The sequence below is a fragment of the Lontra canadensis genome, unplaced genomic scaffold (assembly GCF_010015895.1).
Source record: "Lontra canadensis isolate GAN:19392208 unplaced genomic scaffold, GSC_riverotter_1.0 scaffold38, whole genome shotgun sequence".
In the NCBI taxonomy this organism is placed as follows: domain Eukaryota; kingdom Metazoa; phylum Chordata; class Mammalia; order Carnivora; family Mustelidae; genus Lontra; species Lontra canadensis.
The window spans coordinates 6697430-6758958 of NW_022631032.1; the positions used below are offsets into that span (position 1 = coordinate 6697430).

The window sequence follows — 61529 nt, forward strand, 5'->3', positions numbered from 1 at the left end:
TATTCCTACCATTTTATTTTACAAGTTTTTAATTACTTGTGTTTTATTCCTTGCTTTTCATTCTTTCTTATTTCATATTAGATTGATAGTTTTTCTTTATTCCTTTCCACTCTCCATTTGGTTTGAATTCACAAATTCTATACCTATTCTTTTGCAGGTTTCAGTCTTAACAGTCTAAAGTTAATCAATACATCTTCTCAAACCTTGGAAAAACTTATCCCTATCTTGCTAACTTTTTGTTATTGTTAACTGTTTTTTTTTAAGTTTATTTATTTTTTTAAAGATTTTATTTAGGGGTACCTGGGTGGCTCGGTAAAATACATACATACATACAAACATACATAAATAAAATAAAATAAAATCTTTTAACAAATTAAAAAATTAAAAAAATAAAAATTTTATTTATTTATTTGTCAGAGAGAGAGAAAGAGAGCACAAGCAGGGGGAGCAGCAGAGACAGAGGGAGAAGCAGACTCCCCACAGAGCAAGGATCCCAATGCGGGACTGGATCCCTGGACCCTGGGATCATGACCTGAGTCCAAGGCAGATGCTTAACAGAATGAGCTGGCCAGGCATCCCTAAAAGATTAAATTAATCTTTTTAAAACTAGTCAATATTAGTTTAGAGTGAACAACATGTTTAATGATTTCTTTGTCTTTGAAGCCCTCTCCTTTCTTTTTCATTCAATTTTCTTCTTCCTAAAGTAGACACTTAACTTTTACAATACTCTTTTCAAAAGTGAATGGTGAACTTTCTCATTCTGTTTGCCTGAAAATGTTACATCTTAAAGGTGTTTTTTATTTTGAAATAATTTTTACCTTACCAAAAAGTTGTAAGAGTAGTACAAAGAACATTTTTTTTTTCTGAACAATTTGAAAGTAAGTACATATGATTATTTCCCATAATGTATAATGGGGTTAACTTGTACGGTTGTTACTTAAGTTTATTAAGAGAAGCTAACCTGGGGCACCTGTGTGGCTCAGTCAGTTAAACATCTGACTCTTTATTTTGGCTTAGGTCATGATGTCAGGATCATGAGATCCAGCCCCAGGTAAGGCTCCTTGTTCAGCACAGAGTCAGCTTGGGATGCTCTCTCTCTCTCTCTCCTTCTGCCCCTTCTCCTATGTGGGCTCTAAATAAATAAATAAATAAATAAATAAATAAATAAATAAAATCTGAAAAGAGGAGCTAACCACAATATGAGATTTAATTTGGTTCCCTGGAAGCAAACTCAGACTGAGGGTTGAATGCAAAGGTTTATTAAGGAGCACCCTAGGGAAATACATCTGCAAAGAACTGGGGAAGGCAGATCTGGGCACAGGGAGAAACTGACTTACAATGTAGTTGCAGCTAAAGCCTCAAACAATCCTATGAAGAATTCTGGAACTAAGAGAGGTTTTGTAATTGTTTCAAATGGAGGAAAGAAGTCATTCCTTTGAATCTCTGCATTATCCAGTCCTGGGAGAGGAAAGTCTCCAGAGGCTCAGATCAGTTTCCAATGAGGGATGCAGCTGTGACCTGTCAGCAGCAGATATTCCTAGCAGCTGGGAAAAAAAGTTAGTCATTACTAAAATGGGGATCAGGATGGACACCCCAAATTGTCTTCAGGGTATTAGGAGTTAGGGTGATATGATAGTTAAGATCTAGGTCAGACAACTTGGGTTCAAGACTAATTCTGGATTTTACCAGCTTATGTGACCTTGGGCAAATTGACCAAAATCTATAAATCTTATATTCTCATCTTTAAAAATAGGTATAACATTACTTATCAGGATACCTTGTTTTCTGGATTATGTAAGATAAAAAGATAAGTATATAAACAGCATTATGTAGTTCCTGACTCATAAGTTTGAGTTATACTGTAATTTTTTTAAAGATTATATTTATTTATTTATTTATTTATTTGAGAAAGAGAGCATAAGCAGCAGGGAGAAGGCAGAGGGAGAAGGAGAAGTAGGCTCCCTGCTGAGCAAGGAGCCCAACGTGAGGCTTGATCCCAGAACCCCAAGATCAGGACCTAAGTCAAAGGCAAGATGCTTAACCAACTGAGCCACCCAGGCACCTTATGCTGTTATATTTAGTTTTTTTGCTAAGAGGGCTGTTAGAGATCTATCAATTTATTAATATTTTTTAAAAACTAGCTTTCAGATTTGTTGATTTTTTTCTCTACTCTTTTCCTGGTTTTGTTGCACTGATTTATGCTCTCCTCTTTATTATTTCCTTTCTTTGACTTGTTTTGAGTTTATTTGCTCTTCTTTTGCTAGTTTTTTTAAAGACAAAGTTTATACCACTGACTTAAAGTCTCTTTAGAAAAAAAATATAAGCATCTAATGTCACAATGTTACATTGCTTGAGCTGTATCCCACCCTTTGTTTGGGGTGGAGGGCAGGGGAGGGTGATGAGGAGTGGTGAGGTGAAGCTGTCTTCCTGGATCTCCTTAGAAAACATCCTGGAAGCGTGCCTGGGTGGCTCAGTGGGTTAAAGCCTCTGCCTTCGGCTCAGGTCAGGATCCCAGGGTCCTGGGATCAAGCCCTGCAGCGGGCTCTCTGCTCAGCAGGGAGCCTGCTCCCCCCCACCCCCCCGCCTGCCTCTCTGCCTACTTGTAATATCTGCCTGTCAAATAAAATAAATAAAATCTTTAAAAAAAAAAAAAAGGAAAAAGAAAACATACTGGAATTCTTGGTTAGAGATTCTTGGTTCCAGTTTGTATCAGCTCTATGGAAATGGCTAATAGTAGATATAGTTACTTCCATAGTTAGCCCTTCAAATCTATCCTTTGTCTTCTGTATTAACCACACAACCTTCATTCACCTAATTTTGTGAGTAAATATGTATATTTCTGGCTTTCATGAAGGAAAAAGTATAATTGAGAACTACGATTTACATGTGTGAACTTTCAGACAGAAATAAGACGTAAGTGCATGTAGGGTAACATTGTGTTGGAGGTCCCCAAGACCAACCCATTTGTGCAGTAATTCTCTAGGAGGACTCAGCAGACTCAGCATGTGGTCATACTCACAGCTGGGATTTACTACAGAGAAAGGGTATAACCAAAACTGGCAGAGGGGAAAGATACATGGCGAAAAGTTCAAGGAAACCAGCCTAGAGCTTCCAAGGGTCTTCTCCCAAACGGGTCACACAGGATACGCTTAATTCCTCAAGCATTGAATTGTGAAAATGCATATGAAATGTTGTCTACTAAGGAAGCTCATTGGAAACTCAGTGCCCCAGGTTTTTGGGGAAGCTGTTCATGTAGTCACCTTCTGCCAAGCCTGCACCAAAATTCCAAATACCCTGAAGGAGAGCAGATGTTCAGCACAAGCCATGATGTTTGTACAGTTCAGACACTCCATGAGCCAATTCTCTTATCAGTGAGGAATTGGGGAAGCCCTCCCTGAATCTAACTTCTGAGGCCAGCCAGGACCACCCTTGCAAGCAGACCTTTCTGAGAATAGCAGGATATCTCTTTTCTACACAAGCATGTTCCTGTCAAATCAATTAGACTAAACCATATTCTTCAAAGTATACTTGAAATATAGCATGATCACCTGGGATTACAAGCTTCTTATAGTTAAATCACAAGACACAGGAAAAATGGCTTTTGACAACACAACATCCAAATCTTTTTTTTTTTAATTAAATCCTGTGTCCTTAGTAATTTTACTTAAAATTTTTTTCAAGTCCAGTGAGCAGTGTGAGATATCAAATCCAAACTCAGCCAAATAAAAAGTCATGGATATGTAGTTCACAGCCAGACCTCCAAATACACTCATAGCCTTGAGTTGACACAAACTTTGCCCAGAATTTGGCCACATACCCAGATACTTTAGAATAATTCAGATGTTCATAAAATCCTCCTGAAACTCCATGGAAGACTTCATCATCTTCTTGAATCTCCTTTTCTCAAAGATGAGTCAGTTCTACTTGAACTCATCGCCCTGGTTGGGCTTACTGTGAGCTAGTCATTACTCTCAGTTCCTAAGTCCTTTATTCTGTTTGAATTATTCTTCACTTAATAACCAAGTAAAATATCCTAATTCCCCATCCAATGTACTGCAGGAAGATCCAGAACCCTGCCCAATGTATCGTTTTCCAAAGGGCTGCATTTTTCCAGAGAAAGTCCACATTGAAATCTGCTTCTTGGTTCCTGTTTCCACACTGTAGAAACCATTTTTAGCTTGCAGGGGGTGGGCTGGATCTGGTTTGCAGGACAAAGTTTACCAACTCCTATGACGGGTGTGGGGACTCCATATAAGGTGCTTTCCTAAAAACAATGAACCATGGATTTTACTGCTGCCAGGAGTCAACAGCAGCCAGTTTTTTGTTTTAGTTAGTGTTTCCACCAGACTATACGTATTTAGTCCCTGTCTCGATTTCCCAGGGCTTCTGTAAGAAAGCTCCACAAACTAAACTTAGAACAACAGAAATTTATTCTCTGATAGTCCTAGAGCCAGAAGTCTGAAGTCAAAGTGTCAGCAGGGTTGGCTCCTACTGGCGGCTCTGAGGGAGAACCTTCCTGTGCCTCTCTCCAGGCTTCTGGTGTTTGCCCCCAGGCCTTGGCATTCCTTGGCTCGCAGCTGCATCATTCCCATCTCTGCCTCCATGGTCCTATCACGTTTGCCCAGTATCTGCCTGTGCCCACAGTCCCGTCTTCTTCTTCTTTTTTTTAAGGTTTATTTATATGAGACAGAGAGCAAGAGAGAGAAAGAGAGAAAGAGAGCATGCACAAGATGGGGGAGGGGTAGAGGGAGAGAATCTCAAGCAGAAGCCCTGCTGTGCACAGAGTCCAATACAGGGCTGGATGTGGGGCTCCATCCCATGACCCATGAGATTATGACCTGAGCCAAAACCAAGAGTCAGATGCTTAACTCCCTGAGCCACCTAGGCACCCCCCCACCCCACCCCCATCATCTGATTAGGACACCAGTCATCAGGTTAGGGCTTACTGTAATCCAATATGAATTCATTTTAGCTTGATTACATCTGCAAAGACCCTGTATCCAAATGTCACATTCACAGATATGCTGGTTAGAACTTCAACATATTTTTTTCAGGGGACACAATTCTATCCACTGCAGTTCCACTTCTCAAATTACTTTCTGGCAGTGGCTAGGACCTAACAGTTCCTCACCAACTAGAAAGCAATCCTTTTTGCTAGCATTCTCAGCTGTAAGTGAAGGGTAGCTGAACATGCCATCCCAAAATAGGACTGTAGGAATTCAGGACACACCACGCCCAAAACATCCTGCTTTGGTATATTGATTGTTTTGAACATTTGTAAAACAGTAAATGCAGGGAGGCACTTTCTCGGCATTCCCCTTATCTACCTAAAGACAGATCCTCCTAGAGGAACTCAGTTGTCATAAACCTCTTCCCAACAGTGTCATCAACCAGGGAAGATTGACTTCACAGGAGAAGAACTAGAAGTCACCACCACACCCAGACAAACTTTGCCACAATCTATCATACCTCCCATCTGTTCTTCTAAGGGCCCATTCATTGTTTCTAAATAAGTCATTTACTCTCTTCTAGGAGATCTACATTCCCCCCAACCCCTTTCCCTATTCAAGATTATTTAAATTTGAATTCTGAGCCACGTGGGGCACTTATTCATTCTCCCTCCTTATCTCCCACATATACATGACATATACATGTTAATAAAGTTCTGTTTGCTTTTCTCCTGCTAATCTTATATTGCAGGGGTCTCAGCTAAGAACTCAGAAGGGTAGAGGGAAAATTATTTTTCCTCCATTATAGAACATTTTCCTGAAGTGGGGTTACCCATTCTGACCATCATTTACCTCTGACCCTTTATCTATGGAAACATAACTTTAGTAAGTTTCACATAACTAAGTGGAAAAACCATCTTCCTTCCATCTGCGTAGTTAAGCAGGCAGCAAATTCCTGTATTTCTACAAGCTCATGAAATGTACTGCAAAGAAAATCTTTCTGTCGTTATAAAAATTGAAATTCTTTAAAAATCTAGTTTTAACAAACTTACAGAATAATTCACTAGAAGTCTGTTGATCTGAACCCAACTAGAAACGTTCCTTATTCTGTTCTTTTGCCTCATTTACCTATGTATATTCATGGTCATATAACAGTTATGACAGGTATGTGTACACAATTTAGTATTCATCCTTTTATGTAACATGATTTAGCCAAATTTTCTCTACTTCCTGTATCATCTTCATATTTAACATTTTTAGTGTGTTGCTAGAGTACAGCATCTTGATATACCACAACTAACCTCTACATTTCTGTATTGTTGGGATCTTCCCTTTCTTCCAGTATTTTATTATCATAAAATAAACATTGTATATGTATACTTTTGGTTTTTATTAAACATTATTTCCTCAGGATAAACTCTATCACTTGGTGAGGGGTTAGACATACTTATGATTCTTTCAATAAAGTAGCATTTTGCCCCTCAGAAAAATGGAATCCATTTGCATTGCTATCATTTATGTGTGAGCATATCTGCTTTCTCAAGGCCTTGCAGGCTTGGGGGTCTGTCACTTCTCAAAAGTGTTTCTTACTCTTTTTCAGGTACAATATGCAACTTCATAGTAAGTTTAATTTGCAGATATTTTACCAACAAGGTTGACTGAATATTTCAAAAATCATGGATAAATTCATGATTCTTCTTGTATGAACTGTCTTTTAATCATTTGTGTAATGGACAGCGGGTATTTTTACTCATTTATATGAGCTCTTCATACTTTTTAGTTATTAAACTTCTGTGTTTATGTACAGATATTGTCTCCATTCTTCTGAATTTTTAAATCTCAGCTTTATTGGTATTCCTGCCATCAAAGCTAAAACTATCTAGGTAATGAAACTGTCCATCTTTTTTTCTATTATATCAATAGTCAGAAAGTGATTCTCCTAGTGCTAGTCTGTTCACATACATGAGAGTGTATTTATTTTGACTTTTAAGTATTCAACTTTCAATCTGCTTGGAATTTTTTGGAGAATTAAATTTTTTGGAGAGAAAGTATGGGTCTTTTTTGTTTTTTAAAGATTGATTGATTGATTGATTGATTGAGGAAGAGAGAAAGCATGGGGCAGAGGGGCAGAGGGAGAGAGAGAATCCCAAGCAGACTCCCCACTGAGCACAGAGCCCAACATGGGCAGATCTCACGACCCCAGCATCATGACCTGGCTAGTCACCTGAATCCAGTAACATACCATGTTGAGTTGAGGCATGAGTCTGTGCCTCATGAATGTCACACGTGGGTGTCCCCAGAGATGAGTAACTCAAAGGTTTGGTTAGAATCTGAGTTTATACAGCATCTTAGCAAAGGAATGATAAATTTTTAGAGAAGTAATAAGACAAAGGAAAAAGACTCTGAGTATCTATAAATAGCAAATCATGGGAAGGCAAATATATGGGACACTAATGGTAGCTAAAGACTAGTTAGTAAAATTTGTTGTGTAGATGTCTCTAGGGGTGGCTCCAGGCTGAGAAGGGTCTAACATTGTCTCCAGTGATTAAGTTTTCTTATTCCTGGTAGAAAGGGGAGGGTTAACCTTTGTTAATTTATATCCTGTTTTTAGGCAAATAAGGAAGACAGTGGAGAGTTTCTTGTACTTGTTGCTGCTCAATTGCCTTCAGCTCAAGATAATTCTTATGTCAAAGGGCATATTTTTGGGTGACATTCTGGTTTCCTTCATTCCTCAGGATAGCCTCCCCTGACTTCTCAGACTCAGTTAAATCTTCAGTTAAGTACATATTATAGCACCCTTTATTTCCCCTCTAATACTTATTGCAATTTTGACTAATTAATTCTGTAAGTATTTCTTTAATGTCTCAACTGTTAGACTATGTGCTCCCTGGAGGTAGGAACTTTATCTGTCTTATTTATTGTTAGATTCCCCAGTGTCTAAAATAATGTCAGAGATATGGTAAATAATAGTTGAGTGAATCAATGAATATCATTTGTTGAATGAATGAATGTTGTTCAAATCATTTAAAAATAGTTTTATTTCTTTCAATTTCTTCATGCATTTTTGGTTTGTTTCTTCTATTTTATTACCTTATGTTTTTGTTATAAATTTAAACTTTTTATTATTTCCTTTGCTATATATATTTAGTAATCATTAGAGATCTAGTTTACTGTTTTTTTTTACTTAAAATATATTTTTACTTGATTGCTATACTTTGATTAACTTTTAAATTCCCCAGTACAGACCACCAAAGCACATGCAGTGAAACCCAAAGTTGATAAGCCCCATTCACTAGTTCATAGCTTCCAATAGCTTTTTAGACTTCTGAGAATAGACAACCAAGGTTTCTCAGACATTTAAGGAAAACTTCTAACTCAATATAAAACTTAAAGAAAAAGAACTACTACTGGAAAGAAAATTCTGTTACAAGGAATATTTTGAAATATATATTTATTTATTATTTGAGAGAGAGAGAACGTGTGCATGAGGACGACAGCGGGAGGGGGGCAGTGGAAAAGAATCTCGAGCAGACGCCTCACTGAACACACAGCCTGATGCAGGGCTTGGTGTCATGACAATGAGAGTCAGTCCTGAGCTCATGACCTGAGCCAAAATCAAGAGTTGGATGCTGAACCAACTCTCGAGCCACCCAGAAGCCCCACATAGAACTTTTTTTTTTTTTTTTGAGATTTTTATTTATTTATTTGACAGAGAGAGAGAGAGCACAAGCACAAGCAGAGGGAGTAGCAGGCAGAGGGAGAGACAGGCTCCCTGCTGAGCAAGGAGCCTGATATGAGACTCAATCCCAGGACCCTGGGATCATGATCCGAGCTGAAGTCAGATGCTTAACTGACTGAGCCACCAAGCCTCCCCTAGGAACATTTAAGAAACAAATAAGAGGTCTTCAAATTAAAAGAGGTCTTCAAATTAAAAAGTCTAACAGCAGAAATGAAAAATATAGAATTTCTGCTGTCAGTATCTGTAGGGTAAAATTTCCTCTTGACAATAACAGGTGCAAAGTAGAAATGTCCAATCCTTGTCTGAAGAGTAAAAGTCTGGCTGCTGCTGTCTGGGGAGTCCAATATGGAAAGGTGGCATTGGGAGGGATGTCCTCTCAGGATTTAGTATTTGACCACTAACTCCTCTGTTTTTGCTACAACACCTAAGACCTCATCTGTGCCTGGTGTCCTGCTTAGAGATTCTCTCTTTTACCATGTGCAGAAAATAGCCTCCAGATTGGGGTAGGTAAGAGGTAGTCACCATGGGCAAGGAGGGTGGGGAGAGTATCTGGGGATTTAAGTGTTTCCTGAATGGCTTTCCTCCTGTCCTTATTTTAGCATCTGCTCTTCTCAGCTTCACTCGGCTCCAGAGGCTCAGATGTTGTCAGTTCCTGAGCCTTTCAAGGGTAAAGCAGATGGGTCTCAGCTTTCCTCCCACTTCTAGCTTAAGATTGAGCTGTCTATAGTCATTAGCACAGATCTATCTGCTTTTTAGCTTCTAAAATGCTTTTTGCTATCATCTCCTATTCTCCCTGTTCTTAAGGACTTCTGTGTCCTTTATCCCTTCACTGAAGCTTTCTTAGGGTTTGAGAAAGAAGCAAAATTAGGTGCATATATTCAATCTTAACCTTGAGCCCCAATTTTATTTATTTATTACAGGTTTTATTATTTTTTAAAAATAATCTGTATATCCAGTGTGGGGCTTGAACTCACAACCCTGAGAGCAAGAGTCACACGTTCCACAGACTGAGCCAGCCAGAAGACCCAAACGCGAACCTCAATTTTTTTTTTAAAGATTTTATTTATTCATTTAACAGACAGAGATCACAGGTAGGCAGAGAGGCAGGCAGAGAGAGAGATACGGGAGGAAGCAGGCTGCCCGCAGAGCAGAGAGCCTGACGCGGGGCCGATCCCAGGACCCTGGGATCATGACCTGAGCCGAAGGCAGAGGCTTTAACCCACTGAGCCACCGAGGCGCCCTGAACCTCAATTTTTAAAGTGTTAATGAAATCAATCATATTTACTTTGCTTCTATAGTTTGTACTATTTGTGTCTTGCCTTCCAGTTTTTAGTTTAAAACTGTAATATCTATTTTTTCACCATAATTTTGGCATTATCTTATTTAACCCTGGAAAGTGTCAAGGCAGGTGTTATTATCTTAACATGTCTTAGATTCTAAAATTCCTTTTGGAGGGGGCTCTTTTTTCATTTATACAGAAAATTTTGATTTTTTGTTGTTGTTGTTGACCCGCAGATTTGTTCAATTTATGTGGTTGATTTTGTGTTGGTGAGTACTTTCCTTATTTCAGGTACTTTGATTGGTGTTTTAGTGGAGTTAGTATGAAAGAAACCCCATCCTGCACTATAAATTACAAAGGCCTTCAGAGAAGAATTTTCATTCTTTTTTTAATCTTTTGCAGAAAGTTTGTTCTGGTACTATAAAAATCCTTTCTAGTGTATTCTATCTGACTATGTGGAATGTGAACAAGGTGTTGTGAGGTGAAGGGGTTACTGGGTTTGGGTGTGGAGAAACAGGAGCACATTAGGCACATAAAAGGGCACATAAAGGGTTTGGATTGAAGAGGTGGGGGTGGATGTTGTGGAAGTCAAAATTACTTATTCAACAGGTTTTTATTATATAATTGTAATTGTAGGCAACAAGAGGCTTTGGAGACATAAATTATTATGTTGAAAATGTCCTTTTTAATGAGATAAGAAAAAGAAATTTAGAAGTTATTTATATCCTGGTGACCACAAAGGTAATACAAACAGAGAGGGAGACAAAGCAGAGGTCTTTTAAAATTAAGTCACTAGAAGTTCCAGCATGGGGAATATAGTCCATGGTATTGTGATAGTGTTGTTGTATGGTGACAGGCAGTAATTACACTCATGGTGAGCTCAGCATAACGTATAGAGTTGTCTAGTCACTACATGTACACCCGAAACTAATGTAACATTCTCTGTCAACTGTACTTCAATTAAAAACTGTACTTCAATTAAAATTAAAATCGTTATTCACTCTGAGAGTTCAATTACAAGATTTCCTTCGTATGTTTACTAAGAGTGGCAGAAAAGCCCAAAGCTTGTGTGAGATAATGAAAAATATTATGTTTTATATCTTTATTATTTTTATATCTTGGTTTCTGTCCCCAGTTCCTGGCTCAGAACTCCTAAAAGGTGATGAGAGCCACTGGAAGCATCTTTTGTTCTCAAATTTGGTCTTTGACCCTACTTCCTGACACAGACTTCCTAAATGCCTTGGAATTTCTTGGGTGTGTATCTTTGGTTCTAATGAAATGACTTTTGCTGGTTTCCTGGATGGGAGCCAGTCACGAAAAATACCAAGCCATGATTAGAAGGCTTAGAGCTCCATCCCCTATCCTCCAGCAAGGGCAGAGAGTCTGGAAATTGAGTTAATGATCATTCATTGCCTGAGTTTTGAAATCTCCACAAAAATCCCAAAGGTATGAGCTACAGGGAGCTTCCAAGTTGAAGAATAGGTGAAGGCGCTGGGAGAGTGACATGCCCTGAGAAAACATGACCCTTCTTATGTGCCTTCTTATGTGACCCTTCTTATGTGCCTTGCCCAATGTAACTCTCCATCTGCACCCTTCATCATAGCCTTTCAGAATAAACAAGTGAATGTAAGTGTTTCCCTGAGTTCTGTGAGCCCTTGTAGCAAATGAATCAAACCCAAGAAGGGGGTTGTGGGAACAAGGGTTCATAGCCTTGACTCACAGCCAGTCAGAAGTACAGAGAACAACCTGGGATTTGCTGTTGGCATTTGCAGTACAGGAGGAGGTAAGACAGTCTGGTGGGGCTGAGCCCTTAACCCATGGGATCTGACATTATTTTCAAGTAGATAGTGTCAGAATTGAGTGAAATTGTGGGACCCCGAGCTGGTACTGCAGAGGATTGCTTAGAGCTGGGGAAAACTGCGGACATTTGGTGTCAGAAGTGTTGTGAGTATGGAAAGGAGAGTAAAGGAGAAACAGCAAGAATTTTTCCTACACAGCTTGTAAATGGAATATTTTAATCAATTAAGCTCATAAAGCCTATTTACTATGAGAAACTGCATTTGTTCAAATAAACTATTGAGCAGAAATTGAATTGATCATAGCTGTAAACGATCTTACCAGCACTGTGATAATTAACCCACTACCTGTAAATGAATTCACAGACCCTGTGTTCAATTAACACATCCGCATACAAACTACATGGATTTTATTTCTCTACCATAGATGAAGAAAAAAATTTAAAAATGTTTCCTCTGATTCATCCAAGCAGAGCGTGTGTCCTCATTCCTCCACAAGTGAAGGGAAGGACTGGAGGTAAAAGAAAGGAATGAGAAGGAGAAAAATGCTAAGAGAAGCAAAGAGAGAAGAGGAGAGAAGATACATGGGACAGTAAGCCATCTGACTGCCGGTCAGAGCTGTATCTCAGGATCTCTGGTCTCAGATCAGTCAGGTACCATCAGCCAGAACTCTGGAAATCCATACAAAAGAAACCCATTTTGAAAGTAATTAGCAAAGTTAAAGATTTCTAATTTGCATTAGAAATTAGTGGGTTATTAGGAAAGAAATGGTGGGTTATTAGGAAAGAAATCAAGAACATTCTAATAATATGGATGGAGAATGCCAAGCAAACAGGGAAGGAGATGGACATAAAGGATGGAAAGGCATTTAGCTTCAGACTAATGGAAGGTGGAATTTATAATAACTGTATAATTATCAGTTGGCTGGGGGCACCTGGTTCCTTAGTCGGTTAAGCGTCTGCCTTCGGCTCAGATCACGATCCCAGGGATCAAGTCCCGCATCAGGCTCCCTACTCAGCAAGGAGTCTGCTTCTTCCTCTCTCACTCCCCCTGCTTGTGCTCTCTCTCTCTGTCAAATAAATAAGTTAAATAAATCAACAAATCAATAAGTAAAATTAATATCGACTGACTTAATTTTGTTCCTCAAGAAACCATCACAACTTTAATAACATGGATGTATTATACTCAAGACTTCTATGTCATATAGTGAAGTAGGAGTACAGCAAAATAAATTGGGGGGTTTTTGAGTAACAGCATTGGAAGAGACAGAAGACAGCAGTTTACATTGCAACTAAAAGCCTACCTAACCTAAGTAAAAAGGGTCCTTCTATATTCTAACCTGGCTCACTAGGATTCTACACTGGAGTTGGGAGCCAAAGCCCATGTACAAACAGAGAATTATTTAGACTTGCTTTGCTCTCTAGGACTGTATTTTCTCTCAAAAAGTTCAGGAGGCGGTGTCTCACTGAAAGTAGATTATGCTCTTTGGATCTCATAATCCAACCATACATTTATCTAGCATTATAGGGCGCCCTGCTTTGACATGACATTTATGTAGAGATGTACAATGAAATGCTATGCAACCATCAAAATGATAGATAAGATATTTAATGACATGGGGGAAATAATACAGATATGTTACAAAAGGAAATTGGATTATTAAACTATAAAGAAAGATGATGACATTTTTAAAAACTTTATAATTATATATATATACATAAAAGGAAAATATACAGTGGAATAACTTGACCATTAAGATGATGTTTACAGGAAAAATTAATAACATGAGAGTAACATTTATAATGTTAAATGAAAAAGGTAGATATAATATTGTATAATTAAGTAATTGAATAAAGTGTGACTTTGACTTTGTTAAAGGTGGATGTAGAAGAAAGGAGAAGGGAGAAGAGAACATAAGAATGTTGGCAGTGGGAGACACCTGGGTGGCTCAGTGGGTTAAAGCCCCTGCCTTCGGCTCAGGTCATGATCCCAGCGTCCCCGGGGTTGAGCCCCGCATCAGGCTCTCTGCTCAGCAGGGAGCTTGCTTCTTCCTCTCTACCTGCTTCTCTGCCTACTTGTGATCTGTCTGTCAAACAAATACATAAAATATTAAAAAAAAAAAAAAAGAATGTTGGCAGTGGTTTCCTCTGAATGTTGCAATTATGAGTGATATAGTATGGTGAAGGGAGTTACTCTCTTTAAACTTCCCTATACTCCTTTTAATGTGCATCTGCTTATTTATGATTATGTTAACACTTCTTAAATGTCTTCAACTCTTGATAAGTAATGCTTCCAGATAAGCTGCTAAATATTTCAAGAATTTACCTAACTCTAGTATAATAGAGGGAAGAGATGAATCTGAAGGGCCACCATCTGTAAAAAGAATGATAAATGCTCTGTGCCCTCCAGAAGGTGAGACAGTGACCAGCAGGCAATAGACACAGAAGAAGAGATTTGAACTCAGTGTAAACAAGAGTTTTCCAATAGTTATAGTTGTCTTGGGATGGAATAAGTTATCCTTAAGATGTAGAAGTGGTTAAGCAGAAACTCGAGGGCTTTTTGCACTGGGAGTACAGACAGGGGAGAGAAAGATGAGAGGACAGTGGGCTTACATGACCTCTAGAGTCCTTCTCACTGCTAACATTTCATCAGTGTATCAGTCCTTCACTCTATACAGCTTCTAAGATGGTCCCCGACAATCTCTGTCCACTGGTGTCCAGGCCCTGTGTAATTCCTGTTTACACTGAAAGAGCTGATCTGTGGAACCAACAGAATGCTGTGGAAAAGGTGGAGTATGACTCAGAAGCTAGGTCATAAAAGACACCATGGCTTCAGCCTGTATCTCTCCCGAATTGCTGGCTGTGGAATACCACATCATGAGCAATGTAAGCAGCCTGGAAAGGACTATGGGGAGAAAAACTGAGGACTTCTGTCAACCAGCAAAAACTCTGTAGCTATCTGAGTGATTTACCTTGGAAGCAGATCTTCCAGCTCTAGTCAAGCCACTGCAGAACACTGCATCCCCTGCTGACATCTTTATTCAACTTTAGGAGAAACCCTAAGTCAGAATGACCCAGCTAAGCCACACCTGAATTCCTTACCCACAAAGCCCTTAAATTTTATAGTAAGTTGTCATGTAGCATCAGATAGTGGTACAACACATTTTTACCTGGTTTACTCCATAACAGATTTGATTCAGTCATTCTAGCTGAACTATGCTACTAAGTATTTCTTCAGGGGGCAAAATTCTTAGCTCTTACAGATACACATTAGCAGCCTATTCATTTAACAGTACAGTTGAGCCCAGCACAGTTTGATGTCTTTAACATGCTCTGTTAGAGCAATGACATCTTGGCTTTAAAGAGATTCGTCTTATTTCTTCTCTGCTAGACAAAAGTAATGTGCTCTTTGTTCTTTGACACATTTGGTGTCTGTAAATAGTTGTAGCTATAATTATGTCACCCACATTTCTTAGCTTCCACCCATCAATATGCTCAGAAAAGAGGTATGCTACAAATTGCAATAGAGCATTTTTGAAAGGCTGTTCTCAGCATTTTAGCACCTAACAGAGACATTTTAATCTACATAAACAAGCCAAAGGCAAAGACAAAAATTCTATAAATTTGTTCTTATAAATAGACAACTAAACAATCTCTTAGAGGTTAAAAAAAACCCTATTTTTTAACACCTAAAAGTTATGAGATATTCTGGGTAAGCTTGATTATCAGAGAATACCACAAATAGACTTGGATGTTGTGTATCATCTGTGACAGAGTCAAAGAGATCTGTGGGATTGTAAGGATTCTTTGATGGAGGGGTAACTAATCTTGCATGTCCGCATGTGTAGACTCCTGTAAGCACTCGTACAACATAAACATGCTTTCTCCCATTGCTGTCTGGTGTGGAATATTTATCATTAGCAGAATATTTGGCATTAACAGCAAAATAGGTTCCTTGTCCATAGGCTGCTCCTATAAAGAGAAAGACAAAAGGTTTTCTAAAAACAGAAAATTATCGCAGTATGTAGAACCATGCCAAACCTGACACATTTTTTTAATGTCGTTCTTGCCCACCCAAGCCACTCTTCATCATTTCTACAATTCACTCCCTCTAGCCTTAGAAGGTTGCCAGCCTCCTTTCTGATGAAACGCAAAGAACTCTACCCTGATAATGACAAGATGGCTGCCATCTATGCTTCTACACTGCTTGGGTGTGAATAGTCAACACTAGAGTTCTCATTCATCTCATTCTAGTCAGCCAGATTACTTGCTTCCTTACCATTCTTCCCAGCATAACTGCGATTAAAGCCATGCTCATTGACATATGGCACTGAGTCTGCATCTGTCCCATGGAACAGAATTCTCTCATTATCTGTATGGCCATTCTTCATGTCCATGTGGTTTTTCTTTATCTGGTAGCTCTGCCAGATGCATACATTCTGTATCCGTTCAATCTACAAATGACAAAAAGCAAAATATTTTGAAAATGACTTTAGAGCTCAGTATAATGTGTTTGTTGTGGATTTAAAATAGCAATTTAGAGGAGAAGAAGGAGGACTGGAGGAGGGGAAAAAGGGAAAAGAAAAGAAAATGCAAATCAACAGCCAATTAATTCAGAGAGTAGGTAGCTTTCTGCTTTTATTTTTTTTAATATTTTATTCATTTATTTCCCAGAGAGTGAGAGAGAGAGAGAGAAAGAGCGCACAAGCAGAGGGAATGGCAGGCAGACAGAGAAGCAGGCTCCCTGTTGAGCAAGGAGCCCAATGCAGGACTCAATCCCAGGACCCCGAGACATGACCTGAGCTGAAGGCAGACACTTAACTGACTCAGCCACCCAGGCATCTCTGCCTTCTGCCCTTAGGAAAAGGCTAGGTTAAGAGTATCTATACTCTGTAATAGTGCTTATTATAATCTATTTTATATAATAGAACTTAGAAGTTATATAAAGACATTTACCTACATATATTATCCGGAATTCCTGGAGATTCATTTACATTCAAATTCTTATTCAAGGGGCACCTGAGTGGCTCAGTTGGTTAAGTGTCTAACTCTTGATTTTGGCATAGGTCATGATCTCAGGGTTGACAGAATCCCATGTCAGGCTCCACACTGGGCTTGGAGCCTGTTTAAGATTCTTTCTCTCCCCCTCTCTCTCTCAGCTCCTCCTCCATTTCTCTCTCTCTCCCCTTTATAAATAAATAAATAAGTAAGCAAATAAATAAATAAATAAATAAATAAATAAGGGGTGCCTGAGTGGTTCAGTCAGGTAAGCATCTCACTCCTTTTTTTTAATTTTAAGATTTATTTATCTATTTGAGAGAGAAAGAGACAGAGACAGAGACAGAGACGAGTGTAAGCAGGAGGGGCAGAGGCAGAGGGAGAGAGTATCTCAAACAGACTCCATGCTGAGCATGGAGCCAGAGGTGGGGCTCAATCTCATGACGATAAGACCACAACCTGAGCCAAAACCAAGAGTCAGATAGCCACTGACTTTTGATCTCAGGTCAGGTCTTTGTGAGTTCAAGCCCAGTATTAGACTCTATGCTTGGCGTGTAGCTTACTTAAATAATAATAATAATCTAAATAAATTAAAAGAAAATAAAAACAAATTCCTACTCAAAAATTTGTAGTCATTCAGTAATTATTTCCTTAAGTCCATCTGATCTCTAAAACCATCCCATTGGCTTCTTCCAACAACAGTTCTCTTCCATTGCTCTAATTATGGTCACAAATCACCTCATAACTGCCTAATCTAATGACTATTTCTTTCTAGACTCTCAATAGCATTTCAAACCATGAATCATCCCCTCCTTGAAATTTTGTCTTCCTTTAACTTTTTTTCAATACATCATTCTCTACTGGTTCTCCTTCCTTCTAGAAAATGAATCTAACATACACTTAGTAATCATCTATTGAATATCTACTATGAATGAAGCATGTGTTGGATCTCTGAAAGAAACTTTCAGTCTAGTGGGGGAGAAAGACAAGTAAAAAAATCTCTGCCTCTCAGAGGGATAAGGGGTTGGTTAGGAGAACACACACAGACTATGAAAGCAAAAGAAAAGGATCCAGGTAATCTAAGTCTATGGAAAGAGAAAAAAATCCAAAATCATGATGTCCTAGAAACAAAAGAAGAGAGTTCAAGAAGAACTGTGTGCACCCCCATGTTCACTGCAGCATTATTCATAATAGCTAAGATATGGAAGCAACCCAAGTGTCCACTGATAGATGAATGGGTAATGAAAATGTCACACACACACACACACACACACACACACACACACTACTATCAGGATATGAAAAAGCAAAAAATCTTGCCATGGACCTTGAGGGCATTATGCTAAGTGAAATAAGTCAGACAGAGAAAGACAAATACCATATGGTTTCACTTATATGCTGGATAAAAAACAAGCAAACAAACAAAATCCACAAAAATAAACCCAAGTTCATAGATACAGAAAACAGATTGATGGTTGCCAGAGGCAGGGGTGCAGGGTAGACACATGAGAGAGTGGGCCAAAAGGTACAAATTTCCAATTATAAAAGAAATAGGTCAGGGGGATATAATGCACAGGATAGTGACTATGTTAATAATACTGAATTGCATATTTGAAAGTTGCTAAGAGAGTAGATCTGAAAAGTCTTCATTACAAGAAAAAAAATCTTTTATAAGTAGGTATGATAAAGGATGTTAATTAGATTTACTATGGTGATCAATTTGCAATATATACAAATATTAAAATACATTATATACCTGAAACTAATATATGTCAATTATACCTCAATTTCAGTAAATAATTAAAAAATAAATACATAAATGAGAAGAATGGAGCGGTTACCTATAGCAGGTATTGAGGAGAAGTCAAGTAATAAAAGCAGGAGGGAAAGTTGTTTTGAGACAGATGAAGACCTCAAGCAGAGTGTTGAAATTTTGCAAAGGGGAATGCATGAAGGAGTTGACTGGAAGAAGTAATAAAGGATTCCAGGCACCTGGAGAGTCCAGCAGAGGTTGGCAACCAGGAATTAATAATGATTTTATCTAGGGGCAGCAGGAGAGAAAGTATATTATAGAATTAATCCAAAAGTGAGGTGTTTCTACATGGGTATAATAGAAGAATAAGAGCCAAGAAAGTTGCAGATATTGGGTAAACACAATTGAACAAGGTTCTTATACTCTCAACAGCTTTTAATATCAATGAAGTATCTCCTCCTTTAAATTCTGTCCTTTCTGCAGGAATGTCTCTCTTTGGATTCTCTTTCTTTCTCAGGAAGAAAGTTCATTCTGTAGGTATTGTGTCCTATGATATGCTAGGCACCAGGATAGGTAATGGGAATGCAACTCCTACTTTAAGAACCCCACTGTCTAATGGGGGAGTCAGGCACATGAAAGCTTATGAAAGCACAATTTCTTAAATGCTATAATGTGGTTGAGTACACAGTTTTATGGAAGTAGCAGCCAGATTTTTAAATGACTAGGATGTCACACCCTGCTCTGATAACAGGGTATGATAATGACCTTCTAATAAACTCCTGTACTTTCCTGGCTAAAATTTTTATGCAGCATGGTGAACATAGTGAGAATCCCTGAACATCCATTCTAATTCATCCCCATTGTACAGCAACTGCTGGTCTGGGTGGAGTTGGACTCACTACAGTTCTCCACTGAGTGGAGAATTGGGCGGAGCATAATTGGGTCTAACCAATCAGGGTAATCTCATGTTGGGATCGTACAATGATGGCATTTGATAGCCCAGGTCCAAGCCAATCAGCAAATAGCACTCTTGGGACATAGACTGGTTGGAGGGCTCCGCTCAACACAAAGCCTGGGACTCTTATCCAGTGGTTGTGTCCCTTCCATGGGTTGTGAATGGAGGAAGCAGAGACCCCCTGATTGCCATGCACAGCCATCCTACAATTATGAAGAGAGTCCAGCCTTTACATGAAGTTGACCCTGTGGATGGCAAAGCCAGAGAAACTGGATCCAGCTATTCCAAAGACCATCCTACTTCTGGACATTTCTAATACATTTCTCCTTGTTTAATCAGTTAGAATGTGTTTGTTTGTAAATTGTAAGTGAAAGTATCCAAACATATAAATGTCACTTTGGGGAATATTCTTCATTACTGTTAATGAATGAACCATTAGATTTGAAGTCTATGGAGATTGAGTTAGTCTAATTAAAATAAATATAGTAAGGTACAAAGGAAGGAGGAGTGTTATTTTAAAAAAGATGGCTTTCATGTTAGTAGTTCTTTGATAGTTAAAAGAAGTAATTTTTTTTAAAAGAAGTTATTTTTAAATAAAATATTACCTTCTCTATTTTGTAGGAAGGACAAGTCTCAGAGAACTTGTCCTTTATGGTGTAATATTCTGACTGTCCGGGGAGTAGCTCAATCACACAGGATAGCTGCTGATTCATGTCAGCCCAGTGTTCAGGAAGATTACCTGAAAAGTCAACATTTGGTGAAAACACAATATCCATTTCCAGGGATCTCTGAAAATCAGGGCACTTCCTATGCTCTTATTTCACATTCATCTAATCCTGGTCTTTTGGATAAGAAAAAAACAAAACAAAACCAAAAACAAGAAAGCTACACATTTCAGTTGCTGCTTTTATCCATTCTCAGTTGGTAAACACAGATGAAATGAACGGTTCTGATGTTAATATGACATATATTAACTAATGACCTAGCTCAAGTATTTAGGTATACTTTCATTCACTATAGCTTGAAATTATAATTTCCCCAGAAAGCTCTATGGAATTAATTCCATAAGAAACTGATATGTGGGGGTTCCTAGGTGGCTCAATTTGTTGAGCATCCAACTCTGGATATCAGTTCAGGGCTCAATCTCATGGTCATGAGTTCAATCCCCACACTGGGCTCCACAGTGAGTGTAAAGCCCACTTTAAAAAAAGTTTTTAAAAAAACCTGATGTGTAAACATGAAAGCCAATTCATCAATGTTTTCATGTTTATCAGTTTTATTTATTGTGGTTATTATTTTTCTTTTGAAATGTGATTACCTTGTTAAAGATATCTAAAGACATTGTTCTATACCTTACCTTCTATTTCCAAAGTAGAGAAAGCACCATATAAAGAAAACAGCGGAAATACTAAGTGAACACTTTCACATAGGGTGATGATGCTCAAAATTTTCCTTTGCTTTCCAATGGCTTCTAGAACCTTCTAATACATTGAGACTACACACCAAGTTGCAGAGATGGCATGACAAGTAGAACTATGGACAGACTGTGTTAGAGAAGGAAATGCCAGAAAATGGCACAACACCACAGGTAAAGGCCAAAGGATTTCTCCTCACAAACAAAGCCAGAATTTACTAACTTTTAGTGCAAGATATCCAGGGCTGGGAGAGCAATCAGGTACTCTCTTCCTGTTTAGCAAGTCCATCCAGGGAATGAAGTTCTGTTCACAAAGGCAAGCATCAAAGCCTAATCTGGAAGCTGTCTTCAAATTCTACTTTAAGAGAGTTTTTCTGGAGAAGTTTCCCACAGTAGGATGTGTAGTTTGTGCAAATTAAATTCTTTCCCTTCTCCCACTGTCCACTCCTTGCAAAGCTTTGGCCTAGTAATGTGGAGTCCTAGGTCTTAGAGTCTCCTCAAACCTGCTACTTTATTTTCCCCCAATACAGAGGCAAGCCTGAGAAGCAAGTCAAGTTTTTCTTTGGGCTCTCTCTTCCTTTCACATCATGAGGTTGCAGAGCAAAAATACCAGTGCTTGGAATCAGAAGAACTGCTCAGCCTCAACCTGTGGCCAGCCATAAGGTATGGAACAAATAGTACCAATTTTGAGTGAGTTTTCATTTTCTCTTTTGTAAAATGGAACTGATAGAATCTGCTCTATTTGTCACCTCATGGGATTGTTTCAAGTTTAAAATACAATAAAGGTTGAAAAACACTTTTAGGGAATCCTTTACAAACATAGTTATTATTCTTAAAAAAAATAATTAAACTTGATATTTTCTACATCTTAGAGGCATTTGTATTTAAAGAAGGAGCCACCTAGGAGCACCTCGGTGGCTCAGTCAGTTGGGCGTCCAACTCTTGATTTCAGCTCAGGTCATGATTTCGGGGTCATGGGATTGAGGCCAGTGGCAGACTCTGTGCTCAGGGCAGTCTGCTTCAGATTTTCTCTCTTTCCCTCTGCCCTTCCCCACCCTTCCGCTCTGGCACTCTCTCTCTCTTTCTCTCATTTTCCTCTCTAAACTAAAATAAAGAATCTTTAAAAAATAAAAATAAAAAGGGAGGAAAGTTTAAAGACAAAGGTATTTTCTTGAGATGAACAACTTAAATCACACCCTTAAACCACACCAAACTGTGCTACTTATTCTGCTTGTGGACAGAAGGTGTCCTTGGACAATTTAGAGATGAGAAAGCCAAACTCCAGGAAGGCTGAGTACTCACATATCCAATGTTACATGGAAGGCCACCATCCAAGGAAGGAAAACGATTGTGTTCTAGTGACTCTCAGCCCAGTGCTTCATCGGCGGTAACATGATGGCTACCTTTTTTCAAGTGTTTACCAGGTACCAGGTACTTTCCTGAGTGCTTTTCCTATAAATCTCTTTTAAAAGATAAAGCTCAATCTACTTTCCCATTCCTGATGTTTGGGGTAAATGCCATCCTACACCTCTCCTTGTGCAGCCTGCCTCAGTTTCCTCTTCACAGGTAGGGGTGGGACGACACACCAAGAATCCTGGCTCTGCCTTCAGCTTCATTCTCTCCACCTTCATAGTCTCCATGGATAGTTGGAGCCACACTCCATGACTTCAACTCCCACCTATTTACATGACTCCCAAATCTGTGTCTCTAGGGTGTGATATTCAATTCGTGCCCAGTAACAGTGCTCTGAATCAATGAATAGCTTAAACGTGCTTTGGAAAAGCAATTGTGTATCATTTGCTCAAATGAAACTCCAAGTTGTCCTCTGTAAGTTCTCTTTTTAAAGAAGTCCACATGATAAAAAAAAAAAAAAAATCCTCATGATAAATTCTTACTAAAATCAAGTTTATCTCTGCCAACAAACTTGTTATCTGACATTTTATCTGAATTATTCCTTTCATCTAACAACAAAGATTATGTAAGGCAGTTTTGTTGTTGTTTGGTTTTGCCCCAAGTGCCATTCATTGGGTCACTGGTCTGCTCATTTTACTTATCTTTTATTTGCTTGTCTCTTATTCTTTCTTTTCTTTCCTTTTTTTTTTTTTTTTTTTTTTAAGAGAGAGAAATGAGCAGGGAGAGCAGAGGGAGAGAAGGAGAGAGAATCTTCAGCAGGCTCCATGCCCAGGGCAGAGCCCAACCTGGGGCTCCATCTCATGACCCTGAGACCACATCCTGAGGGAAAATCAAGACTGGAACATTTAACTGACTGAGCCACCCAGGTACCCCTTCCTGTTTTTTAAATTTCAGAAGTCATTTTAAATTCTTGGTGTAAGCAGGGAGTGGATGAACCAGTTAATTTGTATTTAAATACAAATTTTCTTCTGCAAGGACCGAAGGGGGAAATGTTAATTTATATATCCCTAGGTACTCTAGTAGGTATGTGTTATTTTTAACCATCCAGCAGCCTCTTCCCCTTCTTCTGTTAAAAGCATCTTGAATTTCCTTTGGTGAACAACTCTTCCTTGTTGCTTCAGAGTGATCCCCTTCAGTTCAAGAATAGAGCATGTGACTCTGGGTTGGCTGATTTGTATAACTCCAGTTCCCTAGCTGCAATGATGACCTAAGCTGATTCAGTAAGAAGGAATTTCTGCCTTATGTGAACAGCTCTGTTCCCAGGCATCACATTCCTGTGATGAGTATATATTACCCCCGGATATACCCTTTCCTATTGGATCTGACCGTGTAGGCATATGGTCCTGAAACTGTTAGCTGCCATCTTTAACCATGTGAAACCTGAGAATAAAGACAACACAGTTGACAAGAGAGTGTGAGATGAAGAAATTCAGATGAAGAGAGATGATGAACTAGAGAGATGAAGAAATCTATATATAGATTATACAATATGAGCACCTGGATCAAACTGGCCCTGAAGCCAGGTATGCCTGGACTTTATAGTCATGTGAGTCAATTAATTCCATTTTTCCATAAGCCAGTTTAAGTTGGATTTTCTATTACTTGCTATTGCAAGAACATTAACAGATCCAACTGCTATTTTTATTTACTTTGTGTGTGTGTGTGTGTGTAGCTCTTACATGTGCTATATGTGAAGGCACATTGAATAGTTATCGGTAAGTTAAGTATAGAGAGAACTGAAATTCTTACTGGCAGGGTCAGGCAATAATTTCCAGTTTAGAGACAGCTGCTGATGACAGGTGTACTTCATCATTAGTAAAACCCACAGTGCTCTATGAGTGAGTGCCCAAAATGGGCAAAAACCGTGATTGCAAGAGGAAGCTGCTTTTCTAGTTATTTTCAAAGCAGTACAGAAGCCTCAAAATGGGGAAAGAGGAGCAGATCAATAGATACTTAAACATTATGCATAAACACCCATCTTACAGAGAAGAAACTAGGAATCTGCCTGCTCAGGAAGTAGTACAACCAAATGACCCTGACCATTCCCTTCTTCCATCTGCTTCCATTGTCAGGCTAACTTGTCTAGTGGTGGATAATCAATAAATGAGTATCAGTCAGCTGGTTCATAGCTACAAGGAGCACTGAGGGGCGATACTAATCCATAATTAAATAATGAGGTAACTGGCTTAGGATTTTCAAAGCCCATCCCCCTCTTCTGCTTTCCTCATTTCTATTCTCTTCCGTTCCTTTGCTATTCCTGCTTCCCAGGAGTGATTCTGCCCTCAGAATAATCAGCAGATAGGAGGCTGCATTCCATAGTTCTTGTATTTTCCCACATATTATAGGAGGTTATCTGTAGAATCCTAAAACTGATAAAACAATGAGCATTAATAGCTACACATTTGCTAAGTGATAGGAGAGATAACCACATGATTTTCTGAAGATCATTTACATGCAGTCTCGAAGCGTGTGGGCTGAAGGACAGGTGATGCGGACTTCTCTCTCTTTCTCATGTTGTCATAGAATACATGTAGCAATTCAAATAGAAAGATGACAACTTTAACTCTTCGTAATGATGGGATGGGATGTTTCTGTGCGAAGTCTATAACAGCACTGATCATATCATCAGCAACTGTGGTTGGGTTTTTTCCAGCATTTCCTGAAAAAGAAACATTTTTTTAAGTGACCAAAAGAAGCTTTAGCTGGTGTTAGTCAAGTGATGAGATCTGGCAAACGTGGTTTTTGGTGTTGAGAAAGAAGCAAGCAGCCCGACAGCCAGAAATGGATCTGGCACTCCTAGCTGGGTGTTTGTGTCCTCTGGCTGAACACAAACAATTTCATAGAATATCATCTGATGTAATCGCTCTGTGGCTGTGATCAATTTAGCCCAGCACAACTACTGAATAATCATGTCTGACCACAGGCAAAACATGAACACTATCCAAACCACAAAAATGGCCAAACAGTCCCCATCTTAACTAGTAGGAGCAAGTGCTGCTTCATTAATAATCACAACTTTGGCCATTTTCTTCGCCTCTTCCAGGTAAGATATCCAATCATTGAACCATGCCTGCTTCCTCAAAGAATCCAATCCAGAGCAAAACCCCATGTACTTGAGACCACCACAAAGTTACCCAGCACAAGCTCAGATCTATTAATAGTCCTTAATGACCTCTTGGTGAGATGCAGCATAGTTCTTCATAATGTGTGCTCCTGGTGGTCTTGAACTGTAGGGCACTGGCAGCGCAGAGAACAGAGCATGTGATCCGGGTGCAGAAGAACTGGGTTCATGTCCTGGCTCTCCACTGATTAGCTGTGGGATTTTGGCTAAGTCATTCAATTCCTCTCATATTAGTTGGCTAGGGAGGCCATGACAAACTGCTTAATTGGTAATTGGTGGCTTAGGCAACACAAATGTATTTTCTCACAATTCTGGAGGCTAGAAGTCTGACATTGAGGTTTTGGAAAGACTGATTTCTTTTGAGTTCTCTGAGACTTGTAGATGGCTGTCTTTTCCTTATGTCTTCATATGGTCTTCTCTCTGTATCTGTGGATGTTCTAATCTCCCAACTAACAAGGACACTGGTCATATTGGATTAGGGACCACCCTAATGACCTCATTTTAACTTAATTATCTCTTGAAAGACCCTCTCATCAAATATAGTTACATTCTGAGGTACTGGGAATCACAGTTTCAGCATACGAATTTGGCAGGGAGAACATAACTCAGCCCACAACACCTCCAAACTTCAATTTACTCAATTTTATACAATTGGGGTGATAATAGACGTAATAGCTCATAGAGTTAAGAATGTGGCAGCTAACAGTATAGTAATTAAGAGCATAATGGTAACAAAAAAAAAGTGTAACATAAAAAAACAATGTAAAGGTTGAAATGTACAGACCAGGCTGCCTGGGTTTGATCTTCGCTATGTTGCTGACTAGCTATGTGACCTTGTACATTAATACTTCAAATTCTTATCTGCAAAATGGGGAAACTAAGATTCATGAGTGGGTCTGGTTTTGTAGGGTTTAAAATTTATACATCTCAGAAAAAGAACACAAAATAAAAACACAAAATTATGTATAAAAGGGACTCTTTATAATAAAAAAAGAAATCACAATAAAGTATAAATTTTGAAATTCTGAAAAACCATATTCCTACATCAACTTTCCTTAGCTATATTCCAAAAATGCTCGCAGCCTTTCCAATGCTCAGTGTCAGGAAAAGTCTGAGAAGTCAAAGTGAGAAGAAATAGTGATCCTGACCCACAGAGGTTAAAAAATCTTACTTTTGAAACTTTATTAATCATACGATCATGTGGCGGCATTATTCGGGCCCACCCAGGCCCTTTTAAAAAGCTTGTGCGACTGAGCATGAATGAATCAGGGAACTGGTCATTAGCATCACCTTCAACTAAGAGCAAATTATTGTATGCTATGATAGAGATGAGGAGGAAAAGTTTTCCTAGAAACTGGTAGTGGGATGGACCCGAGCTTCTTGCTTAAGGAAAGCAACTGCATCCTACTCATGGTTTTATGCCTAGGAACTTGCAGCGGGCCTGGGAAACAGCCTTTCAATCTAATAAATGCACGAATGAGAGCCAGTGGGAGATGCTGCGGTCAACCCAATAGCAGACGTATTAAAGTTTTGGAAGCCAGAAGCAAGGCTGACACTGAATAACCCCTGGGAGAAGACTTAGTAGAATGTGCTGTGGGGTCTGGGGGCACAAAGAAGCAAGCTGGCAGGATAGCCAGAGCATCGTGGCACCACCAAAGGAGGAGATAAGAAAATGGGACAACTCAGGAAAGGTGACTGTTTGCAAGAGATGATGAGGATGAGTTTGGATTCTGCTATAAAGTCTCTGGTAACAGAAATCTGCCAGAGGAGATCCGGGGGAAGGAGAAATGCTGATCTGAGAATCAGTGCAAAAAGGGTAACAGATACAGTAAAAGCAAACAAATCATCCAAAGGAAAAACATGAACAGTAAGAACACCATGATGTTAAGGGCCAAACATGCAAAGATACCTGGGGAACATACAATAAAGAATAAAGATGTATTAAAGAGGCATAGGCCCCAGAGATGTCCCTCCGGGTCTGCAAGTTGGCCCACTCTCTGATTTACATCACTATCGCTGCCTGGAATCAGCAACGAATTCACTAACAGTGAGGTGAAGTCTAAGGGAATGCAGATGATTCAGAATCTTGGATTGCTAAGAGGCTACAAACCTGTTCCAATGGCCGGAAGGGAAACAGAAGTGTACTTCCTCTGCTCACACTCTTCTAGAACAGTGGAGACTGTTTTCCTGACATCATTTTCCCCGAGAACATGGATTATTATCTTGCACATCAAGTTTCCACCTTGTGTAACTATAAAATCTCCGTGAGGCTGTGCAGCTAGAACAAGGGGAAGAAAAGGAAACACACAGCAGTTACTTACAGGAAGCGGCAAGAGGATCACCGAACCATGAAAGCAGCTGCTGTTGAAGAAAGCTGTGATGATTTCTGAACAAGTCCAGCCTCCCTCCATCTAGCTGGTTTCACTCGCTGGGACTGTGCCCGGCTCATTTTCTGTACAACCAGGATTCTTTAACTCGACAACTACATTGTTGAATGTGGGGTGCTATTCAAAAGCACTCTACCTCCTTTGGTCTACTCAATCCCCAAAACAAGGCTATTGGTAGGTACTATTTTGTCCATTTCACAGATTCAACAGAAGCTCAGAAAGGTAAGGTCCACAGCAAAGATTGCCTGGGATTTGAACTCAAGCGGTCAATGTCCAGACCTCTTAACCCCCAAGCTGTTGTCCAGAAGAGCAATGTCTATGCTTATTCGGCTAGATTCGTTTTTCAAGGAGAGAAAAGCAATGCATTTGGTGGTGTGCAAGAATTGGAGAATTGGTGTCCTAGAACACCTCAGACCCACACAGGTTCCACCCTGACTCACGTCAGGTAGACGATGTCCTATCACAAGTAGAACAAGGTTGGGGAAAGAGAACGATGACTTATACAGCACTTTAGGCAACTTTTCCTGTTCATTGTCCTGATGCTCACACCCACCCGCAAGGAAGCCATTACCATACTCCTGCCTGGTTAGTAGAACCCAGAACAAGCTCACAGATAAGAGAAACAAAGCTCTTATAGATCAGATGGCAGGCTCAGGATCCCTCAGTAAGTGGTGGAGGCTGGACTATTAGGAACCATGCCTGGGTTCTGTTTAATAGTTAGGAAGAGACAGGTGGGATGGTGAAAGTCACACCCCCTGGATCTGCTCTCCCAGAGAATCAACCTCTTTCCAAAGTGCTCACCACTTACTCCTCCTGTAGATCCTATTACAGTCTTGTTAGCCCTCTAATCTCCTAGGGGTCGTAACCAAAAGTAACATGTAACCATACCTAGTATAGCACATTCATTTTCCACAGCTGGTCCGGCACCTTCTAAAATTGCTTTTGACACCCCTAAGTAAGAAAAAAACATTAAGTTAAAATTAATTAAAATAAATTAAACTTATTTTAAGTTAATTAAATGTAATATTTAATTAAATTAAAATAAATTTAAATTAGTTAAAATAAAAAGCATTAGTTCAAATGCAATGCATGATTATAGCTTTTGTACATTAGACTTTCGTCCAGCTCACCCCTTTGTGCATAATTCATTGATGCCCCCCACAGAAAAAAACCACCGTTTCCATAGCAACTTTCATTCAGGCTGAGTAATAAACACTCTGAGCTACAGCGTGAGGGAACTGCTCAACAGTGGACAGTCCCCTGTGTCTAGAGCTCTACAGGCTCTATCTGTACAGGGATATTTTTGCAGTTATTTGAAATTTTTTGCATTCTACCCTTATTATTTCATAAAGTTGAAAAACATAAAAATGAAAGTTCGGATACTAATGAGAAGCATGGAGCTCAAAACTGAAACACCACTGAGCATTCCACAGAAGTTCTGCGGTTCTCGTGTTGTTTTTTCACAGGGAGACACGCAGCTGGCTGCCTTCAGTCCTGTGAATCCTCCAGTCGAGGCTGGAGCTTCACCATCTGGTTCTTGCTGGTGACGGCAGGGTTGAGCGGTCGGAAGCACAAACTATGCATGTGACAGCCTGGGTTAGGGTCGCCTCTGCCACTTACTGGCTAACATGGGACTAGTCAGTTCCTCAACTATTATAGAGTCTGGCACACTACTCCCCTAACATGGGTTATTTGAACATTAAAAGATGCTTCGTGCGGAATCTGGCCCACTGAAAGCACTGAATAATTTTTAGTTATTTTATCATTATAAAGATCAATCTATCCTCTATCTATTTATCTACTTATCATCTATCTAGGTCTCCTTGATTATATATGTGTGTTATGAATTGTCTCTTTTTAAAAAATACCTTTTTGGGGGCATTTGTTTTGGTCTCTGACTTTGCAAGAATGGAGATTTTCCTCAATTATCAAGTGACACTCACCAGTCCATTCCTATTCAGAGTGAGTGTGGGAGCACCCTGAAAGGAGGCTTGCCAACCAGGAGGCTTTAGTGTAAGGTAAGCAGGCGGTAAATACTAGACTTCAGGGCAGCCGGTTTCTCTCCAGAAGGATCCTCCAATCTCCTGTCTCAGAGGGCATAAACCCGTCTGCCGTTCTGGGAGCTGCACGGGGATGGGGCTGGACCTCACTGTTCAGTAAGGAAGCTTTCACTTGAACACTGTCTAGCTCCCACTCTCTTCTCACCTGTGCCTGCTGTTCTAAGTCCAAAATCTCTCTGGTTGGTTTCCCTATAGAATAAACCTCCCATCTCTGGCCAGGGAAGACCAAGGGAAGTTACTGGGGCATCAGATGGATGGAGAATAGAATAAAGGGGTCTAAGTGTTGCTCATACAGAATTGCATCTGATTCTGTTTCCATCTTTTCCTTGTCCCCTGCCTTCCCAGGTACCTGCTGCTCCAACTTCTGTGTCTCTAGGGACTACCATTCTCTCCTGCATATTCTAAGTTTTCACCACTGGCTAGCTTCTTCTCATATTCTAAAAATACACTGCTGTGTCTTGTTCATTATTGGTTTTCCTCCAGCTCTCTTTTTCCTTTTGGGTTTACACCCTTTTATTTCCTTTACTGTTGCTTTAATGGAATTTTAAAAGAAGGCAGGTAAAAATGCCTATGTTCAACCTGTCATATTTTACATAATTGAATGTCCTTTATGTCTGCATTTGTGAATGACTGATACATTGGATGGATAGTCTACATAGCCATTTCCTACATAGTAAGTGCTATAGTATTTTGCAGCTTAGAAAATATTGAAACTTCTCTTTCTATTTATGTTTTATCTTACCCTTTTAATTTAAAAGTTAATACTTTGTAATAAAAGTATATTAACATGAGAGTATATGTATACAAGTTATACACAAATAGACACGTGGGGAGGACATGCTCAAAGATGCTCATTCACTGGAGGTGTTCAGACATTCCAGCAAAAATCAAGAAAAAGGGGTCGAATTTCATTTCTGGGTCAGTGTAACATAAGGAAGATTATAAGAAGTGAGATATGAGTGCCAACTCAGTTACATAGAAAGGGAAATAAAAATAAAACAAACTTATTAAATTAGAAGTGTGGAATTTTGATGGTTCAGAGCTAGAAAGGGGATGAGAGCTAACCTAGACTAAGTCCAGTGCATGGCTCCCACCTCATCTTCACAGTGCTGTGCCCCATCTAATCCTCCAGGAAATCAACATTTGACAGGCAGAGGAACTGAGCCTCAGAGGGGATAAAGTGATTGTCCCAAAGCCACACAATGGTAAGTGGCAGAGCTGGGATTCAAACCCAGTTCTTTCTGATTCCAGGGCCTACATATGTCCAACAACACTCTTCTACTCGGGCAACATTAGCCACAATTTCCTTCCCACACATGAGTCATGTTAATAGTTACAATCGCGTACATTGCTTAAATAAAGTACCTGATTTCAGATTAAATGTTCTTGTTGTTGAGTTTACAATCACATCTGCCTTTTCTTTTCTAATATCTCCAGTAGCAATCTGGAAAGTAATTGCACCGATTTTCATTCCATATGAAATGATTCCACGGCTGGAGACAGGGCTGAAGGCCCCTGAAAAAAAAGCAAGCAAACGAAAGAGTAGCTGGAGAATGAACAACAAGGGGCCACTGTTCTCTTCCCAGTCTTCTTTCTTCCCACCTACATAAGCGCAAACTGTACCGTGCCTGGATGGGTTTTCTTTTTTAAGGAAATTAAAAAATAAAGCTTCGTGGCAGGAGGAGGATCAATTTCTCAGTTAGATAGGATGAAGCAGGAATACCTGACTGGACCGTCAGCTTGTCTGCAAGAGTTGCTGCAGCCTCATGAGAAAGGCATGAGGAAGGACAGAGGGCCAAGTGTCCCCTCATGTCATGCTCATGTCTCTGGGAAACTTTTTTTCAAGCTTTTTTGAACTATGGCAAATAAGAAATGTAAATATTTAAGGTGTACAATGTGACTCTCAACATGAACGTACGCTATGAAATGACTGTCCAATTGGGCTCATAGCACACCCATCATTTCCCACAGTTACCATTTTGTGTGGGGAGTGTGTGTGTGTGCGTGCGTGCACGTGCGAGTGGTGAGAACACCCGGGATCTGCTCTCTTAGTGAGCTTTGAAAATACAGAACATTATTATTAACTCCACTCTGTGCTGTGCATTCGGTCTCCAGAATTTATTTGTCTTATGACAGAAAGTATGTCCCTCCAGGTGATTCTTTTACTTTCATTTTGCAGAAAAGGGAAATGGTCTCAGTGTGGAGGTCATTTGTTCAATTATTTGGGGGGAAGATTTATTTTTATTTGTTTATTTGAGATAGAGAGCACATGTGCACATGTTGGAGCAGTGCAGGGGGCCAGGGGCGGGGTGCAGAGGGAGAGGATCTCAAGCAGACTCTGCACCAGCATGGAGTCCAAAGCGGGGCTCGACCTCAAAACCCTGAGATCATGACCTGAGCTGAAATCAGGAGTCAGATGCTCCGCCAACTGAGCCACCCAGCCGCCCCTGTCCAGGGTTAAATAACAGCTCACTAACTTCACATAGGAGCTTTCCTGTGGCTTCGCATCTCACTGGCATAACAGGATCAAGGCTGCTCTGAGGAAATCAGCCTTACCGTGTTGGCATAATGTTACTGTCCGCTCTGAGGCTTTATAACTTAGCTGTGCCTTTTCTACTCGTCCCTTTCAGTCTCCTTTTCCATGTGATGCAGTGGCAAGAGAATCACCCACCTGGGAGGCCACTGTGTAGATTAAATTATATATATAGAAAAGCAATCAGAGTTCAGTGTGCATCCTCATTTTAGTTATCTGTGTGTGGGGGTGTGATTCTTCAAGACCTTTACTGGATGGTTCCCTCAGAGCCGGAGGACACACGCCCAGGAGGCTGTGGGAGGGGGGGCACTGCTCTCAGCTACCCACCCCTCCATGGAATGAACTCTGGGCAAGACCCAGCTGCCTGTGGTCAGCATGGTGGACGGGCTCCAGCACTGTCACCTCTGCAGGGTCACAGCTTCTTGATCATAAGCACGTGTGCCAATGGCATGTGGAGGCAACAGCAGTGCTTCAGACCCAGCCTGTCTAGGGAGTCCCCCTCCATGCACTCAGCCCATAGCAGCCCCAGGTAGGTCTTTACTTCGTGATAGAATCTTGCTGCAGGTGAAGCAGCGCACAGCGGATGATCAAGGAAGATGCAGGGCGGTCGCCGCTCTCACCCCAGGCCACCGCCCCCCTCCTCCATCCTCAGTTATCTTTCATTATCATATCTGAGAAACTCTGGCCTCACCAGATTTGGTTCACATCTGGTATGGTACACGCTGGATTGCTAGTTTGTGCAAGCATACCCCAAAGGCCCCCGTTAATCACGGTCTTGAAAATGTAGAGATCCCGTCCTCCCTCTATAGTCTCACCAAGCAAAACATGCAGAAAAGCGTGTTGTTCAGTGTTCAAGGTCAGGGGCTGGGTATGGGGGGAGGTGACCAGCCCTGTATATCTCTCTTATAATGATGACTGTCCAAGAGGCAGGTCTTGATCTCCTTGGAAATGCTGGCCATGCAAGGAGGTGGACAGGCCCTTAATAGTTGCTAGGGTGAGTAGCTAAGATATAAAAACTTGCTGTGTGTAGATCCTGGCAGTGGAGGTTGTATCCAGTCGGCCACTCCAGACTCCCTGCACATAGTTCCGCTAGTAGACCTGTATCACCATTGGTGTCTCTGGGTCTTTTCTCTGAACTCACCGGACATGACCCACCCTAGGCTTAGAGTCTGCGGGGTGCAGCAGCACGTATCCGTATAACTTATTGTTTGCGTGCTCAGACAGTGGAACATGCTCTAACACCTCCTTCATCACTGATCTGTCCCGCATGTGAATTAACTTTGTCTCCTTCTATTGATGTCAGCTACCACTGAAGAACCACTAGGCAGAGCAAAATATTTTCTGAGCAGAACAACTTTGCCAGACCTTGGTTACCTTCAGTTGTGAGAATCCTGTCCTTGTTGGGATTTCCATACAACCCTTTAGTGAATTCATCTAAAAATGCCTGGAAATAGAAAGAAATATAGTTACTGACTACAACAATGTTCTGTAAATATATTAATCCAATTCTTTGTAGTACTGATCACCAGACAGACATCAATTAGAAACAATAGTTCTCCCTAGATTTCCTCTTACCCAGAGACTTTTTCATTACAGGATTGCCATCGAACCTAGGCATTTTCTCAATAAATACCAGTGCTGATTTCCTTTATTTCATGGGAAGACCACAGTTCTATCCCAGACGCCTGAGAGTAACTAAGAACTCAGAAAAGAACCTTATATTTGCTATCTTTTTAAAGTGCTAATGTTCGTAATTTGTAACAATAGCCCTTAAAGTCAGAGAACAAAAAGATAATAACTACTTCTGCAACCAGGTTTGAGCCGTGCTACATGCTAGACACCACACAAAACATGTCAAATACATCTTCTCTTAGTTTCCACATCGAGTTTGAGAGGTGTTCTTGCCACATTCATTTGACACACAATAAAACCGAAATTCAGAGAGGTGGCCTCCCTCAACCTTTAAGTGGCAAAACCGGAATTTAAACCTAGCTGTACCTTTCTTCTTTGCACTTCTATACTGTTTGCATTTTGCTATAACTATGCACAATTTATAAAATCAATATAACTTTTCAAGAATGAGAACCAGATTTTGGTACTCAGACTGGGCCAACCAGCTCTAGGTCAACATTTACAAGGCTGGTGTAGGGGGCTCAGTGCTTAGTTCATGCGCTTTGACTGCCTCTCTGCTACTGAATACTATACTGTTATTTCTAGCTTTAGACCCTCCCCTCATAGACTTCTATAGACGGGCTGTGCTCTATCCATAAAACCCTTAAATTCTTGAGGTTTCTCTTATTTCGTCTTTTCTCTGTAAACAGAGCCATAACTTGGACTTCATTCAGTCAGTGTTAAAATGTCTGGGCCACTTTTATGCCAATGACTTTCTGCTTCCTCCTAGGAATTTAAGTACAATTATCTTATCTCTTGCTAAACTGTCTAGGAAGGACTGTGTGAGTTATCAGCATTATCTCATGAAGTCTTATGACAACCCCCCCCCCCACAGCAACCAACACTTATGGACAGGGAAGTGAAAACATTATTATTTACAGATCCACAAAGACATCTGGTTGCACTTAGGTTCACTTGTCAGAATGATGAGAAGAGATATGTAACCATACCTGCTGGATTTCATCATCACCTAGATGTACGAGCAAGTAAACTTTTTGTAAGGTTTTCCGCCAGCTTCTGCTACTAAATTTGAACAATTCCGAAAGGATTAGGTTAGCAAAAATAGCTTTGGGAAATCTCAAATTTCCGGTTCCAATCATGGGAAATACGATGGATGAAAAAGATAACTCTTCTACAGTTGCCAAACATTTCTTGATTATTTTTGCCATGATCTGAAATGTACAAAATACATTCATCTAAGTTAGGGCTTAAGCTGGCAGGAAGCAGAAAGAGCTATGGCTCCAGCAACTGTGACTAGGTCTCCTCCGCTCTTCCTGGCTTTGTCTGGGTCTAGGGAGTCAGAAAGGGAAAACAAGAGGAGAGAGGATGTTCCAGAGAAATTGCAATTCATGAAGGAAGGAGGCTCCAGTAGTATGGGAATGGCTACATAAACAATGGTGTCTTGTTGCAATTAAAAGCAATGTTTATGGACATTGGATAAATGTTTGTTAATTTTTTTTAAAAAGCAGGATTAAAAAAATGTCTGGAAGGGAATCCCAACTAAGAAATATGTATTCATAAAATTGCCCTGAAGAGAATACAATAAAATGTTAACCACATTCATTTCCAGGTGGCTGGATTACAATTTTTATTTTGGTCTTTGTACTTTCTGTATTTCCTGCAATATACTCGTATTACTTTCATATTCTGAAAAAAGAAAGTTGGGAGTAGAGGTGAGAAGTCATCAAAAGAAGAGCAATGACCCCTCATTCTTCACCACAGCTTTGGCTGCATCTTGTTGTCATAGTGAAGGATGATTACACTAATTTCAGATATCATTCCTGGAGAAACCCAGGATGGTTACTACTTTCAAGGGTCAATTATTCTGAAATCACTGGTAGCTATGATGGACTGTTTACAGAATGTAATAAAGATGTCAATAAATGGACAAGGTCCAATCAATACTAGGGTTTCTCAACCTTGTCCAGAAAAGTTTGTGTTGTGGAGGCCGATGTATACATTGTAGGACATTTAGCCGCATCCCTGGCCCCCACTTCCTCTTGATCAGTAACCGATGTAACAAGCCAAAGGTCCCCTGGGGAATACATTCACTTCGCTTGAGAACCACAGATCTCTACAGTGCCAGAAGACTACCAAAGCTACCAATGAAGTAGAGAATGAAGGATTTTCTCTACCTGCTGAGAGCGCCCTGCTGCATTATCCCAAGTTGGTGCCACGACATGGAAGACAGCTTGGCAGTTCAGATTACAGCCACTTGTTATGAATATGCTACCTATTTTCTCCACTGTTCCCTGCTTGACAGCATACAACTCTTCCTGGAGCTTTGGACCAGCTTTCTGCAAAATAGCCCGAGATAGTGGTCCGTTTCCAAGTTGAAGTGTCTGGGAAACAGTGTTGACAATCACATGGGCCTTAAGGAAAACAGCAACATTTTGTTAGAAATTGAATCAGTAATTATTAAGCACCTACGACTTGCCAAGTATTGTGGGGTAATGCATAAGACATGTTTTGCCTGTCATACTGACCTGTCAACCTTAACCTGGGGGGGGGGGCTCACAATCTATTATTACCATAATGAGTTGAGCCCCAAAACTTAGAAATAAAGGAAATACATCACCCACCAATGTCGACTCAACATGTGATGAGTCAGAGTAGGGCTATGAAAATGAGCAAATCAGAGACCATAGACAAAGAAGGAGAATCTGAATGAAAGGTAGACGCAGAAAGAGGAAGACAGTGAGACAGAGACAAAAACACAGAATGTTGAGAGAGACCTTGGAAGAAAGAGTTGCTTCTAGGCTGGTAGGAACTGAGAGTAATTGTTCTGACTTTATTAACATACCTAAAGAAAGAATGGGTCCGTCTGAAGGGTAGGGGGGTGGGGTCTGATCAGCCCTGAAGGCCTAGATAAAGGAAAGTCATTGAGGTGGAGGTAGGCAGTGTCCCCTCAAGCCTGTCCAGGGGTATCAAGAGTTCTCCAATGCCTGCTGAGGCTATCCCTTTGGTGAGATGGGGTCATGACCTGATGCCAATAGATATTAAGTATTCAATTCATCCAACTCCATTTATTCTGATTTCATATTCAAATTTGGAGGGGAGAATGCTTTGATCATGTGGATTTTGAGTATTCTGATTCCTTGGGGAGTACTTCTTCATCGTAAATTAAAAAGTTTTTATGTCATTGGCCACTTAATAGTTCATTTCTCACTCTCATGGGTCCACCTCAATCTTATATGAGGTCACTTAACATAAACTAATCTTAGGACCTGAGAAGCTCCCCGCAGGGACAAAAGTCAATGAGCTTGCAAAAAAAAAACAAACCAAAAAAAACAAAAAACAAGATCCAGCCCACCTTCACCCCACTCTCTGCTTACTGATTCCTACACAGTTTGGGGAAGTAATATATTAACATATAAAACAACAAAATATTCTTAATGTTTAAATCAGTTCAAGATAATCAAAAGAAACTCTGTGTTAAAAAATACAATTAAAAAAATACAATTAGTAATTGCTATAGAATTTCAAATACGGCAGGAATCCTTTAGACTGGACTGCTTAGTAAAGTCTTTACAAAGAGGATAAGGGATGGGGCACCTGGTTGGCTCAGTCAGTTGAGTGTCTTCCTTCCACTCAGGTCATGATCTCCAGGTCCCACATCAGGCTCCCTGCTCAGTGGGGAGTCTGCTTCTCCCTCTCCCTCTGCCTCTTCCCCTGCTTGTGCTTTCTCTGTCTCTGTCTCTTGTTTGTGTCTTTCTCTCTCCCTCTCTCAAATGAATAAATAAAATCTTAGAAAAAAAAAAAAAAGAGGATAAGGAATGAAGCTGGGACAGGGAGAAAGAAAGCAATAAGGATTCTGGGTGGGTGAATATTTGAGAAAACACATAGAATTGAGAAAGGTCAGAAAGTAGTCCAATTTAGCTAACAGAGAGTGCTAATGGTGAGAGACAGGGCTGGAAAGAGATTTGGGGCCAGGCCGTGGAAGACTCTGAGAGCTCTCATTTTTTGGACTTTCTGATACAGGCAGGAGGAAGCACCTGATGAACATGCGTCAAACAGCTAGGGAGAGGGCCGACTGGAGGGTAAGAGAGGTGACTAGGGATGCTGAAGGACAATGAAAATGAAAGGGAATACACAAGAGAGAGGGTGTGAGGAGGCTGGGAAACTAGTTGGATAGAGAAAGGAGCTCAGAGAAGAGTTAGAGGACTCCAAAGTTTATATGACACCATCCAATGGTGAGAATAGGTACCCTGACAGGGATGAAAAGAGTTTAATAATCAACCTAACAGACTATGTAGTGAAAAGACCTCAGTTTCCTCGTTTATAAGATAAGGATATGGAATTTCTATCTTAACTAGATTGTACCACTAACTGGGTGAGATAAAATTCAAAATGGTCTGTTGTGGGGTCTGTTGTGACCTTAAGTCATAGAATCAGTGAATCAGACCCCAGTGTTTCTTGTTGGATTTGCTCAATAGCACCACTTACCTGGAAATTAATAACATTTCCAGCCATTAATATGAGGTTTAGACCTTCTGTGGTTTGGGCTGAGGCTATCTCATCTCCGTTCGGAAGACAATTTTTCCCGCTGACTTGGTCTTTGGACTGTGGAGAAAACAGTAAAAATAATGACCAGGCAACGCTATCTGGAGACTTTCCTCTTAGGTTTCCAAACAGAAAATAGCTATTAGATTCTACACCTCTCTAACTTAACTCATAATCCAACCTTAAGATTCAAAAGCAAATAATTTATTACCACAATTTTTTTAGTATACTGTATATAATACTCCAGTTGCCTGTGAGCTCTTTTACTTATTCCCCAATTCTAGCTTAGCAGACCCTGTTCATACCCCCTGGCTCTTACAATTTAAGGGCACTCTGGTCATATTTCCAGCTGTCTTTATTTCTTTCCTTTTTTTTTTTTTTTTTTTTTTTTTTTTTTTTTTAGAGATAGAGGAGGAGCAGGAGAAGAAGAAAGAAAATCTTAAACAGGCTCCAGGTTCAGTGCTAAGCCCAATTTGGGGCTTAATCCCATGACCCTGAGATCATGACCTCAGCTGAAATCAAGAGCCTGATGCTCAACCAACGATCCACCCAGGCGCCCCTCCCATTGTATTTCTTGTCTGAAGACCTTCTGTAGTGCCAAAGCCTGCTTTGCTTGCAGGCGCAGCAGAGAGGAATTGCAGGTAAATTAAGCCACCCTCCCACCCGCTCAAGCCCTCATCCAATGATTGACAGTTCGTTTAAAACCAGGCAGCAGGGCTGCCTGGGTGGCTCAGTGGGTTAAGCCTCTGCCTTCAGCTCAGGTCCTGATCTCAGGATTCTGGGATCAAGTCCCACATCAGGCTCTCTGCTAGGCAGGGAGCCTGCCTCCTCCTCCTCCTCCTCTCTCTCTCTTTCTCTACTTGTGATCTCTCTCTCTGTCAAATAAATAAAATATTTTTAAAAATAAATAAATAAATAAAATCAGGGAGCAACCTTGCCTCCCAGGTAGGACTCACTCTGAGTTTTCCCAGTGAAATTAAGTGGTAACTGATTTGGTAACACACCCTATTAGTATCTTTTACTTCCCTATTTAGATCATTTGCACTTGAATCCTGTTTCAGGTTCTCTTCTGAGGGAACCCAAACTAAGACACACCCCTCAGTTCTACGCATAATGCATTTGTAGTTTTGACTACTAGACAGCCAGTTTTATTTTATTTTTTTTTAAGATTTTATTTATTTATTTGACAGATCACAAGTAGGCAGAGAGGCAGACAGAGAGAGAGGAGGAAGCAGGCTCCCTGCTGAGCGGAAAGCCCGATGCAGGGCCTGATTCCAGGATCCTGGGATCATGACCTCAGCCGAAGGCAGAGGCTTTAACCCACTGAGCCACCCAGGCACCCTGAGACAGCCAGTTTTAGAATCTAAAGGATCATCACAGATCATCCAGTACAGAAACTTCATTCTCCTGGGGGAAAGAGAAAATCCAGTGTACAGAGATGAAACCACTTACTCAAAGTCAAACTAGTAGCTGATGAAGGCACAATCCTTTATTCTGCTCTTCAGAGAAACTATGAAGAGGAGCTGATCTATCTGACTGTATTTTCGCACTTACCTATGGTAAAAACATGGTGCACATCACCTCCCCATCCCCCTATACCTCATCATCCACACCTGTGATAGATGTTAATCGGTATCAACACTCTTTTTCAATCAATCCAGCTAGTTTCAGAGTCTTAGTCAACACAGAGCCCCAGGAAACAACTGTCTCTCAGTGCTAAGTAACCCATGAAATGAAATGTACTTTTCATGCCTGATCTAACTCAAAAAGGTTATGGGTTTTCTTTGCTTAAAACAAAACAATGTTAGAGAATTTTCCACACTCTACTTTCTATAAAAAACAGAAAACCCCAGAAGAACTGGGAATGCACTTCTTCAACAGTCCTTTTCGCTAGCTCAGGAATTTCATTCTTTGTACTCTCCTGCATGGACTCTGGTATGTTTGGTGCAAGCATGATTAATGAACTCCCACCCTGAGAATTCCTTTGGTACAGACTCTTTCAAAGCACTGATATGAAGACCAGAAAAGAACCAGCCACATTCCCTGTCAAATTTTGTTTTTTCCTTCTCAGTGTTATGGCTGGTGTCTTTAATTGTTGTGAGTTCTTTTCACCTCCTCCAAACAACCTGTTATCATGATCTTCTTGAATATATCAAACTCAATCCAAATCCCATCATCCTCTGCTGTTTTTTATGTCTTCCCATAGCATTGACTTCACATTCAATTTGGTCACTTGATATTTAGAAATGATATGGCAGAAGTCTTTAGAAATATCCTCATTCCAGGTCTTGATTATATTGATCTTTGTTCTTCCTTGAGTTCAGTGGCCACAGATCTGAATGATACCTCTAACTCCTTAACAGCTGACTTGGGGCCATGTTACCTCACAGGGACACTGTCCCTTTATAATTTATTGTTTCAATCAGGTGATGCTTCTTCTGCAAGATCTTCATATGAAAGGATCCAGAGCCACCAGAAATGGTGCTGGCAACTTTCTCAGTAGCTTCTCTTTTTCATACAAGGCTACGACCAAAGTCACATCATATGGGAAACAGAGATGGGCCTTTTACTGAAGACAGGCTCTTAACCCAAGCAGGTGTCCACCACTAAAAAATAAAAAGCAAAAGGCAAGTATTCAGACAAAATCTTTGGCATAAAAAGAAATCCTGATATTGGGGTGCCTGGGTGGCTCTGTCATTGGGCGTCTGCCTATGGCTCAGGTCATGATCCCAGGGTCCTGGGATCAAGCCCCGCTTTGGGCTCCCTGCTCAGCAGGAAGCCTACTTCTCCCTCTGTCACTTCCCCTGCTTGTGTTCCCTCTCTCACTGTGTCTCTCTGTCAAATAAATAAACAAAAATCTTTAATAAAGAAAAAAGAAAGAAATCCTGATACTAATGAGACTCTGAAATATAGTATGTCTACCTAAAATGGTATCACTGTCAAACAGCTCAGTGAAAGATGTGGTATTCATGAATGCAATGGAGCTAATCCTCACCTAATGGAATAGATCTATTCCATTAATAATTACTTTGCAGTGAAGGTTTGTACAATCAATCTGATTTTCCCACTGACATTCATTATAATATTGGAGAGGTGATTTTTTTTTTTCTGGAAAAAAACAAACAAACCTGGCTCTTAAAGATTCAATAAATACACAAAATAATGCATGAGTAGTTAAAAATGAACTGTTAGGGAGTGCCTGGTTGGCTCAGTTAGTTAAGCATTTGCCTTGGGCTCAGGTCATGACCCCAGGGACCTGGGATCCAGCCTCCCATCAGCTCCCTGTTCAGCAAAGAGTTTGCTTCTCCCTCTGCTCCTCCACCTGCTTGTGCACTCTCTCCCTCTCTCTCTCTCAAATAAATAAATAAGAGCTTTTTAAAAATGAACTTTTAGAAGTAAGTACAATATTGAGGCACTGGGGTGGTTCAGTTGTTTGAGCATCCAACTCTTGTCTTCTACCCAGGTCATGATCTCAGGGTTGTGAAATTGAGCCCTGCTGTGGGCTCCTCTTCAACAAGGAAGCTGCTTGAGATTCTTTCCCTCTGTCCCACCCCCTGCATGGGTGCTCTCTCTCTCTCTCTCAAAATAAACAAATCTTTTTTAAAAAGAAGCAAATACAATACTATTCTTTAATAGTTACAATAGCTAAAAACATCAAAAACAATTGTGTGCAGTAATAATAAGAAAAAGTAATAAAATTAAGTCTGATTCCCTAGATGCAGAGCCTGAGACGAGGATTCATGTGCAATTGAATTATTAAAGTTGTACCCTCAGGAAAAACATGTAGGAAGTGAGAGATAAAGACAGAGAATGTGGTTTAAGTAAAACTAGTTTCTGCCTGATCCTGCAAGGACTCTGGAGTATATAAATTACATCATGGTGTTGTCCCAACCTTGAGACAGGGAGCTGTGTTTTTGCACCTGCATACCAATCAGTTTATTGTCTATGGGTCATCCTGGTTGGGTGATGAATGTAAACTCCCAGGCACCTCCAGACTCCAGACCTTTAGTCTGCTAAAGGCAATCCCTCTGGAGAAGATTGTAAGTGTGAGTCCTTCACAGCAATATATATAGCAGCTGGACTGTGAGTGAACCTAATAAGTAAAAGAGACTCTGGCACATCTGGAGAAGCATCAAAAGGAAGGAAAAGCACTAAGCGAGGTCCAAGGAGTAACTGCACAAGTTTGGGAGAAAGAGAATGTGGCTTAGCAGCTAAGTCATACAAAAATATCTAAGGGATTTTGATTGATGACAAATTCTGTATAAATCAACAGTGATGTAGCTGTATTTAAGAAGAAAAAAAAGTCACCAAACGCTGGGAAGAACATGGAGCAACAGGAACTCTAATTCTGCAACTTGGTACAGCCACTTTGGAAGACAGTCTGGCAGTTTCTTACAAAACTAAACATACTCTTACCATAGGATCCAGCATTTGTGTTTTGTGGTATTTACCTAAATGATTTGCAAACATATGCCTACACAAACCTGCACATGAGCTTTATTCATTATTGCCAAAACTTAGAAGCAACCAAGATGTCCTTCAATAAATGAATGGATAAATAATGGACATGATGCCTCCATAAAACAGAATATTATTCAGAGAAAAAGAAGAGAGCTATTAAGCTACCAAAAGACATGGAAAAAATATAATGCCTATTGTTAAGCAAAGGAGCCCATCTGAAAGGCTACATATTATATAATTCCAGCTACATGACATTTGGAAAAGGCAAAACTGTGGAGAAATTAAAAATATCAGTGGCTGGGGCACCTGGGTGGCTCAGTAGGTTAAGCCTCTGCCTTTGGCTCAGGTCATGATCTCAGGGTCCTGGGATCGAGCCCTGCATCGGGCTCTCTGCCCGGCAGGGAGCCTGCTTTCCCCTCTCTCTCTCTCTGCCTACTTGTGATCCCTCTCTGTCAAATAAATAAATAAAATCTTTAAAAAAAAATCAGTGGCTGCCTGCAATTTGGAGGAGGGAGGGAGGGAGGGATGGATAGCTGGAGCACAGGGCATTTTCAGGGAACTGAAATTATTCCATATGAAACTGTTACTGAGGACACATGACACTGTGCATTTGTCAAAACCCAGAGAATCATCCAACACAAAGAGAGAACTCTAATATAATGGACTTTTAGTTAATAATAATGTAGTGATATTTTTCATCAATTGTTAACAAAGGTATCATTAATCCAATATCTTAATATTAGGGAAACTGGGCAGGAAGAATTATCCTTACTTTCTGTTTAAATGTTCGTTAAGCCTAAAACTGCTCTAAAAATAAAGTCTATTCACTTAAAAATGGGTAGTGATGAGATTCGGGGCTATAATAAGAAAAACATAATAACAAGAATAGGTATGGTGAATAATAATCCTATTCTTCTCACTGGTAAAAACAGGTAATGCCTGGCGTATTGTATTTTGTTCAAGGTGCTAAACTTTGCAAAGGGATTATGAAAACTAGCTATGGTGTTCAGAAGAGGGAAACTGATGCTGTAAAAGGATTTAAAACCATATCACATGAGGATATAAAAAAGGAACTGAATATATTTAACTTGCAGAAATACAGATATTAGGTAGGATGGAATGCAGGGAGCCACACACAATAGTTACCCTTAAACACTGGAAGGACTATCTTATAAAGGATTTATTTCTACAACCCTAAAAGGAAGAGCAAGGATAGTAAGTCAAATATGTTTGGGCTTCATACAATGCTATTTTTTTTCTTTTTATTTATTATTTACTTATTTATTTATTTTTGGTGATTAGTACTGTCCTAAGGTAGAATGAGTCAACTTGAGGAACAGTGAGTTTGCAGCCAAGCAGAAAAGGGACAATCACTTAGTGGTCTGATTTGACATCTGAACTATTTTGTGTTTTGAGAGGTGCAGGGGGCATTTTTTTTTAAATGAAATTCACCAGTCTATTTCCAGTGCATTTTACCTAGTAGAAATAGTTTGTTACAGTACTTTTTTGTCGGAAGTCATAACAACCTCAAAACAAAGGACAGTGAACTATTCAAACACCACTTAGTAATAATACTTGACCATGTAGCAGCTGAGACATACAGCTATCTAAAGCACAATTCATATCTATCATTTCTCATCAAATTAATAACTTGTGTTTTCCATTCTTTCCTACTTTGATAATTATAATATTTTTATTGATTGAATACCTGTTATGTGTCAGTTAACAAATATTATCCTACTTAATTTAATCTTCACAGTGACCCTGTGAGATAGATTTTATCTCCACTTTTTAAATGAGGAAACAGAGAATAAGGAAGTAATGTTGCCATTGTTATCCAGCTAATTACAGAAGGATTTAAATATATACCTTTGGGGGTCCCTGGGTGGCTCAGTCAGTTAAGCTTCTGACTCTTTATTTCAGCTCAGGTCATGATCTTGGGCTCACGAGATCGAGCTCCACATTGGGATCTATGCTCAATGCAGAGCCTGCTTAAGATTCTCTCTCTCCCTCTCTCTCTGCCCCTCCCCCCTCTCTGTTTCTTTCTCTCTCTCTCTTTCATAAATAAGCGATAAATAAATAAATAAAATCTTTTTTAAAAATAAGAAATGAAAAATAAATAAATATATACCTTTGGGATTCTAAAGGCCAGTGGTGCTCTATTTTGATAGAGAAGGCTTAGGTGTGACAATCTGCCTAGAAGTAGGGGGTGATAAATGGAACTTGTCTTGAAGCTGTACTTTCTTGGACTGTGTAAGTAAGATGGCACCCAATGATCCCTACCACTTGGTTATCATGCCTTTGAATAGTTTCCTTCCATATCGTATCAGAGTTGGTATTTGTGACCAACAGAATATGGCACAAGTGATGCTATATCCCTTCAGAGGCTTGATTACAAAAGGCACTTATAGCCCTCCGCATCCCCTCAGATAACTCAGTCTGGGGGCAGCCAGCTGCCATGTCATGAACACCCATGTGGACACACGCTAGTGGCAAGGAACTGAAGCCACTGGCAGCAGTTATGTGAGCAAAGGTAGAAGAAACCCTCCAGTTCTCATCAAGCCTTCTGATGATTACAGCCCTGATGAACAGGTTGATAGGAACCTCATGAGAGATCTTCAGCCAGGATTACCCAATTAAGCCACCCCCAAATTCCTGGCCTTCAGAAAGTATAAGACAATAAACGCTTGCTATGTAAAGCCACTAACTTTGGTATGCAGCAATAAAAAATTAACACTGACTGCATGCTTATTTAGGATGGCTTGAAGAGGCTGGCTACTGGAGATAGCAGGGATAAGGTTAAAACCTCTCCCCCCTCGCCCTTTGTGTCAGAGTCATTGCTGAAAGCCAACCTCTAATGACTATACCAGCAATATGAATGTTTAAGGATCTTACAAAAAATTAAAAACAAAAAACAAAACAAAACTCAAAACCCGACCAAGCAAAAACAAAACAAAATAGAATCGAAAATAGAGTACATCAGTTCCCTAGCAAGAAATGCATGTTGTAGCAGAACTTTTTTTTCCAAATTGCAACAAATGTTTTTGTTTGCAAAACAGGTATGGGTTGGGATATAAACTATATATATCTATTTAGGGTGCATTGTGGTTTACGAGAAGTTTGTAAACTGTTGCACTACACTCTATATCACTCTGCCTCCCCTGCTGGCTTCTTCAGCTCACAATGGCTGGAGTGCAGACTGAGGCTCTCAACTAACCCTGTTAACTCCAGAGGTGCTGAATATGCTTAGATATTAACCATTTACCAGAGTATACCCATAAAAAAATGTTAAAAAAAAATGCTCTTCAGGTGTCAATACTCTTCAGGCTCAGGTGGCAAGTATGTGGAGAGAGATGGGCCTTCATATTTTGCAACTTTGGGAGGTTGGTAGGAGTCCCAAGAATGAAACAGTTTTAAATGTAGAAGTCTGCTAAGTGAGGGATACCAAATGTTTGTCTTTTCACAAAGTACCAACTAAAAAATGTCCAATGTTATCAATTCCTTGCTGTATAAAGAATCAGATATTATTTTAGTCTGGTCCTAAGACTATTAGCTTCTTAAACCATTATTGAAAGTTGAGCTTCTTTTCTCTCCAGAGACCATCTCAATTTCTGGCTTTCCTGACTGACTGGTTTCCTTCAAAGCTATGTGAGGAAGATCCTAATTTCTGCTTCTCTTCTCTTGACCTCATTCATTCCCTAGCACTCCCCACCCCCCAACAAGTCTTCTATCCCCACCTGTAATTTCAGGGATACTTCTTGGCTTCATCAACTCTTCCTAAAGATCATAGTTGGGAGGGGGTGTGCCAGCAAAGTATGGCCATTAAAAATGGTATTTATTTCATCATATTATCTAAAATATAAACTGTTTTGTGGCTTAAGTTCTTTGGGAGATTGTTACTACCTTTAAAATGGTTCTTTTAATTTTCTAAATTCTTACTGTCTTCCTTGAGGAGTGATCAGATTCTGAATACATCTCAAAGGTAAAGTGAACAGGGTTTCCTAAAGAACTGGGAATGGGATATGAGAGACTCCTAGGTTTTGGTCTGAGCAACTAGGATGAAGTTGCTATCAACTGAAATCGGGAAGCCTGTGGATAATGTAGGTTGGTGGCATAGAGTGAGGAGGATGGGGAGTTTTGTCTTGGACATGTTATATTTGTATCATATACTTTTAGACAACCAGGTGAAGAAGTCTAGTATGCAGTGAGTGTAGACATTGGAATTCATGAGAGAGTATTGACTGCAGATATGAACTGGGAGTCATGGATATATAGACAGTATTTAAAGCCATTAAACCTCCCAGGAACTGAGTGAAGACAAAAAGAATAAAGGAACTGAGCTCTACCTTCAGAGCTGAAGATAAGAAGGTAAATGAGGAAAAAATGAGAATGAGGAGCTCCTGGGTGGCTTAGTCAGTAAAGCATCTGCTCTGGTCACGATCCCAGGGTCCTGGGATGGAATCCCTCATCAGGCTCCCTGCTCTTCAGAGAGCCTGCTTGTCCTCTCCTCTGCCTGCTGCCCTTCCTGCTTATGCGTGCGTGCACGTGCTCTCTCTCTCTATCAAATAAATAAAATAAAATCTTAAAAAAAAAAAAAATGAGAATGAGCAGCTACAGAGGTACAAAAACAAAAACAAAAACAAAAAACCCAAAGTGTGGCATCCTAGCAGCAAGTGGAGAAAATGCATTTGGAAGGAGCCATTGAATATTAAGTCGAATGCTACTAAGAGATCAAGTAAAATGAGGACTGCTAAGTGGCTAGTGAGTTTAGCAATAAATGATTCTTGTCATTGGCAAGAATAATTTTTGTGGAATGATGGGGTAAAAGCCTTTTTTAGAATGGATTTAAGAAAGAATAAGAGGGGAGGAAATGGGGATGAGTAATGACAAATTCAACTGAGAAATTTTCCTGCAAAGGGAAACAAAGAAAAGAAGCAGCTAACTACCAAGAAATTGAGGTCAAGAGAAGTTTTGCTGTCTGTTTTTTTGTTACTGCACAAAAAACAATTCTTTCGGCTAGGTCTTCACAGAGAACTGTTCAAAGCCTGAGTTAATTCCAGTAAGAATGGGTGTCTTTGATGGATTTCCTAAGCGCTTGTGTGGCCTCTAATCTGACTTCATTTGTCTATGAAATGGGTAATAATAACTGTAAACATCAAGAAAGAAGAGAAATTGATTACCTTTGTAGTCAGAAAACTCAACCAGGGCTGAACTCTCTGGGAAAAGCTGCACATTGGTTACTCCTTCTCCTCCATTTGTGGAGTTTTCAAAGAAAATTGTTATTAACTATTATTAATATGAGGTGGCAGATTTTCAACCCTAATGGTTCTTGTCAGTTCCAGAAGTCTTGGGAAAATCTCAGATTGCTGAACTCTATTGTGTCCGACATAAGCATTAACAGATGTCCTGACACCTACAAATAAAAATCAGTTTATTAGTCTATAATTTCATTTCATAGCAAAAGAAAACAGATTTTGAAGTGTAATTTGATTTAGAGGCTATAACTAAGAATTAAAATTTAGATACTAAATTTCTATATAAAGTTAAATTTCAGTGTCAACCTCAACCTGTCCCACATTGCTTACTGCGAGTGCATGAGTACATAGCTATCATTAACAGTGGCCTCCATTTAAGACCATTTTGGGAACATGGATCAACAGTTACCATTCTAAATGAAATCAAGTACATGCAACCACTTTATAAGCTGATAATAATAATGAGGATGATTATAATACAATATTGTTTCCTAAATCTAATTTCCTTCTCCCGCTCTTACTTTACCATAGCTTGGTCTCTATTTGGACATGTCATTGTCATAAAAATAAATTCCTGTAACTATTAAGTTCATGGGAAATTTGAGCGTATATTCACAGTGGTTAAGAAAATACACTCAGAAGTCAGAATGTCTAATTGGAATTCTGATTCAAATACTTACTAGCTTTGTGCCTAAGAACATGTCATTTAATTTTCTCAAAATCTAGACTTCTTCATCTATAAAATGGAAATAATAATGTACCTTTCTCATAGTGCTATATATTTTGAGAGTGAAGTAAGTAAAAGCTTAGCACAGTGCTTAGCATAGAGCAAGGCACCTGATGAATGCTAGTTATGGGTAGTATCAGAAGTGATAATATGTTATCCCTTGCAATCATCTTACTGGGAGTTAGAAAGAGCACAACTTTTAAACAAAACCCATTGTGGGATGCCTGGAATCTCAAAATAGGATACAACCACAATTTGCAATGAAAGGTTAAAAGATATTGTCTGCCTTACCAGTATTTTTGAGAAAAGTCACGACAGCAACTTTAATATTGGGTATTACTTCCACACTGAAGTAACCATTGGCTTCTGACAGGCCACTAATCAACTCCATAAGCACAGAGAGCACATTCTCCATCATGGTGGCTTGGATGTTGTGAAATGCAACCAAAAGGGAGGCTAGTGAATGGTCTTTTGAAAATTCATCTGTTTCATCCACTTTCAATTCATCCGTTTTATCCACTCTTCTGAAAAGCATTACTTTTGCATGAGGTCTTCCAACTTAGCAATTTTTAGAGAGACAGAAACACTTAAGATGTTAGTTTTACATCTGATTTGAGATTTGAAAGGATTTGGCCTGTATCTTATTTTCTGATGTTTTCAATGCTTTGGAAGAAAATAGATTTCACTCATTGCAGAAGGAAGGAAATAAGGAAGGAAGGAAGAAAAAGAAAGAAAGAAAATAGTAATTCTGGCTAAATGATTGCATAAAGTAATACCTTATTCTTTGTAAAATCAGTTTTACTCACCAAATCACAGGGAAAAAAAATAACAACCATGACAATAAATGATGACGCTCATCCACTGACATAAACTACTAGTGCTACAATTCATTACTGAAAAGAAAGAAGTTTCTGTTACTGCATAATGAAAGGGCAATCTACAGATAACCAAAATAAAAATGTTGCATGGTCATAAAGAAGATTGGGTACGGGGTAGCTATTTATGAGGAGAACAGAGATTATTACTTCCATTTTTCATTGTTTTTAACCCTTGAAAGAGAAATAAAGGAACTTTTAGTATGATAAAGAGACTTACTCTGAACTAAGAAGTTAATAGTATTCACAGTGAAGAAACAGGACAGTCTTTGTGGTAAATACCCAGTAGTGCAACTGCAGGGTCATAGGGTAGCTCTATTTTTAATTCTGAGGAATCGCCACACTGTTTTCCAAAGTGGCTGCACCAATTTGCATCCCCACCAACAGTGTAAGAGGGTTCCCCTTCCTCCACATCCTCTCCAACATTTGTTGCTTCCTGCCTACTGGAGGGGATTATGCTGAGTGAAATAAGTCAAGCAAAAAAAGTAAATTCTCATATGGTTTCACTTACTTGTGGAACATAAGGAATAACATGGAGAACATAAGGAAAAGGAAAGGAAAAGTGAATTGGGGGAAATCGGAGGGGGAGATGAACCGTGAGAGACTGTGGACTCTGAGAAACAAACTGAGGATTTTGGAAGGGAGGGGGTGGGGGATGGATGAGCCTGGTGGTGGGTATTAAGGAGGACACATATTGCATGCAGCTCTGGGTGTTGTACATAAACAATGAATCTTGAAACACTGCATCAAAAACTAATGATGTATTTTATGGTGACTAACATAACACAATTTAAAAAAAAAGGAAACAGGACAGCCAGTCTCCTTAGAAGTAGAGGAAATAAAACAAAAACTAAAAATGTGTTCTGTTACCACTCCTATTTGATATATTTTTCAGAATACTTCCTGGTCATCAAAATAAGGTGGTGAGAAGAAATGAGAATAAATATAAAAATGGAAAAGATAACAAAAACTTTCTTTACAAATACCATAGTCACATATTGTGAAAAATTTTTTTAAATCATCAACACCATCAAGAAAGTGAAAAGACAACTCACAGAAAGGGAGAAAGGATTTGCAAAGCATAGTTGATAAAGGACATGTAATCTAAATAAAGAACACTTAAAACTCAACAATAAAAAAACCAAATAATCCAATTTTAAAATAGGCAAAGGATTTGAAGAGACACCTCTCCAAGGATGACATACACATGGTCAATAAGGACATAACAAAATGTTGAACACCATTCATCATAAAGAAAATGCAAATCAAAACCACAATGAGCTAACACTTCACATGTACTGGAATAATTAAAATTTTAAAAGATGGACAATAACAAGTGTTGACAAGGATGCGAAGAAACTGGAAACCTCATACCTTGCTGGAATAGAAAATGGTACAACCACTTAGGAAAACAGTTTTGCCATGGAGTTACCATATAATCCAGATGTTCTACACTCAGACAGGAATATACCATAGAGGTGAAACATATGTCCACATAAAAACTATTTCACAAATGCTATGGACAGAATGTTTGTGTGTCCCCCAAATTCAGGTTTTAAGTCCTAATCCTCAATGTGATTGATGGTATTTGGAGATGGGGTCAGATGGGAAGTGATTAGGTTTAGATGATATCATGAAAGTGGAACCCCCATGAAAGGACTAGTGTCCTTATAAGAAGAGGAAATGACTAGAGCTCCCTTTCTGCCATCTGAGAAAATAAAAAGAGGGGGTCAACTGCAAATCAGGAAGAGGGTCCTCACCAAGAACTCTATCATGCTGACTTCCTGACCTCAGACTTCCAGCCTCCAGACTATGGGAAATCAGTGCTGTTTAAGCCACCAAGTCTATGGGATTTGTTCCAGCAATCCAAGTTGACTGAGACAACAAATGTTCACAGCAGCATTATTCACAATAGTCAAAAGGTGGAAATAATGAGATGTCCATCAATTGATGAATGGATAAATTAAAAATGGTATATCTGTACAATGGCATATTATTTGGCCATAAAAACTAACAAAGTTTTGATATATTCAGCAACATTAATGAACCCTGAAAACCTGCTAAGTGAAAGAAGTCAGTGGCAAAAGACCACATACTAAATGGTCTTATTTGTCTGAAATGTCCAAAATACATAGATTCACAAAGACTGAAGTATATTAGTGGTTACTGGTCTGTGGGGAGGAGGGAAAGGGGAGTGACTGCAAATGCACTTGGAGTTTCTTTGGGGTGATGAAAATTTCTAAAAATAGACAGTGGTGAACACTGTGAATATACTAAAACCCACTGAATTGTACACTTTTAAAGAGTGAATTTTGTGGCATCTAAGTTATATCTCAACAAAACTCTTATTTAAAAATAAGAATCGGGGCGCCTGGGTGGCTCAGTTGGTTGAGCGGCTGCCTTCAGCTCAGGTCATGATCCCGGTGTCCTGGGATGGAGTCCCACATCGGGCTCCTTGCTTGGCAGGGAGCCTGCTTCTCCCTCTGCCTCTGCCTGTCACTCTGTCTGCCTGTGCTCACTCTAACTCCTCTCTCTCTGACAAATAAATAAATAAAATCTTTTAAAAAAAATTAATAAATTAATTCTTAGAGAAAATATAGATAAAGATATATGAGATCACGTTTAGAGAATATCTACATATTAATGGCAAAAATAGTCTCAATAGTCTCTGTCCTTGCATAAATATATTACAAATGATATACTCTCCAAATTACAGATTATAATATATAAAATTCCTTAATTCAAGTCCAGTTAAGTGGTAATTTATAAAATTTGACAAAATGAAAGCAAACTGTGTTTTAAAAAACAAGACAATACCAAATGAAATAATGAGGGACTCGGCATGCTACACCTTAAAATGCATTTTCCACAGACTGGAAGAAAATATTTGCAAAAGACATAACTAATAAAAAACTGTTACCCAAAATATAAAGGACCTTTGGGATTCAACAATAAGAAAACAACCTAATTTTAAACCGGGCAAAAGACCTCAATGTAGGGACCTACTTAGCCAGAGTGACTCCATCTCAGTTAAACAGCCATTTTGTTGTTTGTGCAGTAAAACTTAAACTGACCTTGCCCCCCCACCCCCCAGAGGAACTTACTTAAAAGCAAGTTGGTCGACCAATATGGTCGACCAGTCCCTGATAACAGAGCCCAAATACAAGGACGGGTCAGGTCAGATGGAGATAACAGAGCCCAGAATGCAAGGATGAGTCAGGCCAGGTGGAGATAATCTCATTGGCCAGGCTCAACCGCATGGCCTTTGCCCTATAAAAGCTAGTCTGTGAAGCTGGGGGTGGTCGCTCTCTCCCTAAGAGATGGCCCCAGCCAGTCGGTTTGATTCTCCGTGCTGGCATGAAATAAAGTTTTGTTTGACCTTTGCTTTGTATCAGTCTCGGTCCTTTGATCATGGACCCCATCACTCAATAGATTCTTCACCAAAGAAGATAGACAAATGGCAAATAAGCATATGAAAAGATGCTTAACATTATATGTCACTGGGGAAATGCAAATTAGAAAAACAATAAGATACTACTACACACCTAGTGGAATGGTGATAATACCAAATGCAGGCAAAGGATGTGGAGCAATAGGAACTCTCATAGATAGCTGGTGGGAATGAAAATGGTATTCACTTTGCAAGACAGTTTGATAGTTTCTTACAAAACTATACATATTCTTCCCACACAATCCAGCAACCATGCTGCCGGTAGTTACCCAAAAGAGTTAAAAATTTATGTCTACAGGGGTGCCTGAGTGGCTCAGTTGGCTAAGTGTCAGCCTTTGGCTCAGGTCATGATCCCAGAGTCCTGGGATTGATCCCCTCATGAACCCCTGCATGGAGCCATGGAACCCCACATCCGGCTCCTTGCTCAGCAAGGAGTCTGCTTCTCCCTCTCCCTCTGCCTGCTGCTCCCCCACTTGTGCTCTCTTGCTCTGTCAAATAAATAAATAAATAAAATCTTTTAAAAAAATTATGTCTACACAAAAACCTACAAATGGATGATTATAGCAGTTTTATTCATAATTGCCAAAACTTGGAGGAAACTAAGATGTTATATAATAAGCAAATGGATAAATAAACCTTGGTATATTCAGACAATGGAATATTATTCAGCACTAAAAATAAATGAGCTCTCAAGCGATGAAAAAACATGGTGCATTACTAAGTAAAACAAACCAACCTAAAAAGGCTAACATAAGATTCCAACTATATAATCTTTTGGAAAAGGCAAAACTATGGAGACAGTAAAAAGATCAGTGGGTGCCAGGGATTAGAGGAGTGGGAAGGATAAACAGCAGAGCACAGAGGATTTCTATGGTAGTGAAACTATTTTGTATGATACTGTAATGGTGGATATATGCTATTAAACATTTGTCAAAACTCAAAGAATGTACAACAGCAAGAGTCAATGCTAATGTAAACTAGGAACTTTAAGTGATAATAATGGGTAAATGTAGATTCACCAATTACAACAAATGTACCACTCTTGTGTGAGATGTTAATAATGGGGGAGTTGGGGGGACGGCAGGTGGTATATGGGAACTTTCTATATCCTCCACTCAATTAAAAAAAATCTTTAAGTAGTAATTATAAAGCTAAGTAGTTCTAAATTAAAAATAAATGATATGACAAGTAAAATAGAAATTCCAGATATAAACCTTAATGTATCAAAAAGCTTAACATAAGTATTAAGAGGAATAAGAAAGTGAAGAGATGGATCATAATTTAATAAATATTGTTCAGAATGTTAGTTTTCATTATGAAGAAAATAAAATTAGATATAAATTCATACTTCACAATCAACACCTAACCGCAGTATATTAGCCTCTGATAGGTTAAAAATGTTAACTTTAAACATTCCAAAAGTAAGGACACCTGAGTGGCTCAGTGAGTTAAGTGTCCATCTCTTGATTTCCACTGTGGAATTAAATTAGAAAGCAATAGCAAATTAGCAATAGGTCCAACGACATGGATGAAACTCAATTGCATTATGCTAAGTGAAAGCAGCAAGGTTCAAAAGACCACGTGCGGCATGGTCTATAGGGACCAAAATCTGACCACTATTTGCCAGGGACTCACCTTGAGTGCAGAAGTTGATTACAAAGGAACCAGTGGGAATTTGGGGAGTGATGAAACTCTTTTTTATACCTTTATATCTTTGTATATCTTATATCCTGTGATTATTCCATGATTGTATGCATTTGTCAAAACTCAAAGAACTGTACACTACGAAGTATGAATTTGCTGTATGTAAATTATACCTTAAATTTTTAAATGAAAGGAAGTCAATAGCATTCATATACACAGAAGATACAGTGAATGAAAAACCTCATGTAAAATAGCAAAATAAATAAATGAATAAAATCTTTAGAAACAAACTTAACAAGAAATATTCTATATAAGAAAATGTTAAACTTTTTTTAATATGAATTCAATTAGTTAACATATAGTGTATTATTAGTTTCAGAGGTAGTGGTCAGTGATTCATCAGTCTTATATAATTCAGAGTTTATTACATCACATGCCCTCCTTAATGTCCATCATCCAGTTTCTTCAATTTTGTTATTAATTGGTTTATATAATTGGCTGCTTCCATGTTAAGGGTATAAGTATTTACAATTGTTAGATCGTCTTGTTGGATAGACCCTTTAATTATGATAGAGTGTCCTTCCTCATCTCTTAATACAATCTTTGGTTTAAAAATCCAATTTGTCTGATATAAGGATTGCTACCCAACTTTCTTTTGATGTCCATTAGCATGATAAATGGTATCCACAGCCTCACTTTAAATCTGGGGGTGTCCTTGGATCTAAAATGAGTCTCTTGGGATGCCTGGGTGGCTCAGTAGGTTGGGCGTCTGCCTTTGGCTTGGATCGTGATCCCGGGGTGCTGGGATCAAGTCCCGCATTGGGCTCCTTGCTCAGTGGGGAGGCTGCTTTTCTTTCTGCCTTCTGCTCCCTCTGTTTGTGCTCTCTCTCTGACAAATAAATAAAATCTTTAAAAGAATAAATAAATAAAATGAGTCTCTTGCAGACAGCATATCAATGGGTCTTGTTTTGTTTTGTTTTTTATCCGATCAGATACTCTGTGTCTTTTGATTGGGGCATTCAGTCCATTTACATTCAGAGTAACTGTTGAAAATATGAATTTAGTGCCATTGTATTACCTGTAAAGTCACTGTTTCTGTGTATTGTTTCTGTTTCTTTCTGGTCTGTGTTACTTCTGGGCTATCTCTTCACTTAAAGGATCCCCTTTAATATTTCTTGCAGGGCTAGTTTAGTGATCACAAATTCTTTTAATTTCTGCTTGTCCTGGAACCTTTTTATCTCTCCTATTCTGAATGACAGCCTTGCTGGATAAAGTACTCTTGGGTGCATATTTTTCTCATTTAGCACCCTGAGTATATCATGCTACTCCTTTCTGGCCTCCCAGGTCTCTGCGAATAGTCTAATGTTTCTACCCTTGTAGGTCAAAGATCTCTTGTCCAGAGCTGCTGTCAGGATTTTCTCTGTCTCTGAGATTTGCAAGCTTCATTATTATGTGTCAAGGTGTAGACTATTTTTATTGATTTTGAGGGTGGTTCTCCGTGCCTCCTGGACTTGAATGCCTGTTCCCTTCCCCAGATTAGGAAAGTTCTCAGCTATAATTTGCTCCAATATACCTTCTGCCCCCCCCTTCTTCCAGGATTCCAATTATTCTAATATTGTTTCACTTTACAGTATCACTTATCTCTCGAATTCTCCCCCTGTGATCCAGTAGTTGTTTATCTCTCTTTTCCTCAGCTTCTTTATTCTCCATCTGTTTGGTCTTCTATATCGCTAAATCTCTCTTCTGCTGCATTTATCCTAGCAGTTAAAGCCTCCATTTTTTTATTGCATCGCATTAATAGCCTTTTCAATTTCAACTCGATCAGATTTTAGTTCTCTTATTTTTCCAGAAAGAGATCCTTTAGTGTCTTCTATGCTTTTTTCAAGCCCAGCTAGTATCTTTATAATCATTATTCTGAAGTCTAATTCTGACAACTGACTTATATCCAAACTGATTAAGTCTCTGGCAGTCAGTACTGCCTTTTGTTCTCTTTTCTCTTTTTTTGAGGTGAGTTTTTCTTTCTTCTCATTCTATCCAGAGAACAGATGAACAAGAGAACAAAATACTAAAATGACAACAATGAGCCCACAGAAATATACACTAAATAAATCAGAAGAGACCTGAAACTGAAAAAAATTAAATGAAAAATTTTTAAAAAATAGAGAGAGAGAGAGGGTATAATAGGACAGGTGAAAAGAATAGAGCAATACATTATATCCTGGATTTATTTTGGTGTCTTTGTTAGAAGACACTACATGTGTAACCCTAGATTAGGCAATAGTTTTTTATTTATGAAACCAAACATACAAGTGACAAAAGAAAAAAAAACGGAATATTGGACTTTGCCAAAATGGAAAACTTTCATATTATCCAGCCTTAAAAAAGAAAGAAATCCTAACAAATGTTACAACATGAATGCATCTTGGAGACATGAAGCCAAGTGAAATAACCCGATCACAGAAGAACTGTATATTGTACAATTCCATCTATATGAGATACCTAGAGTAGTCGAATTCACAGAGCCAGAAAGTAAAAGGATGGTTTCCAGGGGCTTGGGGGGTGGGGAGAATATGGAGTTAGTGTTTAGGAATTAGAGTACTTTCCAAACTTCAGTTGGGGAAGATGAAGTTCTGGAGATGATGGTGGTGATGACTGCATATCACTGTGAATGCACTTAATGCCATACAACTATACATTTAGAAAAGGTTAAAATGGTAACTTTTATGTTGTATATATTTTACCACAGTTAAAAAAAATTATCTCTTGTACTTCAAAAAAAAAAAAGAAAAAGAAAGAAAGAAAGAAACTACATCCCAAAATTGTAAAGAAAAATCTATCTCTATATACAAATAAATAAAATTAAGTATAATGAAAGGATAGAATATAACTGTCAAGATGAAAATTTTAAAAACTTTTTTAAAAAAGCTGATAAAATAAGAAATCATTTGAAAAGGAAAGAGAAAAAAATTAGAATGTAAAGACTAAAGAATCATGAGGGGGAAAAAAAACATGAATTTTATATACTATTTTCCCCTAGTGCTGGAGTTTTGCAATCCTGTGTAATTGGTAAACTTGGTCTTAGCTAGAAGTTCTCCTGATATTTGACTGTTGTACTGAATCTTATGTCCTTTGCCCTGGGTGGAATTGTACCGTCCTTGCCGTGTCCAGGTTAAGTTATTCGCTCCCATTTGGTCGATGCAGGGCTTTTGTTCCCTGAAGGCTTTCTGCCAGCTTTGGAGGATGAGAATGAAAATGGCAGCCTCCCAATCTCCAGTCCCAGAGCCAAGAGCTCAGGGTCCCACTCCTCAGTGAGCCTTTAGAGAAAAGCAGTCACTCAATCCTGTCTCCCTGGTCTCCGGCTGCACTCCATGCTCACCCAGCCTATAACAGAATGTTTCTATCTCAGGCATGTGACCCCGCTTTGAGTCTCCAAACCCTCTCCTGTGGCTTGCCCCACGATGCTGCTAGGTGGGGGGGCAGCATCTCACTGCGGTTCTGCCACTTTCTGGGCCCCTGCTTGGAAATCGGTTGCAGGACTGTGTCATGGTGCAGATTATGGAAACCCCAAGCTGAGAGCTCCACTCCTGGGCTCACTGTTAGTAGCTGGCTTTCCTGTGCCAATACCTCGAAGCTATGTCATCCTCGGGCACCCTGGGTCTTTCTGTGACCTCAGGGATCCTGCGACCCACTGTCCCACCCAGAATTACACCAGCTTTGCCCCCTGAGCAGTTTGAAGACAGGGATGTCCCTCACCAGAGCAGACTGCTTAAAGTTCCAATTTTGTGCTCCACTCCTATATCACTTGCTGGTAGCCACCTTATGGAGGCTCTTGCCCCCCAAGGTCTATCTTCTGATATACTGCCTGAAATTCACTTCTCTGCACTTCTACCTTGCAGAAAGTTGTTGTTTTTCTATTTGTAGAATTATAGCAATTCTTTTCTTGGATCAGCAATTGAGTTCACAGGTATTTGGAATGATTTGATAGCTATCTAGCTGAATTACTGGAACCAGATGAAAACTAAGGTCTCCTACTCCTCCACTACCTTGGAAAGACCTCTATAAACACTCCTTAAAGACACAGAAGTAAACCTGAACAAAGAAATGACATCCTTGGGATGCCTGGGTGGCTCAATTGGTTAAGCATCTGCCTTTGGCCCAGGTCATGGTCCCTTCCTGGGATCATCCAGTATCAGGCTCCTTGCTCAGTGGGGAGCCTGCTTCTCCCTCTGCCTGCCACACTCCCTGCTTGTGTTCTCTCCCTCTCTCTCTGACAAATAAAGAAATATTTTAAAATTAAAAAAAAAAAAAAAAAGAAATGGCATCCTTTGTTCTTGGTTAGAACATCTCAACACCATCTCAAGATGTCAGCTATCTGTAATTTATAAATTTAACGCAAATCCAATATAAACCTCAGTGAGCTTTTTATGCCACTGATCATAAATCAGAAGTCAGTCCCAAAGTTCATAAGTAAGATAAGCAGACAAGAACAGCTAGGAAAACAGCAGGAAGGAAGAGCTCTTAGGGGAACTAGCCCGGACATTATAATATATAATAAAGCCTCTGCAACAGATGAATAAACATGTCAATAGAACATAAATTCCAGAAAAAGTCAAAATCCATGTAAAAATCTAGTAAGTGATAAAGGTGGTATCTTGGGAAGTGCTAATCTTTTTAATAAACAGTGTTGGGACAACTGGATACCCATTTGGAAAAAAGATAAAATTTGATCCATGCTTCAAATCATAAACAAAAATAAATTTCAAATGTATCAAAGATCTAAATGTGAAAAATAAACCATTACAAATAAAATGGGTGACCATAACCCAGGTGATGGGGAAAGTTATTAAAATATGACCAAAATTCCAAATGCAATAAAATAAAAAATTAGTAAATTTTACTAAAAAAAAAAAAAATGGGGCACCTGGGTGACTCAGTGGGTTAAGCATTAGGTCATGTGATCTCAGGGTCCTGGGACTGAGCCTCCCTGCTCAGCCAGAAGTCTGCTTCTCTCTCTCCCTCTGCCCCCACCTCCCTCATGCTTTCTCTTTCTCTCTCAAATTAATGAATAAAATCTTTTTAAAAAGTTTTTACCATAAAAATAAAAACAGTCTGTATGGGAGAAAAAGCCACCATAAGCAAACTCAGAAGACAAATGACAAACTGAAAGGAAATAGCCATAACATATATCACAGATAAAAGGTGACTATCCCTAATGTATGAGGAACTTTTAAAAGTGAAGGGGAAAGAGACCAAAGATTCCATGGAAAATGATGCCCGGCACTCTACTCTCTACCGGGACAAGTCAGGGTGGTAAGCTCCTCCCCAGGGACAGGGGGTTAGAGGGCTGTGGGGTCTCCCCCAGCCCAGTCCTGCAGTGTCCCACGCCGCCCTCCGCACTCCCACCTATGGCGCTGCTCACCATTTCTCTAAGCAAGAACACCAGCCAGTCGGACATGCTGCCCAGTTGAGGCCGACCTCACGCTCTAGGCCTCCGGATCTCCTAGGCTCTGTACACAGTGACACAGCCACCAGTTCCTGAGCAAGTTCTTCGAGTGTGGGGTGTCGGGCTTCCTGCATCTGGGCCCAGGGGAGCAGGGTGTAGTCCTCCCCAGCTCCACTCCTCCACTCAAGGGGCCTCAGCCCCACCCAACTGGCCCGTGCCTTTCCTTTCACTTTCTTTTCTCTGCAAATCTCTGTTTCCTAGGTTAGGTTTTCAGACCTCAAAAACAGCTGCCCAAGATTCTATCACCCAGGGGCTCCTGGGTGGCTCAGAAGTTTCAGCCTTCAGCTCAGGTCAGGGTCCCAGGGTCCTGGGATTGAGTCCTGCATCGCCTGCTCAGGGGAAAGCCTGCTTCTCCCTCTTTCACTCCCCCTGCTCCTGTTCTCTCTCTCCCTCTGTCTCTGTGTCAAATAAAATCTTAAAAAAAAAAAAAAAAAAAAAAAGATTATCTCATCCATTTGAGACAGACATTACTGTCAAATTTTGGGTCCAAATTCTGGGCTCTGAGAGTCTTCAGGTGTGTAACCCCAGTCAATTAAATCTGTCAGTGGGCATAGCTACCTCATATTATCATGGGGATTAAATGACGCAAAGTCTGAAATACTCTTTGGATTTCTTTCCCTAAATGAAAACAGGTACTAATGTAGGTTTGGCATAAAAGCAAAGTGGCAATAAAGGCGAACTTTTGAAAAGTAGTTTGGGCAACCTGTATACTCAACGTGGGTAACTGATGAGAGTTTAATAAAGGAATAACCTTTGTAAATGGAGGCAAAGGGCTAAGAGAAACCTGGGAGAAATAGTGAAACAGCCCCCCTCCCCTTCCCCCTCCCCTTCTCACTTCCCTTTCTCCCCTTTCCCCTCCCCTTTCCCCTCCCCTTCCTCCTCCCCTTTCTCCTGCCCTTTCCCCTCCCCTTCCTCCTCCCCTTTCTCCTGCTCTTTCCCCTCCCCTTTCCCCTCCCCTTCCCCCTCCTCTTTCTCCTGTCCTTTCCCCTCCCCTTCTCCCTCCCCTTTCTCCTGCCCTATCCCCTCCCCTTCCCTTCTAGACT

At 39.7% G+C, this 61529-nt stretch overlaps 1 protein-coding gene and 1 long non-coding RNA gene across 2 annotated transcripts; both read right to left on the reverse strand.

Moving 5' to 3' along the window:
• Positions 1-15376: 15376 nt before the first annotated feature.
• Positions 15377-38615, reverse strand: PARP15 (poly(ADP-ribose) polymerase family member 15). Its single transcript, XM_032869521.1, has 11 exons — positions 38514-38615; positions 36203-36439; positions 35018-35239; positions 33771-33840; positions 31229-31378; positions 28692-28754; positions 27527-27694; positions 24748-24954; positions 20074-20207; positions 16042-16216; positions 15377-15734 (listed from the first exon to the last, which is right to left on the reverse strand). The coding sequence occupies exons 1-11, from the start codon at positions 38538-38540 to the stop codon at positions 15445-15447; spliced, it is 1743 nt and encodes a 580-aa protein (XP_032725412.1). The 5' UTR covers positions 38541-38615; the 3' UTR covers positions 15377-15444.
• A 1260-nt stretch (positions 38616-39875) lies between these two features.
• Positions 39876-49728, reverse strand: LOC116874673. The gene is made up of 3 exons (XR_004384048.1): positions 49305-49728; positions 48212-48444; positions 39876-41176 (listed from the first exon to the last, which is right to left on the reverse strand). It is a non-coding gene; the product is annotated as an uncharacterized LOC116874673 (long non-coding RNA).
• Between the last annotated feature and the right edge of the window lie 11801 nt (positions 49729-61529).

Excerpts from the sequence above, each read along its gene's own strand:
- PARP15 (XM_032869521.1), bottom strand. The coding sequence starts at position 38,540 with ATGGCTGGAAATGTTATTAATTTCCAG. Across the intron at positions 28,755-31,228 it reads AACATTTAATCTGAAATCAG|GGGTGTCAAAAGCAATTTTA; the intron begins GTACTTTATTTA and ends TTTCTTACTTAG. Across the intron at positions 15,735-16,041 it reads CAGTTATGCTGGGAAGAATG|GAGCAGCCTATGGACAAGGA; the intron begins GTAAGGAAGCAA and ends TTCTCTTTATAG.